This window comes from Glycine max, chromosome 2 (assembly GCF_000004515.6).
Source record: "Glycine max cultivar Williams 82 chromosome 2, Glycine_max_v4.0, whole genome shotgun sequence".
NCBI classification, from domain to species: Eukaryota; Viridiplantae; Streptophyta; class Magnoliopsida; order Fabales; family Fabaceae; genus Glycine; species Glycine max.
In genome coordinates, this window is record NC_016089.4 from 22,914,454 (window position 1) to 22,986,542 (window position 72,089).

General features: G+C 42.5%; 2 protein-coding genes and 1 non-coding gene across 3 annotated transcripts; 1 reads left to right on the forward strand and 2 right to left on the reverse strand.

The window, feature by feature from the left end:
* The first annotated feature begins 5,928 nt into the window (after positions 1-5,928).
* Positions 5,929-7,382, forward strand: LOC102661162 (uncharacterized). The gene is made up of 2 exons (XM_006575837.1): positions 5,929-6,760; positions 7,228-7,382. Exons 1-2 carry the CDS (start codon positions 5,929-5,931, stop codon positions 7,380-7,382), a joined length of 987 nt encoding a protein of 328 aa, XP_006575900.1.
* Positions 7,383-14,587: 7,205 nt separating this feature from the next.
* On the reverse strand, positions 14,588-15,612 carry LOC102661015 (uncharacterized). Its single transcript, XM_006575836.1, has 4 exons — positions 15,538-15,612; positions 15,117-15,449; positions 14,940-14,976; positions 14,588-14,853 (listed from the first exon to the last, which is right to left on the reverse strand). Exons 1-4 carry the CDS (start codon positions 15,610-15,612, stop codon positions 14,588-14,590), a joined length of 711 nt encoding a protein of 236 aa, XP_006575899.1.
* Positions 15,613-18,356: 2,744 nt separating this feature from the next.
* Positions 18,357-18,463, reverse strand: LOC113001020 (small nucleolar RNA R71). Its single transcript, XR_003266350.1, has one exon. It is a non-coding gene; the product is annotated as a small nucleolar RNA R71 (small nucleolar RNA).
* Between the last annotated feature and the right edge of the window lie 53,626 nt (positions 18,464-72,089).

The following is a 72,089-nucleotide window of genomic DNA, read 5'->3' on the forward strand; positions in this document are numbered from 1 at the left end:
ATTAGGTAGGTTTGTTCTTATTTTTAGTTTCAATACAAACTTAGGCACTCATATGGGACACCTTAGGTTTGTCATACTTTTTGGTAGGAATAATCAACATGAAAATACAGAAAAAGGTGTTGAGGAAAAAAGCCCAGAGTTTCAAGAACCTCGGGATTTGAGGTCAAATCCTTTTCAAGGGGGAGGGAATGATGCAATCCTACTCCGCAAGGGCATGGGATAGAAAAAACTCCAAGTAGATTGGGCCAGAGATGCAAGAGAAGGCTTTAGGGTTCTTATGAGCTTTAGGGTAGATTTCGGGCCCATGGGCTAAGTACGAGCCCGCTTATCTTTGTAAATATTAGATTAAGGTTTCATTATTTTTGGGCCTTGTATTTAGGGCTCCATAATGTAGGTAGGGTACCCTAGAAATATAGGATTTTTCAGCCCTTGTATTTTAGGGCACCTAGACTAGTTTTTGTATTAGGGGTAGTTTTGTAATTTCACATGCATTAAGTGAGTATTTGATGTGTGTATTGAGAAATAAATTAAATTGAATTTGGAGAAGCCCAATCCAATTAAATTTTAGAGGGGGAGGTGAGCATTTGCTTGTTACACCCCATTGCCACATCATATAGTCACACTTTGTGCATGTCGTTCATGCTTTACATGCCTCATGACACCTAAGTACACTTAGTGGAGAATCTTGGAATTGATCTTGGATTAGTGGGCTGAACCATAACTAAAATTCACTAATCATAATTAGTGAAAATTTGGCTCCACAAATTCAATTTCAAATTCAAGTGAAATTTGAATAAAAAATCAAATTTCCCTCCAATTTTGTGTGATACTTAGGCTATAAATAGAGGTCATGTGTGTGAATTTTTTTCAACTTTGATCATTTGAATATTAAACTTCAGATTTCAAAGCTCATTTAGAGCACAAAATTTCGTGCTCTTCTCTTCCTTTCCCTTCATTCATCTCCTTCTTCCTCCAAGCTCTTATCCATGGCCTCCTATGGTGGTGAGCTTTTTCTAGACTCATCTTCTCCTTGAAGTGGCGTCTCCTCTCTCTCTTCCTTCTCCATTCTTCTGCCATTCATCTTCCAAGAAGCAAAGGAATCCATTAATGAAGAAGATCCTAGGCCTACAAGCTCCAATGGAGCTTGCATCAAGTAGCCTCAAGGGATCGCTCAGGAGTGGCAGCAGCTACCTGTCTGATATACAACACTGCAGTTTCCTTCCATAATGATGTTTTCATTGTGAATGTACTTATTATTCGTGTGAGCATATCTTTTAAAAAAAATTAGAGTACAATGACATTTGTTGAAGAGCTTCTCCAAAGGGCATAGTAATCTCCAATTTCTTGAAGATATCAAGGGAACGAGCCAGATGTCATTCCTTGTCTTTCTTTGTTGGTACCAATGGATATGACACCTCCTCCTTTTTGCTTGGAGTTGCCTCCTTTCTCTTTTCTCTAGCCAGCTCACTCTTGGTCTTTTTCTTTTCTTTTCTCTCATTCTCTTTTTCTTTTTCATTTTTTTCGTTTTCTTTTTCTTTCTCTCTTTCTTTTTCTTTTTCTTTCTTTTCCTTCTCACTTATTTCTTTTTCACTCACTATTATTGGTATCTCCTTCTGCTTCCACTTCTTCCTCAGTCTCACTCAAAGGTTCCACCACTGGATCAATTTTTTGTTCAGTTACTAGCTGTTGTTTTTCTTCATCTATCCTCTTCTCACCTTCATTCATGCTCACCATTTTGCTTCTAGTCATAACAGCCTTGCACTCCTCCTTAGGATTCTTCTCTGTGTTGGCTCCAAAGCTGCTTGATGGTCAGTCTGCCAGTTGCTTTGCCAATTGTCCCACCTGGACTTCTAGATTCTTGATGGCTGACTTTGTGCTCTTTTGATTGGACATGGATACTTGCATGAACTGAGCAAGAGTCTCTTCCAGTTTCGTTGTTCTGTCATAGAGGCTAGGCCCTTGTTGTTGTGGCCTGTTAGGTGGCCCACCCTGGTCTTTATTGAACTGATTACCAGGTTGAGTTCTCCACTGTCCATATTACTAATTATATTGTTGGCCATGATGAAATCCAGAATATCCACCTGCATTAAAGTATGGTCTTGGTTGGTTCCCTATGTAGTTCACTTCATGTGCTGTATCTTCTGTGGGAATGCAGCAGCCAAAATCATGTGCTCCACCACATATAACACAACCTGCAACCTGCAAAATAGAAGAGGGTGAAGGTTGTCCAACATGCAATTGAGTTGGCAACTTACTTAGTGTTTCAGTTAAAGCTTCAAGTTGCTTGGATAGCAACTTGTTTTGGGCCAACAAAGCATCCTGTGATGAAAGCTCCAGCAGGCTTATTTTTGGTTTGGATGTGTGCTCTACCACGCAAGATTGCATGATCACTAGCAGCCATATTCTTAATTAATTTCATGGCTTCTTCAAGAGTCTTCAATTTTATTTTCCCCCCTGCAAAAGCATCTAAAAGCTGCTTGGATAGTTGCCTTAACCCGTCAATGAAAATATTGATCTGGATCGGTTTTGAAAACGCATGAGTAGGCGTCTTTCTTAGTAACCCACGAAATCTTTCCAAAGCCTCACTCAAAGACTCATCTAGAAATTGATGAAAGGATGAGATGGCAGCTTTTCCTTCAGTAGTCTTGGACTCTGGGAAGTATTTCTTCAAGAATTTTTCAACCACTTCATCCCAAGTCTTAAGACTGTTACCTTTAAATGAATGGAGCCATCCTTTTGCCTCTCCGGACAAAGAAAATGAAAACAAGATCAATCTAACAGCATCCTCAGGCATGCCAGCCAGTCTGACAGTGTTGCAAATCTCAATATAAGTGGCTAGATGTGCATACGGGTCTTCATTGGGCAGACCATGAAACAAATTGTTTTGAACCAACTGAATTAATGAATGTGGATAAGTTATATTCTGTACTTGAACCTCCGGCCACACAATGCTAGTAAAGAACTGTGGCGCAGATGTACTTGAGTAATCTTCTAGGGTCACTCGTCTAGGTTGCTCTTCAGCCATGACTTCGGCTTCAATTTCTGCTACTTGAGATTCCCTGGATGTAGGTGAATTAGAAGATGATGACTCAGAAAAGTGAGCCTCTTCAAGGATTGATGCTACTGTTCTGTCATGCAAAACTTTCTTTTTTTATCTGCGTTGTTTCTTCTGAAGGTTGCTTTAATTTCTAAATCCAATGGGACCAATTCACTTGCAGAAGATCTACGCATGCAAACACTAACAGGAAAAGCAGTTAACCAATTCAAGAAGAAAATAAATTCTGAACTAAAAAAATATTAACAAAAACAAAAATTAATAAATCAAAGAATAATGAATTAATGCCTTCAAACTGAACTAAACTTTCCAAATGGAAAAAGTTCCTCGGCAACGGTGCCAAAATACTTGATGGATTCGCTTCGGGATACTACTTGTTTGTGTGGATGCGAAATCTACCGACAAGTGCACCGGGTCGTCAAGTAAATAATTAAAACAGTGTGAATCGAGTATTGAACTCAGGGAACTTGTTCATTTGGTAAAGGTTTGTTTAATAAGCAGGCATTTGAAAATAGAAATTATGATTGTGAATGAAAGTAAAAGTATATTCTATCCTAATTACAAAGCAATAAACATGAGCAAGTAAGTGTGAACACAGATATCTAAAGGCGTTGGGTCCTCTTACTGAGCAAATTAATGCAATTAAAGATATTTCTCTAATTAAAGATGTTTTTGTGTTCTATGCTGAAGGCTCAAGTACACACATATGGGTGATTAAGCCACAAGCATGCAATAATATAGTGCTGATAGAAACAATGAACACATAAAACAACCTTAATTAGATAGGGAAAGAGTTTACATCAATTACTCAGCAAGAATCCCCAACTGAGGGTTTAGCCTTCCATAGCAAGGAAGCTCCTTTTACAATGAAGAAGAAGAATTAAGAGAAATTGCTGGCTTACAAAGGAGTGGGGATGTCTCCTCCACCTCTAGGAATCTCACAATCACTCAAAAACTCAGAAATCTTCCTAAAAAGTTAAAACTTGGCTTTTTGCTCTGTTCTTTGCCTCTGTATTTCACTCTTCAAGCTCTGACGGCTACTCCTTCTTGTGTATTTTTTTCCTCCTTTCATTCTCCACAAATCAGGCTTAAAAAAAGGGCTTCCTGTCTGTGAAGGCGCGCTTAGCGCCATTCTCACGCTAAGTGCGAGTAAGTGAGATTTGGCTTAACGCCAATCTCGTGCTTAGTGTAGAAGAGACAATTGTCTCGCTTAGCGAGCTACATACGTGCTGGGCGCGTGCTGGTGTGGAAGAACTCTCTTCAGGCATATCCTCAGTTGCTAAGCCACTGCTGTCTCGCTTAGTGGTTTGGTCTCGCTAAACTCATGGTTCAGGCTTAGCGAGACCGCAACTTTTGCACCTTCATAATTTTCTCCTTTTTACCTGAAATTGAGGTGAAATTTACATTAAATTCATAAGGAAGGCTTCTATTGAGCACATATGAAAACTAAACTAGAAATATTTACAATCCTACCAAAAATAACCATAAATTGGGATATTTATATACATTTTGTAAAAGTTTTCTATACAAAAGTTAGTCGTATAAGACGACTAATAGTACCACATTGCATTTGAGAGTTGAGGTCAGGTGCATGCATCATACTGAGCATGATTAATTGGAACTATGGACGGATGATGACAATTTGTTGAGTGTGTGTTGGACTAATGAATGTTTGTGTAAGCTTATGATATTTGTTAATGTTTTCTTACTAATTGTGGTTATTTGCTTTTTTTTTTGTATTAATTTCTTTTATAATAAAGTCACCCCTCGCAATTTTTGTCACGTGTGATTGGTACCTATGATGATTGTGAACCTTTGTTAGTGGGAGCAGAATTACAACAGTAGAGTACGAGAAGTGAGATTCTTTTGTGGAGCCGCCAAGCCGTTGTGATGACGTTGGGATTATGTTTTGAGAGAGTTGTGTTTTGTTTATCAACTCCTCCATAGCTGGTTCCATAACTCTTTTTGTTGAATTGAGGATGTAAATCACAAATTTAATTATATCTATGAACAAATTTACTTTCCATTATGTGAATGATGTGTACCGAGTTACTATACCTATATATATATGTTTTCACTTAAGTAATGGTGCATTGTTTGGTGAATGTATATCGAGAAAAAAATTACGTTCATTTTTCATAAGCAAATTAACAGAGTTTTCATTTAAAAATTGAAATTCTCGTGGTTTAGAGTGGTGATATCGTAGCGATGAGGCGGGTCGTTACATTACTGGTATCAGAGCCGATCGAACCTTTTTGGCCAGTGAGTTGTGAGTCTATTGTGTTTTTCTGTTCATTTTGTGGTTGGCTTGTTGAATGCTTGATGTTTGTTGTTTGGAATTGGAACTTACTCACTTTGTTGTGCTTCCATGAGTTATAGAGATTTGATTGTTGTAGTCATAACATGTTTGTTCTCCTGATGTCTGCTATACCATGAGTTTCAATGTTGTGTCATGGGATGATGTGGCAAGTGATCAGGAAATACAAATGATGGAAAGTGATTGTTAATGTCTCGAGAGAGGACTAGTTTGAAGGAATACTTTCTCGAGGCATCAACTCTCAAAAGTAACCAAGTAGGGACTTGAGATGGTTGTGATTTTTGTGTTGTTCTTTTTCTTGTGTGTATTCTTTCCATGTCTCACTTCCTGGTGTGTATAAGGAGTGATGGCTGGACGGAATGATCATGCGATAGATGATGCTCTCCAAGCCTTAGCTCAGGCTATTGGGAATCCGAATAAGGGAGAAGCTGCTGGAGCTACTGAGTACCAAGGGTTAGACCGCTTCCAACGAAATAATCCTCCTTCTTTCAATGGAGGATACAACCCTGATGGTGCTTAGAATTGGATAAGGGAAATCGAGAAAATCTTCCAAGTGATGGCATGTCCAGAGGGGAAAAAAGTTGCTTTTGGTACATATACTCTGGTGGAAGAAGCTGAGTATTGGTGGGAGAATACTCGCCAATGCTTAGAGGTTGAAGGTCAAGTTGTGACCTGGGATGTCTTCAAGAGGGTATTTTTGGAGAAATACTTTCCCGAGGATGTTAGGAACAAGAAGGAGATGGAGTTCTTGGAGCTCAAGCAGGGGAACATGACTGTGGTTGAATATGCAGCCAAGTTTGAGGAGCTGGTGAGGTACTTTCCCCGTTATCAAGGGAGAAATGGTGAAATTTCCAAATATGTGAAGTTTCTAAACGACTTGCAACCTGAAGTGAAGCAAGTTATGAATTACCAAGGTGTTCGTCAGTTCCCACTCTTGGTTAACATGTGCCGGATTTGGGATGAAGACTCTCGCGACAGGGCGAGCTATTATAGGAGTACGGGCCCAATGAAGAACAAAAAGAATGGACCTCAACATCGGGGAAAACCGTACTCAACCCCTACTAAGCAATATGGTAAATGCCCCAACTATCAGAGGACTGTTGCTATGGGGTTTGTGGGTGATAGTGGTAGCAAACCCAATACTTTCCCCACTCAGATCACTTGTTACAAATGTGGTAAGCCAGGGCACATCTCCTCAAATTGTGCTGATAAAGGCATAACCTATTTTAATTGTAGACAAAGGGGGCATATTCAGAGAGATTGTCCATATCCCAAGAAGGAGCATAATGGTGGGGGCCTGAATGACCAAACTGGACATCCGAAGGCCATGAGAAGAGTCTTTACCCTTAACAGTGCCGAAGCTTCAAAATCCAAAGATCTAATCCAAGGTAAATGTTTCATAAATGGGATTCCCTTACTTGTGCTATTCGATTCCGGTGCAACCCATTCTTTTATATCCTGTTCGTGTGTAGGGAGACTTAAGCTTTTTTGTGTTTTCTTTAAATAAAGATCTGGTGGTAGAGACCCCAACTAGTGGTTTTGTGTTAACTTCTAATGTGTGTTTGAATTGTCCTGTGGAAATTTCTGGTAGAACATTTTTGATTGATCTGATTTGTTTGCCTTTGAGCTAAATTGATGTTATTCTGGGTATGGACTGGTTATCTTCGAATCATGTCTTGTTAAACTATTTTGATAAAACTGTGGTGCTTGATAATTCTGGAGTGAGTAAGGATATGATTTTTATCTCTGCCAACCAAGTTGTGACATCTTTAAAAGAAGATGCTCAAGTGTACATGATCTTGTCTAACCTGGATATAGAGACAAAGGTTTCCATGTGTTACGTCCCTATTGTCAGAGTTTCCTGAAGTGTTCCCTGAGGATATGTCCGGTCTACCACCCGAGAGAGAGATAGAGTTTTCCATAGACCTGGTACCTGGTACCTGGTGCTGGACCATATCCATAGCCCCTTATATGATGTCTCCTATAGAGTTAGCCGAGCTTAAGAAATAGTTAGAGAAGTTGTTGGAGAAGCGGTTTGTGAGACCCAGTGTATCTCTATGGGGAGCACCAATGTTGTTAGTAAAGAAGAAAGATGGGACCATGAGGTTGTGTGTAGACTACAACTAGTTGAATAAGGTGACAATTAAGAATAAGTACCCTTTGCCTATAATAGACAACCTTATGGACCAGCTGGTAGGAGCTTGGGTGTTTAGCAAGATAGACCTTAGGTCAGGTTACCATCAGATCCGAGTGAAGTCTAAGGATATATCGAAGACTGCTTTTATGACCCGTTATGGTCACTATGAGTATCTAGTCATGCCCTTTGGTGTGACTAATGCTCCAGGTGTGTTTATGGACTACATGAATAGAGTCTTTCACCTTTACCTTGATAGTTTTGTAGTAGTATTCATAGATGATATTTTGGTATACTCCAAGATTAGAGAAGAACATGAAGAACACATGAGGATTATGCTGCATACCCTTAGGGACCGACCAGTTTATGCTAAGCTGTCCAAGTGTGAGTTTTGGTTAGAGAAAGTTAGTTTCCTAGGGCATGTGATATCTCAAGGGGTTATAGCTATAGATCCCTTTAAGATAGAAGCCGTTTTTGAGTGGGAGAGTCCTAAATTTCTTTTTGAGATTAGGAGTTTTCTGGGCTTAGCAGGATATTACCGGAGATTCATAGAAGGTTTCTCCAAGTTAGCTTTACCTTTGAATTAATTGACACGTAAGGGTCAAGCTTTTGTGTGGGATACCCAATGTGAGCATAGTTTCCAAACCCTTAAGGAAAAATTCACGACCGCTCCAGTGCTAGTTTTGCCTAACCTGAGAGAACCCTTTGAGGTGTATTATGATGCATCAAAGATGGATTTAGGAGGAGTGTTGATGCAAAATGGCCAAGTAGTGGCCTATGCTTCTAGACAACTTAAGACTCATGAGAGGAATTATCCCACCCATGATCTGGAGTTGGCTGCTGTAGTTTTTTCCCTTAATATATGGAGGCATTACCTGCTTGGCTCCAAGTTTGAGGTGTTTAGTGATCATAAGAGTCTTAAGTACTTGTTTAGTCAGAAAGAGCTGAACATGCATCAAAGGAGATGGTTAGAGTTTCTTAAAGGTTATGATTTTTAGCTTAGCTACCATCCTGACAAAGCCAATGTAGTGGCTGGTGCCTTGAGTAGGAAATCCCTACATATATCTGCCTTGATGGTTAGAGAGATGGATCTCCTAGAACAATTTAGAGACCTTAGCCTTGCATGTGAGGTTACCCCTTACAGTTTGAGATTAGGAACTTTCAGGATCACCAGTGAGTTACTAGGAGATATCAGGAAGGACCAGAAGACTGATCCTTTTCTAAGGACTCAGTTTGAAGCTATAGAGTCAGGAAGAGATAGTAGTTTCAATGCTGGATTGGATGGAGCCTTGCGACTTTAAGATAGGATTTGTGTTCCTAATGTGCCTGAACTTAGAAAGATGATCTTGGAGGAAGGACATAGGAGTAACCTGAGCATCCATCCTGGTGCTACCAAGATGTGTCAGGATTTGAAGATGATGTTTTGGTGGCCCAAGATGAAGAGAGAGGTTAGTGAATTTGTGTATGCATGTTTAGTTTGTCAGAAGGCTAAGATAGAACATTAGAGACCTTCAGGGAATTTACAACCCTTGGAGATATCCCAGTGGAAGTGGGACAATATTTCCATGGATTTTGTTGTAGGGCTACCTAGAAGCCCCCAAAGGTTTAGATTCTATCTAGGTTATTGTTGATAAACTGACCAAGTCTGCTCACTTTATTCCCATTAATATCAGATTTTCCTTGGAGATGTTGACCTCCCTGTATATTATCGAGATTGTCAGATTACATGGTGTGCTATCTAGCAGTGTCTGATAGAGATCCTAGGTTTGCCTTTAGATTTTGGGAGAGCCTGAATAGAGAATTGGGAACCAAGCTTAGACTAAGTTCAGCCTACCACCCTCAGACTAATGGCCAAACTAAACGGACCATTCAGTCTCTGGAGGACCTTTTGAGGGCGTGTGTCTTAGAGTAAAAGGGGAATTGGGAGAGTTTTCTACCGTTGATAGAGTTAACTTATAATAATAGTTTTCACTCTACCATTGGCATGGCTCCCTTTGAAGCTATGTATGGTAGAAGGTGTAAGACACCCCTATGTTGGCTAGAGCCCAGAGAATACCTCACCTTAGGACCTGAAATGGTACAACAAACCACTGAGAAGGTCAAGTTGATCCAAGAAAGGATGAGAACTGCTCAGAGTAGGCAGAAAAGTTATTAGGACAAGAGGAGGAAAGACTTGGAACTTGAGGTTGGTGATCATGTATTCTTGAGAGTCACTCCATGGACTGGGGAGGTGCATCAGTAGAAGATGCCAAGTGGGAATTAGAGAGTCAGATGCGAGCAGCCTATCCATCCTTGTTTGAGTCAGGTAAATTTTGGGGACGAAATTTCTAAAAGGGTGGGAGAGTTGTAACACCCTGAAATATTACTAATTATAAATCGATGTTTAATTGTATTTATCGTGTTATTTGACTATATGGTTGACTTGAATGAGTTGAGGTATGGGTTGAATTAGTCATGTGTGAATTTATTGATGTGGATGTTGAGTTATGTGGAGTTTTGTTGAGTTAAGTTGAAATTATGAGATTTCAAATTTTACCTAAATCTATTTCAGTAAAATCGCGATCCCGGATTCGTTAACCGTTGGATCGTCTTCAAATTTTGGCTAGAGGTTCCTAAGACAATTCCCCACATTCTTAGCATTGGGGTTTTTAAAATAACAACTTCTAATGTCTTTCTAAGTGCGAGGGGCACGCTAAGTGCAATTCCAAACCAAGAGGGAATTACACTAAGCGAGAACTAGTGCATAGGGAGTTGCGCTAAGCGCGAATTGTCGTGCTAAGAGCAGAAAGCAGACTCCCGCTTAGCGAGACAAGCTCGCTAAGCGAAATATGTAGATTATAAATACGTTCTCCAGTGTGAAAAACATGATTTTCCCCCTCTACTTCTCTCCAAACGCCACCCAAACCCTAACACCTGCTTCTCCACCACCCATGACTACCGGTGGCCACCACGAGCCACCGTTGATTGCTGCCAAACCTCCACGCCAAGAAGAACGTTGTAATCGAGCGGAATCCTTAGAATCCTCCTCAAGGATTTGGTGGAGAAAATTCCCCCAATCCTTCATTATGTAGCTTCTTTGAGGTAATCTTGACTTCTAAGCCTTTCTCCTAGTTAGTTTGAGTTTCTCTTAGCATCTCTCGTGTTGGGTACTGTAATAGGGTGTTTTTACACTTCTTTTGAAAACCCTTGAAAATGAGACATTGTAAAAGTTATCCTTTTATAACATTGATGTTATTTTCGTGACCTTCACTGAACCCCGATCACATTGTCGTGAGTGAAATTTCAAAATGATGTCTCCTTTTAGTAGAATCAGAAACACCCCTTAGCCCTTTATGTTTTGACAGGGGTATTTGACTTTGAATATTGTTATTAACCTTATTTCTGAAATCTATACTAAATTTTCCTTCAATTTGGTATATAGAACCTTGTGTTTGGACTGACGAGCGTGAACGAGAGAGACCTCTGAGTGATGCAAAAAGGAACTGACAGAGAGCTCACGATAGGTGAGGGGGGTTTATTATCATTTACAATTTTTAATACCATAGTTGGGGTTCAGGGAACCTAACTATGGGGATGTATGCCTGTCCCTATTGCATGTTGGTTTTCAAGAAAACAATGTTTTTGATTAATGCGATGCGATATATCTATTATTGATGAATAACATTATTGTTTTTATTAGATTTGTATGGTCTGAAGACCTCGAGAGTGTGAATCTCAGGCATGAACTATACATATATGTATATGCGGAATGCGACTTACTAATGATACTATTATTGAGGATATTAATTGATGTGAGATGATGTTGTCATTGATGATTATGTTGATATAAGTTGATGTTGTTATTGATGATTATGTTAATTTGATATGATGTTGTTGTTGTGGATAATGTCATTGAAATAAGATGAGGCAATGTTGATGTAGATAATGATATTGAGGTGAGATGTTAATGATGTTGAAAATGTCACTGTGATGATGTATGTTGTGTATGTACATGGGGGATGCAGTGACTTTGTTGGATATCCTTGGTGGGGGAAATAAAGTGGTTAAAGATTTTTAAGCATCTATGGAGGGGGATGACTTAGAATCTTTAATTATCCACGACCAATGCATTGATAGTGCCCATGTTTCATACGTTGTATGTTGTGTATGTACATGGGGGGTGCAGTGACCTTGTTGGATATCCCTAGTGGGGGAAATAGAGTGGTTAAACAGTTTTAAGCATCTCTGAAGGGGGATGGCTTAGAATCTTTAATTATCCACGGTCAGTGCATTGATGGTGCCCATGTTTCATACGTTGTATGTTGTGTATGTACATGGGGGGTGCAGTGACCTTGTTGGATATCCCTGGTGGGGGAAATAAAGTGGTTAAAGAGTTTTAACCATCTCTAGAGGGGGATGACTTAGAATATTTAATTATCCACAGTCAGTGCATTGATGGTGCCCATGTTTCATACTTCATATGACATGAAAATAGTATAAACTTTGTCAGTAAGTACTTGTAGTTTCTCATGAGGAGGAATACTTGTACTTGGGGCATGTCACTTGGTTTGGAACTCCCTTGAGACTCAGGCTGATCACCATGGGGGGGAGTTGCCTATGCACGACAGGGTGACCTCGACACTTACTGCCTAGTTTTCCTAAGTGAGAGTGTCGTGTGGACATGCTTAGGCTATTTCCATTGGGATGGTACCACAATACATTTGAAAGTTGAGGTCAGGTGCATGCATCATATTGAGCATGATTGATTGGAACTATGAACGTATGATGACTATTCATTGAGTGTGTGTTGGGCTAATTAATATTTGTGTAAGCTTATGATATTTGTTAATGTTTTCTTACTAATTGTGGTTATGTGCTTTTTTTTTTTCTATTAATTTCTTTTATAATAAGCTCACCCCTCGCAATATTTTTGTCGTGTGGTTGGTACGTGTGATGATCGCGAACCTTTGTTTGTGGGAGTAGAATGGTAGCAGTAGAGTACGAGAAGTGAAATTCTTTTGTGGAGTCGCCGAGCTGACGTGATGACGTTTGGATTATTTTGGGTGAGAGTTGTGTTTTGTTAATCAACTCCTCCATAGCTGGTTCCATTATGTGAATGATGTGTATTGAGTTACTATACATACATACATACATACATACATACATACATATATATATATATATACATATATATATATATATATATATATATATATATATATATATATATATATATTCACTTAAGTAATGGTGCTTTTTTTGGTAAATGTATATCGAGAAAAAAATTACATTCAATTTTCATAAGCAAATTAATGAAGTTTTCATTTAAAAATTGAAATTCTCGTGATTTAGAATGGTGATATCGTATCGATGAGGCGGGTCGTTACACTTGGTCATTTATACTCCTCTTTTAAATCTCATTAATTATGTATAAGCTTTGGTGAGTTCATGAGATAATTCAAGAAAAATGACTAAGTATCAAATATGAAATTTAAAAAGCAAAGTTAGAGATACTAGGCTGCCTCCTAGGAGTGCTTCTTTAACTTCTTTAGCCAGACGCGGGGTGATGATCGATCTGATCATAGGCCTAGCACCTGTTAGTACCTGCCCTAGTGCTTTGACAAAGAAAATGTTATTTTGCAAATGTGAAACAATACTACAAGATGCTTGTATCACCTTTCACTTGCCCCTAGTGCTTACCCAAGTCGGTGTGGTGTTGACCAACACCCAAAATGACTCTTCGTTCATTTTCCGATTTGCAGGGTCCCTTGATGATAAGATGTAGATGCATGCATGTTTATGATCGAATGTTAAAATGTAATAATTAAATGAATGTTGTCCTATTCAATTTTACTTAACGCTTACGACACCCCTGCTGAACGTGCCAAAGTGGCTCTGGAATAAGTGAGCAAAAACAAGAATGTATGTTCTTAAAGACAATAAAATGTAAAGGACACAACACTGGAGGTAGAGATCCAAATCATTAATCCATATTTATTAATGTTGTGATTATGTTTTACAAAAATTTTAAAACTCAGAGATCCATATTAGTCCTTGAGGAAGCCCAAACATTGAGTCTTCGAATTGCCACAAGCATCACGTGTAATACCGCTTGACGATGTCGGAGTTCACAGGCGAAGGCAGCTCTTCGTCATCCATGTTCATAAGCAACAACGCTCCTCCTGAGAAAGCCTTCTTCACAAAAAATGACCCTTCATAGTTCGGGGCCCATTTCCCTCTGTGGTCCTTTTCAACCTAAGACACCTTCTTTAGAATAAGGTCCCCCTCGCTGAACTTACGCGGACGCACCCTCTTGTCAAAAGCATTTTTCGCTCTGTTTTGATATAGTTGCCCATGGCTCATGGCTGCCAATCTTTTACCTTTGATAAGATTCAACTGATCAAAGTGTGCTTGGGCCCATTCTAATTCTTCCAACCTCAACCCCGCTAGAATTCTCAAAGAAGGAACCTCCACCTCAAACGGGAGCACACCCTCCATCCCGTACACCAAAGAGAAAGGGGTTGCCGCAGTAGACGTGCGCACAGAAGTTCGATAACCATGCAATGCAAATGGGAGCATCTCGGGCCAATCCTTGTAGGACACAGTCATCTTTTGCATGATTTTCTTGATGTTTTTATTGGCAGCCTCAACTGCCCCATTCATCTTCGGCCGATAAGGCGTGGAATTATGGTGTTGGATTTTGAAATTGTCACACATTTCCTTCATCATTTTGTTGTTCAGATTGGTGGCATTATCAATGATAATTTTCCTAGGCAACCCATATCTGCAGATTATCTACTTTTTGATGAACCTGATCACCACATTCCTAGTCACACTAGCATATGAAGTTGCTTCCACCCACTTGGTGAAGTAATCAATGGCGACTAAGATGAAGCGATGCTTGTTGGAAGCCTTAGATTCGATGGCCCTGATCATGTCTATGCCCCCACATAGAGAATGGCCAAGGTGCTTCCAAGATGTTCAATGGTACAGGTGGAGCATTAACATTATCAGCGAAGGTCTGGCACTTATGGCATTTCCTTACATGAATGCAACAATCGCTCTCCATAGTGAGCCAATAATACCCTGCTCTCATAATCTTTCAGGCCATGGCATGTCCATTGGCATGCATACCAAAGGATCCCTCTTGCACCTCTATTAGCATCTGTTTGGCCTCTCTTGCATCCACACGCCGAAATAATACCATGTCATGGTTCCTCTTGTACAAGATATTTCCACTCAAAAGGAAATCGGCCGCCAACCTTCGTAACGTCCTCTTGTCATTGTCAAAGGCCTCAGGCGGGTATTCCTTGTCTTCGATGTATCGTTTGATATTGAAGTACCAAGGCTTACCATCCTCCTCTTTTTCTATAAAACAACAATGTGCAGGCTTACCACGACATCTAATTTCGATGTACGGCAAATCCCCATGCGGGCTTAGTTGGAACATGGACCTAGAGTGGCAAGGGTGTCGGCCATCTGATTTCCACTCTAGCAATGTGATGAAATGATATATCATCAAAGGATTCCATCATTTTCCTGATGTAAGCCTGGTAAGGCACCAATTTGTGGTCTTTTGTCTCCCATTCACCCTTCAATTGATGAATTACCAATGTCGAGTCCCCGTATACCTTAAGCAACTTGACCCTGAAGTCGATCGCCGCTCGGATCCCAAGGGCACATGCCTCATACTTAGCTATGTTGTTTGTGCAGTCGAAACCCAACCTAGTCGTGAAAGGTATATATTGTTCGTCCGGGGAAACCAATACTGCCCCAATTCCATGGCCTAGTGCATTAGACGCGCCATCAAACCACATAATCCACTTGTCTCTATCGTCATCTTCTACTTCCTCCTCAAACAAGGTCATGATGTCCTCATTAGGGAATTCTGGATGCATAGGTTGATAGTCATTTTTGGGTTGTTGAGCTAGGTAATCTTCCAAGGCACTTCCTTTTATTACCTTCTGAGTGACATAGACAATATCGAATTCTAACAACAGAACTTACCACCGAGCTATCTGTCTGGTGAGGGCGGGCTTTTAGAAGATATACTTGATGGGATCCATTTTGAACACCAACCAAGTAGCGTAATTCAGCATATACTGCCTCAGACGATGGGTTACCCATACCAAGGCACAACACGTCCTCTTAAGCAAAGAATAGTTCATCTCACATGCTGTGAACTTCTTGCTCAAGTAATAGACGACCCGCTCCCTTTTTCCAGACTCATCGTGCTATCCCAGCACATACCCCATTGACCCATCTAATATACTCATGTATAGGATAAGAGGTCTTCCGGGCACCGGTGGTACGAGCACAGGGGGATTGATGTGCCATTATTTTCTCATATTTCTTAACCCTTTTTGCACCATTTTAATTATTGATTAGTCTTAATTGTCAAATTAATTAGGCAGTTTTATTATTTGGGCTCATTCAACTAATTTGATGTTTTTAATCTAATTTCAGGAATTAATGAAGCATTGGGCTTGAATCCAGAATTGGGCTTGGACTTGAAGAGGGCAGACTATTTTATTCAACCCAATTTTATCTTATCTAGACTTTATCTTATCTAGATATTATTTAGATTTGATCTCATCTAGATATTATTTCATCTAGATCTTATCTTATCTTATCTATATTTGATTTTATTTTATTTATGGGCTTAGATTTAAAACAGATTTGTAAGTTTTGGGGCTGAAAAACTATATAACAACACCAAGGTTCTAGTTTAGGTTCTCTTCTCTCTCTCCTCTCCTCTCTCTCTTTTTCGTTTTAGTTTTAGAGTGCTACTCTCTTTTTCGTTTTAGTCACTTTTAGTTTTAGCAATAAAATTTCGTTCTTGCTTCAATCTACAATTTCGTTTTCTATTGATTAAAGGAAGGCTAAGTCTCCAGCGTTGTTTTCTCTTGAGGATCAAGCACAGCTCTCTTTGAGGTTCTATTATTACTATTAAATTCTGATTAGTTTTTCCTCTTCACCAATTACTCTGTATTTGTTGCTATTAATCCATGCATGCTTAATGCTTGATTAATTGTCTCCGCTTAATTTACATTCATGCTTAATGATCGTTCATGATTAATTGATGTATGTGTTGCTTAATCACATAATGAATGCCTTATGTTAAATTTCGCTTAGTAATTTAATTTAGGGTTGGATTAAGTGGTTGAACTGATAAAGGATAAACTCTCGTGACCTAGGATAAGAGACTTGCTTGTGAATCAAGGGGAAGCAACGTGTTTTAATTATGATATTTTCTAATTCACATCTATTCGTTGTTTAATTTACAAAAGCAAACAACCCCCTCCCCCAATTCGTTACTATTTTCCTACTATCTGTTATGAACATTTGGTTTATCATTGCTCATTGGGAAATGACCTAGGATCACTTCCTAGTTACTGAATTTTAATGATTATTTGATTCGGGTACGGCCATGATCAAATTTGGCGCCGTTGCCGGGGAGCAGTGTCCAAAGGTTCATAATAGCTAGTGATTCGTGTTTTATGTTTAGTTGTTTTATGCTTTCGTGTTGTGTTAGTGTTACGTTAGTGTTGTTTAGTGTCTTGTTATTTTGCTTAGTGTGGTGTTTTGTTTTAGTTTTTCTGTTCAGCGCTTCTCCTGTTTTAGTTTTTGTGTTTTGTTGTGAATGGTGCTTTGCGACGGATTTAGTGACCACTTTTGTTGATCTGGAAAACAGAGTAGTAGTGCAAATCCCTTAGCGACTGAATTAGTGACTACTGCTGACAATTTAATTGGCATTTTTGTTTTGATAGTTAGGGTTTTTATTTTTGGCTGAATTTTGGTGTGGTAGGTTCTTTTGACTCATATTTTGTGTGAAAAATACCAGGAACACTTGTTGTGGCCAGATTTGAGAGATTCAAAAAAATTTGAGAACTTGTGTTTAGCAAAACTTCAAACGGCCATAACTTTTGCTCCGGGTATCAGAATGACTATTATTATATATGTATTTGGGGTAGAAAAAAATTTCCCATACTATGGTAGCTTGCGGAAGGCTGGCTGAGGTCTCTAGCTCGCCAAAATCGCCTGTTTACTAGTTTTTCTTTTTCAAGTTTTATTGTTTTATTTTTCTAAATTTTCCTTAGGTAGTTTCCATAGTTAGACTTTGAATTTTTGCCTGAAAATTTTTGTGCCATCTTTTCATGATTTTAGGGTGTTGCTCACAAAATTTCAAGTCATTTGGATATCATTTGAGAGTAGCTATAGTTCAAACCTACATTGTTACTTGCATAAGAAGGCAACTAGTTGTGAATGTTGAATGTAGTGTATGACTAGAGACAATCCATCTAACTTACAACCCTTTGATCCTGAGATAGATAGGAAATTTCATAGATTAGTTAGGCATCATTTTGTACCTTTTGAGCATCCTGAGCATTCTGTTATTGGTGAGACTGAGCATTTTGTGGTTGGTAATTTTGAACATCCTGGTTTTGAGCATTATAGTTTTGAATATTCTGATTTTGAGCATTCTGAGAACATGACCAAACCTCCACCCCGTGAGAGGACTCTAAGGGAAATGGCTGCACCTGATTTCACCTACGAAAGCTTGTGCATCCAATACCCGGATGAGGATGTCCCATATGTTCTTAAAACTGGACTGATCCATTTGCTTCCAAAGTTTCATGGCCTTGCAGGTGAAGACCTGCACAAACATCTGAAAGAATTCCATATTTTCTGCTCCACCATGAAACCCCTAGATGTCTAGGAGGATCAATTATCTCTGAAGGCTTTTCCTCATTCTCTGGAGGGAGTGGCAAAGGATTGGCTATATTACCTTGCTCCAAGATCCATCACGAGCTGTGATGACCTCAAGAGAGTATTCTTAGCAAAAAATTTTCCCTGCTTCCATGACCATGACCATCAGAAAAGATATTTCATGAATTAGGCAACTCAGTGGAGAGAACTTATATGAATACTGGGAGAGATTTAAGAAATTATGTGCCAGTTGTCCTCACCACCAGATTTCTGAGCAGCTTCTTCTCCAATATTTTTATGAAGGACTTAGTAACATGGAGAGAAGTATGATAGATGCTGCCAGTGGTGGAGCCCTTAGAGACATGACTCCTGTTGAAGCCAAAAATTTAATTGAGAAGATGGCTTCAAACTCCCAGCAATTTAGTGCTAGAAGTGATGCTATTGTCATTAGAGGAATGCATGAAGTAGCCATGAATTCATCTTCATCAGCTGAGACTAAGAAGCTTGAAGGTAAAATAGATGCCTTGGTTAACCTGGTAACCCAACTGGCCATGAATAAAAAATCTGCACCTGTCGTCAGACTCTGTGGTTTATGCTCCTCTGCCGACCACCACACAGACCTTTGCCCTTTTGTGCAACAATCTGAACCAATTGAACAGCCTGAAGCTTATGCTGCAAACATCTACAATAGACCTCCTCAACCTCAGCAGCAAAATCAGCCACAACAGAACAATTATGACCTCTCCAGCAACAGGTACAATCCCAAGTGGAGGAATCATCCCAACCTTAGATGGTTGAATCCTTCACAACAACAGCAACAACAACAACAACCTTATTTTTAGAATGTTGCTGGCCCAAGCAGACCATACGTTCCTCCACCAATCCAGCAACAACAACAACAACAACAACAACCCCAGAAACAACAAACAATTGAGGCTCCTCAGCAACCTTCCCTTGAAGAACTTGTGAGGCAAATGACTATGCAAAACATGCAGTTTCAACAAGAGACCAGAGCCTCCATTCAGAGCTTAACTAATCATATGGGACAATTGGCTACACAGTTAAATCAACAACAGTCCCAGAATTATGACAGATTACCTTCTCAATCTATCTAGAATCCCAAAAATGTGAGTGCCATTGCATTAAGGTCGGGAAAGCAGTGTCAAGGACCTCAACCAGCAACATCTTCCTCACTACAAATGAACCTGCCCAACTTCGCTCTACTCCAGAAAAAGATGATGACAAAAATTTAAAGAGTAAGTTACCTGACATATTCTATGCAGGTGAATCTTCCACTGGTAATTCTGATCTACAAAAGCAGCATATCCCTCTTCCATTCCCTCCAAGAGCAATTTCCAACAAAAAAATGGAAGAGGCGGACAAGGAGATCTTGGAAACATTTAGAAAAGTAGAGGTAAACATACCTCTGCTGGATGCAATAAAGCAAATTCCAAGATATGCTAAATTCTTGAAGGAGCTGTGCACTAATAAGCGGACGCTTAAAGGAAGTGAAAGAATTAGCATGGGCAGAAATGTCTCCGCATTGATTGGTAAATCTGTTCCCTAAATCCCTGAAAAATGTAAAGATCCAGGTACATTCAGCATACCTTGTATTATAGGGAACAATAAGTTTGACAATGCCATGCTAGATTTAGGAGCTTCTGTTAGTTTTATGCCTCTGTCTATTTTTAATTCTCTATCTCTTGGCCCCTTGCAGTCAACTGATGTGGTAATTCATTTAGCTAATAGAAGTGTTGTCTATCCTACTGGTCTCATAGAGGATGTCTTAGTTAGAGTTGGTGAACTGATTTTCCCTGTTGATTTTTATATTTTGAATATGGAGGAGGGATTTTCTAAAGGATCAGTTCCCATCATTCTAGGCATACCTTTTATGAAAACTGGTAGAACTAAGATAGATGTATATGCAGGCACATTATCTATGGAGTTTGGTGATATGACTGTTCATTTTAATATTCTTGATGCTATGAAACACCCATATGAAGATCTTTCTGTATTTCGTGCTGAAATAATTGACCATGTTGTTAATGAATACATGTCTGATCTTTATTCTAATCTGCATGTCTGTAACTCTTCATGCATTGAATCTGAATTTGTACTTGATCATATGTCTGAATTTGATGCTGAGAGTGATTCTGAATTTGATATTGATTACATGTCTGGTGATGTTTTACCTCTTGAGATTGATTTTATAGAGTCAGATAGAACTAACCATGTTTCAGGAAGTACACATACCTTTGACTTGCTTTATGAGGTACAGGCTGAGAAACCATCTCTTTCTACCACTATCCAGCCGCCCACACCAGAATTGAAGCCTCTGCCATCATATTTAAAATATGCTTACTTGGATGATAGCAAAAGTTTTCCAGTAATTATATCTGCCTCCCTTGCTGATGAGCAAGAGGAGAAGCTGTTATCTGTTCTCAAGAAGCATAAGAAGGCTATAGGCTGGACCCTGGCGGACATTCCTGGTATTAGCCTATCCACATGTATGCATCGAATAAATTTAGAAGATGGGGCTAAACCAGTAAGACAGCCATAGAGAAGACTCAAATCGGTGATTCTTGATGTAGTGAAGAAGGAGGTAACCAAACTTTTGCAAGCTGGAATCATTTATCCTATCTCCGACAGCCAATGGGTGAGTCCCGTCCAGGTAGTCCCGAAGAAAACCGACCTCACCGTGATAAAAAATGAGAAGGAGAAGCTGATTCCTACTCGGGTGCAGAACAGTTGGAGAGTCTGCATCAACTATAGGAGGCTGAACCAGGTTACCAAAAAGGACCATTTTCCCCTGCCATTCATTGAACAGATGCTTGAACACCTGGCAGGTAAATCTCACTACTGTTTCCTTGATGGTTTTTCTGGTTATATGCAAATCACTATTGCTCCTGAGGATCAGGAAAAGACCACATTCACTTGCCCCTTTGGCACTTTGGCCTATAGGAGGATGCCTTTCGGCCTGTGCAATGCCCCTGGTACCTTCCAGTGGTGCATGATTAGTATTTTCAGTGATTTTTTAGAAAATTGCATAGAGGTGTTTATGGATGACTTCACTGTATATGGATCCTCTTTTTATGTTTGTTTGGATAGTCTGGAAAAAGTTTTGAATAGATGAATTGAAACTAACCTTGTTCTAAATTTTTAAAAATGTCATTTTATGGTTGAGCAAGGTATAGTTTTAGGCCACATTATTTCCAAAAAGGGTATTGAAGTAGATCCTGCAAAAATTTCTGTTATTTCACAATTGCCTTACCCCTCTTGCGTGCGAGAGGTGCGATCTTTTCTTGGTTATGCAGGATTCTATAGGCGCTTTATAAGAGATTTTAGCAAAGTAGCCCTTCCACTATCCAACTTGTTGCAAAAGGAGGTGGATTTTGACTTTAATGATAAATGCAAGGAGGCTTTTGATTGCCTCAAAAGAGCACTGATTACCACCCCCATCATCCAGGCACCCGATTGGACAGCCCTTTTTGAGCTTATGTGTGATGCATCAAATTATGCATTGGGTGCTGTCCTTACTTAGAAAATTGATAAATTTCCTAGGGTGATATATTATGTGATGCAATCCTACCCCCCAAGGGCATTGGATAGAAGACTCCAAGAAGATTGGACCAAAGATGCAAGAGAAGACCCTAGGGTTCTCATGAGCCTTAAGGTAGATTTCGGGCCCATGGGCTAAGTATGAGCCCACTTATATTTGTACATATTAGATTAAGGTTTCATTAATTTTGGGTCTTGTATTTAGGGCTCCATAATGTAGGTAGGGTACCCTAGAAATATAGGATTTTTCAGCCCTTGTATTTTAGGGCACCTAGACTAGTTTTTGTATTAGGGGTAGTTTAGTAATTTCACATGCACTGAGTGAATATTTGATGTGTGTGGTTGGAAATAAATTTAATTGAATTGGTAGAAGCCCAATCCAATTAAATTTTAGAGGGGGAGGTGAGCATTTGCTTACTACACCCCATTGCCACATCATATAGTCACACTTTGTGCATGTCCTTCATGCTTTACATGCCTCATGACACCTAAGCACACTTAGTGAAGAATCTCGGAATTGATCTTGGATTAGTGGGCTGAACCATAACTAAAATTCACTAATCATAATTAGTGTAATTTTGGCTCCACAAATTCAATTTCAAATTCAAGTGAAAATTCAAATTTCCCTCCAAATTTGTGTGACACTTAGGGTATAAATAGAGGTCATATGTGTGCATTTTTTTGAACTTTGATCATCTGAATATTAAACTTCAGATTTCAGAGCTCATTTAGAGCACAAAATTTCGTGCTCTTCTCTCCTTCTCCCTTCATTCATCTCTTTCTTCCTCCAAGCTCTTATCCATGGCCTCCTATGGTGGTGAGCTTCTTCTAGACTCATCTTCTCCTTGAAGTGGCGTCTCCTCTCTCTCTTCCTTTCTCCATTACATTGCCATTCATCTTCCAAGATGCAAAGGAATCCATTGATGAAGAGCTAGCCAAGGCCAAAGCGATGGCGGACACCTACTCCCCCCCGAGGAGATCCACGAACTTCTCGTCTATTGTCAGCATATGATAGATTTATAGGTCCATATAATTAGAAACCGCTAGGAAGCTTGTATTGCCGCTCAGATCTTGACTAGTTATAACTTTCTGAATAAAATGAGTTTATCCCATATTTTACTCCAAAAGTCAGTGCGAATCAAATCACTCCTGCATTTTATCTCTAGCATGCATTTACCTACTCCTCACATTTTGTTTTTTAAGAAGTACACCATAACTAAATGCGCCCCAAGGCATCCCTATCGCACCAGATCCAAATCTAGAACGATGGGTGATCAAGAGGAGACACAGGAACAGATGAAAGCCGACATGTCAGCTTTGAAAGAACAAATGGCTTCCATGATGGAGGTCATGTTAGGAATGAGACAACTCATGGAGAAAAACGTGGCCACCGCTGTCGCTGTTAGTTCGGCTGCCGAAGCAAACCCAACTCTCCTAGCTACCGTGCACCATCCTCCCTCTATTTTTGTTGAACCCAGTGTTTCCTCTAAATGGTCATTTAGAAACGAAATGCTAACATCCAAAATCTCATTTATGGTTATGAGCATATCTCATCAGCATACTCCCTTTCCCTGGTAGACACATTGTTTTTCATCCGAAAAGCATATGTTGCTCTGATTAGTTGGAAGTTTTGTCTCTTTACTAAAGCATGTTCACATCTAAGTGAAGAAAACACCGAGACTATTTTTAGTCTCTCAAGTTATCCAGAACTACGTAGGTCTGAGTTCCTCATTGAGGATATGTAGGAGCAAGAGCCTCGCTTTTGTCCGCCGCCCCACAATCTCTGCCATACTGACCCTGGGGTCATGTGACATGCGGAAATTCCCAAGTGGTTATCCGTATAAACTTTCTTTTGCTATCTCTAAGACTCAAAGCATGATAGCATGCAGCGACTAACATCGTCTTCTGCGCCTTTTGTCATCTAGATGCGGCGAGCCCGATGACATGCGGAGACAAGTTATGGTCATTGCGCACACTTTTTCGGCATTCAGACACAGTCGTGTCCGATGGCACGCAGAGACTAACGTCATCTTTTGTGCCTTTTGTCATCCAGAGGCGGCAGACCCGATGACATGCGGAGACAAATTATGGTCATTCCGCACACTTTTTCGGCATTCAGACACAGTCGTGTCCGATGGCACGCAGAGACTAACGTCGTCTTTTGTGCCTTTTGTCATCCAGAGGTGGCAGGCCCGATGACATGCGGAGACAAATTATGGTCATTCCGCACACTTTTTCGCCATTCAGACACAGTCGTGTCCGATGGCACGCAGAGACTAACGTCGTCTTTTGCGCCTTTTGTCATCCAGAGGTGGCAGGCCCGATGACATGCGGAGACAAATTATGGTCATTTCGCACACTTTTTTGCCATTCAGACACAGTCGTGTCCGATGGCACGTAGAGACTAACGTCGCCTTCTGTGCCTTTTGTCATCCAGAGGCGATGGGCCGATGACATGCGGAGACAAATTATGGTCATTCTGCACACTTTATCGCCATTCAGACACAGTCGTGTTCGATGGCACGCAGAGACTAATGTCGTCTTCTGCGCCTTTTGTCATCCAGAGGCAGCGGGCCCGATGACATTCAGAGACAAATTATGGTCATTCCGCACACTTTTTCGCCATTCAGACACAGTCGTGTCCGATGGCACGTAGAGACTAACGTCGTCTTCTGCACCTTTTGTCATGCAGAGGTGGTGGGCCCGATGACATGCGGGAACCATTTGGTCCTGCACTTTTTACCTTTTGTCATCCAGAGGCGGCGAGCCCGATGACATGCGGGAACCAATTGGTCCCACACTTTTTACCTTTTGTCATCCAGAGGCGGCGGGCCCGATGACATGCGGGAACCATTTGGTCCCGCACTTTTTACCTTTTTTCATCCAGAGGCGGTGGGCCCAATGACATGCGCGAACCATTTGGTCCCGCACTTTTTACCTTTTGTCATCCAGAGGCGGCGGGCCCGATGACATGCGGGAACCATTTGGTCCCGCACTTTTTACCTTTTTTAATCCAGAGGCGGCGGGCTCGATGACATGCTTGGAACCATTTGGTCCCACACTTTTTACTTTTGTCATCCAGAGGCGACGGACCCAATGACATGCGGGAACCATTTGGTCCCGCACTTTTTTTCTTTTGTCATCTGGAGGCGGTGGGCCCGATGACATGCCGAGACCAATTACGGTCATCCGCACGCTTTTGCTACCTTTAAGACTCGATGAGTGATAAACGCGCAGAGACAAGTTATGGTCATTTTGCGCCCTTTGTCATTCAGGGACAGTAAGTCGAGAGGTGGGCAGAGACAAATTATGGTCATTCCCCACACCTTTTCTCCATCCAGAGGCGACCGTGTCCGGTGGCACGTAGAGACAAATTATGGTCATTCGGCGCCTTGTGTCACCCGAGGGGAACGAATTCGACAGTATCAGGATGATGTGTCGGTACTGTCATACCCTAATTTCGTCCGGGGACCATCTGTTGTTGGGATGCGACCCTCTTTTGACCACTTCGAGGTATTTGGCACCCATCGTTAGGCAATTTGTGAAGTTCCGAGACATGTCGGAAGCCAAAAGAAAAGCATTGTAGCACAATCCGTGAAGTTACGTGACATGCCAGAAATAAAAAGGAAGTGTTAGTGCGCAATCCATAAAGTTCCCTAACGTTCCGGAAGGAAAAAAAGGATGATTACGTAATTCGTAAGGTTCCGAAACATTATGGAAAGAAAACAAGTATCGTTACGAAATTTGTAAGTTTCCGTAACTTTACGGAAAAAGAATCACCAAAAGGGCAGGGGGGTGTACTTAGTAAAAATGGGGGTTCAAATAGCAACCAGGCCCACTTGGGCCTTCCAGGATGTTCCTCCAAAAGGCGGTTGCTTCTGGAGGAAGCAACCTAGCTCACCAGGTGGCAAGCATCTCCTTCCTTTTCCTATAAACAGGGGAAGGGGGGAAGAACCAAAATGTTCAACCCTCCTAGTATCTGAGATTCACTTAAAATTAGTTAGAAAAATTGTTTCCGTGAAGAAAATCCAAGCCGAGGCGCTTCTATAACGTTTCCGTGGCTGATTTTGCGAAGATTTTCAACCGTTCTTCGTCGTTCGTTGTTCCTTCTTCGTCGTTCTTCGGTCTTCAACCGGTAAGTTCCCGAAATCGAACTTTTCAATTCATTCTATGTACCCGTAGTAGTCCTCATTTGTTTTCATGTGCTTTTATTTTCATTTCATTTACTTTTCGTACCCTCTTTCGACGTGCTTTAGTCATTTACTTAAGTCATTTTCGCCCCTAATAAAAAATAAAATAAATTTCCACCGATCATTTGAATTGTAACATCCGTTAAAATGAAATCCGATCGTTCGGTCATGCCATAACCACGTTGGAAACCAAAAAGAGGTAAAATAATAATATAATAATCAAAAATATCTTTTAGTAAAATAAATCAAAAAAATCAATTGGACGTTTTTTTCTTTGGGATTTCTCTTTCTTAATCGAATCGACTAATAACCAAAGTGAAATTAAGGCTAAAATCAATTCATAAACCAAACTTTTGTCATCGCCTAGAAAATCCATTTTCAAAGGTCCAACGCCTTGAAATGGTCTTTTCTGCTTTTATTGGTTAAGTGTAGATTTCTAAAAAGCCTAAAATCAATATGTAAATTTGTTACCTCTTTCAAAAATAAAGAAATCATTAATGGTCCAATGCCTTAATGTTTTCTCACTTTTCAAAAGAATCGAAAGATTGTCTAATGGTCCAATGCCTTAAATGACCTTTCATTCAATAAAAACATATCTTGCAAAAAAGGATAAAAAATAACTTAACCAAAACGCTTTGTGCACAAAAGAACTACGTAGGTCTGATTTTCTCATCACAATTGAGGAATACGTAGGATCAAAGGGAAACGCCCTTGTCGACCACAAAAAGATAAAAACATAAAAAGGCATAAAAAAACATAAGAACGTAAAAAGGGAAAAGAATATAAATTGAAGTCATATTTGCACATTTGATTAAAGGCTGCCGTCTTTTGTGACGGACGCGTGGGGTGCTAATACCTTCCCCGTGCATAAATACAACTCCCGAACTTTTCACTTAGGGTTCGTAGATCACGTCTTTTCCGGTTTTTCCGACGTTTTCCTCAAATAAACGTTGGTGGCGACTCCGCGCATATATCCTTTCTTGGAACACGCACCCGCAAGTCACGCGTCGCCCTCCCGCCGAAGGGTATGTTGCGACAGTTGGCGACTCCATGGGGACTGTTTTTAGAGAGTTAGGCCATTTAATCTTGTGCAATGTTTTATCATGACTTTCTCATTTGTTGGTTTCCCTTTATTTTCCTTATGTTCTTGTGTATATAACTCTTTGATGCTTTTAGTGTGTTTTAAAATGTATGCATGAGGTAAATATTTTCATTTGATGCACACAAACACCAACACTATTTGCACACACGGTGATTTGAAAAAGGGCCCTATACCTGGGTTCGTGGAAACATAAGGAGTGGAGGTGAATCTGTGATCATGCTAGGTCTCCGACTTGCTTGATTACAGTGAACCCTCATCTAGAGTTTTCCTCTTTGATAACATATCGTTGCTAGTAGTTCCTACTACTGCAATATGTTCTTCGAAGAGGATGATACCTTTAGAGACCATCAAGAGAGATATGACCACCTTGGGGATTATCACTAAAAACCCTTTTAGCTCTCTCCCATATAGGTCCCTTGAATAGGGGCATGAAGCGGACACGTTGCGTGCCATTTTTTCACACTGCCATGCATAAGTGTCACGTACCCTTTTGCTTATATTTTGTGAATATTGTCATACTGTGCATTCCCGTGTTGCGCCATTCGCATATTCATCACGCACGGATTCTATTTTGATCCCCTCTCTTTGGCAAACCAACGGAGGGTCCGTGCCACCTTCTTAAATACGGAGACAATTTCCCAGGCTCCCGTATTCATAAATTGCATCTATGTCATATGCATTTCTTCATGCATTCATCCATTCCACCCATGATAGATGTCGGAGTTTTAATTCGCACCGATTTTTGTTCACTTTAGTAAAACATGGGATCAAGTCAAATGCCTTCACTTAAAAGGAGGTTCTATCAAGTCAAGGTCAAGAGCCTAGGGACCACCAGTCTAAAGGAGTTAGGGCAGTTAATGGGTCAGCTCCAGCGGCAAGCTTTTCGCAAAGCTTATGGTAAAATCTGGGACTTAGCCATGGTAGAAGTCTCCACAGAGGCCATTGCCTCCCTTGCCCAGTATTATGATCAGCCGTTGGGGTGCTTCACCTTTGGGGACTTCCAGCTATCACCCATGGTAGAAAAATTTGAAGAGATCCTAGGGTGTCCTCTAGGGGGAAGGAGACCATACCTCTTCTCAGGATTCTATCCCTCATTAGCAAGAATTTCTAAAATAGTCCAAATCTCGGCGCAGGAATTAGACCGCCAAAAGCAAGTCGAAAATGGGGTGGTTGGAATACCGAGAAAATGTTTGGAGGCAAAAGCAAGAATCTTGGCAGGTAAAGGCGAATGGGCCCCGTTCATAGATATTCTCGCACTATTGATCTTTGGAGGAGTCCTTTTTCCGAATGTGGATGGGTTGGTGGACCTAGCAGCGATCGTCGCTTTTCTTGCCTATCATAACCACAAGGAAAGCCCGGTTGTCGCTATGCTAGCCGACCTATATGACACCTTCAACCGAAGATGTGAAAAGAGCAATACAAGGATTGTTTGCTGTACTCCAGCTCTTTATGTATGGTTAGTTTCACACCTTTTTCGCCAAGAGGTGAGGCATGCTTGCCCGCTAGAAAGCCACCGTTCATGCACAAAGAAAGGAGGGGCAAATTGGGACCAACTCTTAGCGAGCAAAGAAGGAGCATCTGTCAACTGGTTCCCTCGATGGAAGGAAGGATGAACCGGAGTTCTTATTTCATGCGGATGATTTCCAAATGTTCCCTTGATGGGGACGAGGGGTTGCATCAGCTACAATCTCGTTCTTGCTATAAGACAACTTGGCTACCCTATGAGAGGGGCGCCGCTAGAGGATGAGCTCACGCCTGTCATTTCTTGAGGTTTCAATAAGACCAACGTGGAGACACTTCAGAAGGTCCGCAAGGCATGGGAGGTGTTGCAAAAGAAGGACAAGGAACTCAGGGGCAGCAGTAACAATGGGACCATCGATGGCTATCGTAAGTGGTTAAAAGCCCACGTGCAAGGTTTGGATTGGCTTCCAAGTTTTAGAACCGTTAAAAGAGAGGAAGTTGAGGCACCGGAGGAAGACGAAGAGGTGCAGGTCCTTAGGGGGGAACTCGAGCAAGCCCAAACAGTTAAAGAAAGGTTCAAATCAGCGGCTCTGAAAATCCAAAAGGAGAATACCAAACTGAGGGATGTAAATGTGGCTACCACCAAAGCCTTGGAACGAGAAAATATGAGGGCTTGTAGGGAAGAACACGGTCGGAACAAGTTCCGAGGGGCTCTGTGGGGTAGCAACAATGAGCTTAAACTCTGAAGAGAGGAAAGGGACCAATCACGAGTAGATAGTTTGATCTTGAAAGATGAATTGAAGACTTGCTCGAGGTCCAAAAGAAGTTTGTCTCAGCGGTTATACGAGACAGAGACCAACATGTTAGCTATTGTCACCAAGTACCAAGAAGAACTAAATCTAGTCACGGCCCACGAGCTTAGAGTGGTGGACGAGTATGCCCAAGTGTACGCGGAAAAGGAGGCTAGAGGAAGAGTGATCGACTCGCTACATCAAGAGGCAACGATGTGGATGGAAGAGCTTCCCCGACTACTAGCTAAGGCCAAGGCAATGGCGGACACCTACTCCACCCCCGAGGAGATCCATGGACTTCTCAGCTATTGTCAGCATATGATAGATCTAATGGCCCATATAATTAGAAACCGCTAGGGAACTTGTATTGTCACTCAGATCTTGACTAGTTATAACTTTTTGAATAAAATAAGTTTATCCCATGTTTTTACTCCAAAAGTCTGTGCGAATCAAATCACTTCTGCATTTTATCTCTAGCATACATTCATTATTCTTTACCTATTCCTCACATTTGGGTTTTTTTAGGAAAAACACCATAACTAAACGCGCCATCGCACCAGATCCAAATCTAGAACGATGGGTGACCAAGAGGAGACACAAGAATAGATGAAAGTCGACATGTCAGCTTTGAAAGAACAAATAGCTTCTATGATGGAGGCCATGCTAGGAATGAGGCAACTCATGGAGAAAAACATGGCCACCGTTGCCATTGTCAGTTCGGCTGCCGAAGCAGACCCAACTCTCCTAGCTACCGTGCACCATCCTCCCCTAAACGCAGTAGGACGAGAGAAGAGTATACAGGGGCACAACAGCAACCCCCATTTGGGATACAATCGGGTGGCTTACCGTTATGGATTGCCACGTAATTACACGCCGCCAGTCATGCAAGATGATGCGGGTCATTTCTCTTCCCCCATCCTTGAAGGGGAGCCTCCTCGACAACCCGACGAGGTCCACGAAGATCATCAAGAGTATGCCCAAGGGGATGTCGAGTTCTACCCCCCGATCCCCGTCGAGGGGCCGGCACCCAACACTTTGCCTCAGCCTATCCTCACAGAACAACCAATATTCTTGTCCATAGAAGGACCACCCCCGGCGACCGAGGAAAGAAGGAAACTTGATCTCCTCGAGGAGAGATTGAGAGCTGTTGAAGGCTTCGGTGACTATCCGTTCACGGACATGACGGATCTTTGCTTGGTACTAGATGTCGCCATCCCCCCAAAATTCATAGTGCCCGATTTTGACAAGTATAAAGGGACGACTTGTCCTAAAAATCATCTCAAGATGTATTTTCGCAAAATGGGGGCGCACTCTAGGGATGAAAAGTTATTAATACATTTTTTCCAAGATAGCTTAGCTGGAGCAGCGGTTGTTTGGTACACTAATCTGGAAGCTTCCCGCATCCGTACTTGGAAGGACCTGATTACTGCCTTCCTAAGGCAATATCAGTATAATTCTGATATGGCTCCTGATCTCACTCAGCTACAGAATATGTTTAAGAAGGAAGGTGAGACCTTTAAAGAATACGCGCAGCGATGGAGAGATCTGGCGGCACAAGTGGCCCCTCCCATGGTCGAAAGGGAGATGATCGCCATGATGGTAGACCCCTTGCCAGTGTTTTACTATGAGAAGTTTGTAGGCTACATGCCTTCCAGCTTCGTGGACTTGGTATTCGCCGGGGAAAGAATTGAAGTAGGGTTGAAAAGAGGGAAGTTTGATTATGTTTCCTCCACAAGTACCCATGCTAAAAGAGTCAGAGCAACTGGGGAAAAAATAAGGACGAAGATACTCATGCCGTCTCTTTGGCGCCCGCATGGGTCAAGCCCCCGCAGACCTCTCATGGTACACATCAATATGCGCAACATCATCCGAGCTTTTCAGCTCGCGCCGGGAACTCCTCCAATTCAGCACCCGTGCAGCCTAAGGCACCCATCCAGAGGGAGGTCCCTCAAGTTCCGGCTCCAACCACGACTCGTTCGGCCGACAATTCCAACGCAATAAGGAACTTTCCCCCAAAGCCAATTCCAGAATTCACCCCACTCCCAATGACGTACGAAGACCTCTTGCCGTCCCTTATCGCCAACCAAATGCCCGTAATAACTCCCGGGAAGATCTACCAACCCCCTTTCCCAAAGTGGTATGATCCTAACGCAACTTGCACGTACCATGGGAATACCTCGGGGCATTCCATCGAAAAATGCTTGGCCCTTAAATACATGGTCCAACATTTGATAGATGTTGGATGCCTGACATTTCAAGAGGATCGGCCCAACGTGAAAACCAACCCGCTCGCCAATCATGGAGGGGGAGCGGTTAATGCCATTGAGTCAGATAGGCCGCACAGGTCTAAACCTTTAAAGGATGTGGCAACTCCTAGGAGGTTTATCTTTGAGGCCCTACAAAAGGGAGGTGTGATTCCCCATGGTGGGCATAAAGAGGATTCTTGTTTGTTGCATCCTGGCGAGCTCATAACATGGAAACATGTTTGGCAGTAGAGGAATTGTTGCAACGAATGATAGATCAAGGCTGACTGGAAGTCGATGATGAGGGGAGGGAAGAGCAACATATATGTTTGCAGTCCGCGAATGAGAGAAGTTTTGGAAGGCCTAAACCTTTGGTGATATATTTCACCAAGGACGCAGCTCCACAAAAGCCCCAATACCCCCTGGTATCTAAACCTGTTCCTTTCCCATACCAAAACAGCCACGCAGTCCCGAGGAGGTATGCACCTCCAAGTGAAAGGGAAGAAGAAACCACCGACGTCAGCTCATTGTCGACCAAGGTAACCAATATCACGGGGCTGAGCGGTGTGACCCGCAGCGGTCGCGTGTTTGCACCTTCCGACCTGCCAACACAACCTGCAAACATTAAGGGAAAGGCCAAGATGGTAGAGGAACAAAATGACAAGATGACCCCCACTCTGAACGAGGATATTCCAGTAAAGGGTCTTCCGGAGAAAAGGGATGGCTGCGGCAAGAAGGAAGTGTCGCTAGAGGAAGCAAGCGAGTTTCTCCGCATTATTCAGTAGAGCGAGTTCAAGGTCATTGAACAGCTCAACAAAACCCTGGCTAGGGTCTCTCTTTTGGAATTACTCATGAGCTCTGAGCCTCATCAGGCTTTGCTAGTAACGGTATTGAATGAAGCTCATGTGGCTCAAGATATCTCTGTAGAGGGCTTTGGTGGACTCGTTAATAATATCACCGCCAACAATTATCTCGCCTTCGCCGAAGAAGAAATCCCTGCCGAGGGGAGAGGGCATAACAGGGCTTTACATGTATCAGCCAAGTGCATGGACCACGTTGTAGCCAAGGTGCTCATCGATAACGATTCCAGTTTAAACGTAATGCCCAAAAGCACTTTGGAGAAATTAACGTTTAATGCTTCCCATCTAAAGCCAAGTTCCATGGTAGTCCGTGCCTTCGACAGCACCCGCTGAGAGGTTAGGGGAGAGATCGACCTCCCTGTACAGATTGGCCCCCATACCTGTCAGGTTACCTTTCAAATAATGGACATTAACCTTGCTTACAGCTGCCTGTTGGGGCGTCCATGGATCCATTCGGTGGGAGTCGTTCCCTCTACACTCCACCAAAAATTGAAGTTCGTAGTGGAAGGGCATTTGGTTATAGTATCGGGCGAGGAAGACATCTTGGTGAGTTGCCCGTCCTCTATGCCATATGTGGAAGCCGCAGAGGAGTCATTAGAAATGGCCTTCCAGTCTTTTGAGGTGGTTAGCATTGCCTCTGTAGATTCCTTCTCTGGGCAACCTTGCCTGTCCGATGTGGCAGTAATGATTGCCTGAGTGATGTTGGGGAATGGTTACGAGCCCGGAATGGGTTTAGGCAAGGACAACGGCGGCATAACCAGCCTGATAAGTGCTAAATGAAATCGTGGGAAGTTTGGGTTAGGCTATAAACCCACACAAGCAGACATAAAGAAAGGCATTACAGGAAGGAAGAGCGGAGGTCAAAGCTCGCGATTGGGACAAGAAGTCAAAGGAGGCCCGCCCTACCACATCAGTAGGAGCTTTATAAGCGCAGGTCTAGGACACGAAGGCCAAGTCATTGTGATATGTGAAGATGATTCACCAAGTGAGTCAGAGTTGGTACGACCATGACCTCCTGGTTTCCGACTAGGGCATTGGCGAGTGGAGGAATGCCCGGACATTTACGCAACAAGCATAATGTAACCCTTTGTGGCTTTAAACTCTACAGTTGGGCCTAGGCTTTAGAGTTTTCTTTTGTTAAGGCTTTATGTCTTTTGTTCCTAAAAATTATAAAATAAAAGATCTTTCTTCATGTGTTCCTATGTCTCTACCCATTCTCATCCATTTGCATGTTTATTTCTTTACGTTTAAACGCCAGATCCGACGACGACTCCCTCGAAGGTACTAATACTTGGGACCCGACCATCGATTTCGAACAAGAAACAAATCAAACGGAGGATGAAAAGGACGAGGATGTGGGACTTCCCCCGGAGTTGGAGAAGATAGTCGCCCATGAGGACCGAGAAATGGGGCCTCATCAAGAAGAGACAGAACCAGTGAACTTAGGAACTGGCAGTGGGAAAAAGGAAGTAAAGATAGGCACGGGTATGACCACACCCATTTGTGAAGAATTGACAGCCCTGCTGAAAGACTACCAAGACATCTTTGCTTGGTCGTACCAAGATATGCCCGGTTTGAGTTCTGACATTGTACAGCATCGATTACCTCTAAATCCCGAGTGTTCCCCGGTAAAACAAAAACTAAGGAGGATGAAACCCGAGACATCCTTGAAAATAAAAGAAGAGGTGAAGAAACAATTTGACGTTGGTTTTCTGGCAGTCGCTCGATACCCAGAATGGGTTGCCAACATAGTACCAGTCCCTAAGAAGGATGGGAAGGTACGAATGTGTGTGGATTATTGGGATTTTAATCGAGCCAGTCCCAAAGACAATTTTCCTTTGCCGCACATCGATATCCTTGTGGATAATACGGCCAATTTCGCTTTGTTTTCCTTTATGGACGGGTTCTCCGGTTACAATCAGATAAAAATGACGTCGGAGGATATGGAAAAGACTACCTTTGTCACCCTATGAGGTTGAACCCCGCTAAGTGCACTTTTGGGGTCAAATCAGGGAAATTGCTAGGTTTCATCGTAAGCCAGAAAGGGATAGAGGTGGACCCCGAAAAGGTAAAGGCTATCCTTGAAATGCCGGAACCCCGTACCGAGAGGCAAGTCCGAGGTTTCCTGGGACGTTTGAATTATATTGCCAGATTCATATCACAACTCACTACTATATGTGAGCCATTGTTCAAACTCTTACGCAAAAACCAAACCGTCTGTTGGAATGAGGATTGTCAAGAGGCATTCGGGAGGATCAAAAGGTGTCTCATGAATCCTCCTGTGCTTATGCCACCGGTACCCGGAAGGCCTCTCATCTTGTATATGACGATTTTGGACGAGTCGATGGGATGTATGCTAGGGCAACATGACGAGTCCGGGAAGAAATAGCGCGTTGTCTACTACTTGAGTAAGAAGTTCACGGCCTGTGAAATGAATTACTCCATGCTCAAAAGAACATGTTGTGCTTTAGTCTGGGCATCCCACCGTCTAAGACAATACATGTTGAGCCATACCACCTGGTTGATATCCAAGATGGACCCAGTTAAGTACATCTTTGAAAAGCCAGCTCTCACAGGACGGATCTCCTAGTGGGAAGTCTTGCTATCCGAGTTTGATATAGTTTACGTCACCCAAAAGGCGATAACAGGAAGCGCCTTAGTAGATTATTTGGCTCAGCAGCCTCTCAACGACTATCAGCCCATGCATCCCGAGTTCCCGGATGAGGACATCATGACCTTGTTTGAGGAAAAACTAAACGAAGATCGGGACAAATGGACTGTATGGTTTGATGGAGCGTCAAACGTTCTAGGCCATGGCATTGGAGCAGTATTGGTCTCTCCAGACAATCAATGTATACCTTTCACAGCCAGGCTGGGGTTTGACTGCACCAACAATATGGCTGAGTATGAAGCGTGTGTCCTAGCTGTCCAGGCGGCAATTGACTCTAATGTCAAAATGCTCAAAGTGTACGGGGACTCAGCACTGGTAATTCACCAGCTGAGAGGGGAATGGGAAACTAGAGACTGATGGGTCTTGCGCTGAAAAAGATGTCCCACGCTGTTAAAGATAATCGAGGGAAGTGGGCCCCGAACTACGAAGGGCCTTTCGTTGTGAAAAGGGCTTTTTCCGGAGGGGCCCTGGTGCTTACCAACATGGATGGCGAGGAGCTTCCTTTACCCGTGAATTCTGATGTTGTCAAGCGATGCTAAGCTTAGAATCTAGGGCAATTGAGGATATCGCTGCATGTTCTTTTATTTTTGTGTATTCTTCTTGGTTTCCCCCAGGGATTCCCATCTATTGCATATTTCTCGTCACAGTCTTCTAAAAATAAGAGAACATGAGTTTGAGGCTTCAGTCCTCACTTTATGCTTTAAACCATGTGCAGTCTATGATAGCCTGAGACTTTTCGCTCTGTCCACGGGATGCCCCAAAGCGCTTAATTAAAACTGAACCTAACCGGCTTATTGCATTCGAAAACATTCATACATACGCATACGCATGCATAACAGGGGCAGAATCGGCTTAGGTCGTGGTCAGATACCGGGACTAAGATGAAGGCAGAAACCAATCAAGGTAAAACGGTAACACGGCCACAGTTTGCCGCGCAATGTCGTTTCCTACTTTTAGGTACTTAGGGACGGACGCAAGTAGAAGCTAGGGTCACGACTGATGGGTCGTCGTCCCTTGCCTAGCTCTGGACCAATGGAAAGCGCTATTGAAAGGCAGCCTAGTATCCTTTAAATTTACAGTAATTACTATTGTGTCTTTAAAGTAAATATTGGATATCTGCCCTGAGTGGGTTCGAGTAAGCAAACGCTGCCCGTAGAAGACCATAATGCCGATCTCCCCCTGCGGAAGTATCAGTTGGTTTGTGCCGTCCCGACATAGGTAGGTATGCATTATTTCCAAATGATTTCTAATGCCATCTACAATTTGCAAGGGTCGCGCCCACAAGACTCCCAGTGGACCCGAAGAAGTCCAACAGGGCCCTGGGGTTTTTAGCTTTGGTTACGGGCCTCTGTTAGTCCTATAGTGTACCCGTCCCCCCGGCAAGGTCATGCCATCACGACATAGGTAAGTATGCATATGGTTCAAACTGATTTCTGATGACATCTATTGTTTGCAGAGATCGCGCCCGCAAGACACCCAGTGAACCCGGAGAAGTCCAACAGGGTTCTGGGGTTTCCAGCTCTGATTACGAGCCTCTGTCAGTTTTGCTGAGTGCCTGTCACCCCCAGCAAGGTCATCAAGCCCCCTATTAACCGGGCTTTCATCAAGAAGTACTACGCCCCCCAGGCAGGCGCAAGGCGAGACACCACAACAGCCTGGGGATGGCCGGCAGCGGGCAACAAATGCACCGCCACCACCTCCAGAGCCCCTCAGCTCATCCACAAAAGGGTTATAGCATTGCCTACAACACATGGCCGACCAATAGGCGACCAAGTCCAAAGCCAAAGGTAAGCAAAGTACTAGGTTCGTGGCCGACAAGTCATCACGCGTCTAGCTCAAGACGTTAAAGAAGCGCTACTAGGAGGCAACCTAATACCTTTTGAATCTATGCTTGATATTTGATCACTTTTTGTAGTAGGACACGCCTAGTTGCTCATGATCCTAGGAATTTAAATAAAACAAGCACAAGCTCGGAAGGTAGTCATACCTCACAAAATATATATATGTATGTTTAGGTAGCAAGATACCTTAGATATGCATGCATGTAGCAAAAAGATACCTCACCAAATATATATATATATATATATATATGTGTGTGTGTGTGTGTGTATGTTTAGGTAGAAAGATACCTTGGATGTGCATGTATATAGCAAAAATATCTCACAAAACATATATATGTTTAGGTAGCAAGATACCTTGGACATGCATGTATATAGCAAAATACCTCACAAAAATATACATATGTTTAGGTAGATGTCGCAACCTACCCTTCGGCGGGAGGGCGACGCGAGACTCGCGGGATGCGTGTTCCACGAAAGGAATACGCGCGGAGTCGCCACCAACGTTTATTTGAGGAAAACGTCGGAAAAACCGGAAAAGACGCGATCTACGAACTTTTTAGCGAAAGGTTCGGGAGTTGTATTTACGCACGGGGAAGGTATTAGCACCCCACACGCCCGTCTCAAGGGACGGCAGCCTTTAATCGAATGTGCAAACATGACTTTGATTTTTATGTTCCCTTTTATGTTCTTATATCCTTTATACCCTTTTTTATATTTTTCTTTTTTGTGGTCGACAAGGGTGTTTCCCTTTGCTCCTACGTATTCCTCAATTTGGGATGAGAAAATCAGACCTACGTAGTTCTTTCGGAACAAAGTGTTTGGTTAAGTTGTTTTTTGTCTTTTTTGCAAAATATGTTTTTATTGAACAAAAGGTCATTTAAGGTGTTGAACCATGAAACGGTCTTTTGATTTTTGAAAGGGGAGAAACGTTAAGGCTTTGGACCATTAACGATCTCTTGTTTTTGAAAGGAGAGAAACGTTAAGGCATTGGACCATTAACGATCTCTTGGGGTGGTCGACAAAAGCGGGGCTTTTGCTCCTACGTATCCTCAATGAGGAACTCAGACCTACGTAGTTCTTGCTTATCAAGTGATTCTTTTTTATTTAAGTGGTGATCATTTTAAGGCGTTGGACCTTAAAAATGATCCATTTTACTTAGTGAGGAATTGAAATGACGAACTTCAAAAGCCTATTTTTGTGGACGAGCTTGACTAGGCGAGTTGATTTTAGCCTTAGTTTCACTTTAGTTATTAATCGATTCGATTAAGAATGAGAAATCCCAAAGAGAAAAACGTCCGATTGATTTTCCGCTTTATTTTACTAAAAGATGTTTTTTTGATTATTTTATATTATTTTTACCTCTTTTTTGATTTCCAACGTGGTTACGGCATGACCGAACGGTCGGAATTGATTTTAACCGAAGTTAATGGATAATACAATTCAAACGTTCGGTGGAAATTTATTTTATTTTTAAGTTAAGCGAGAAATGACTTAAGTAAAATGGCTTAAGCACGTCAACAGGGGGTATAAAAAGTAAACAAAACGAGAATAAAAATGCACGAAACACAATGTGGACCACTACGGGTACATAGAACGAATCGAAAAGCTTGGTTCGAGGTACTTACCCGTTGAAGATCGAAGAACGATGAAGAACGAATGAAGAACGTCGAAGAACGGTTGAAACCTTTGCGAGATTCCTCACGGAAAACGTTACGGAAACGATTCGGAAGCGCCTCGGCTTAGATTTTCTTCACGGAAACAATTTTTCCAAGCAAATTCGAAAGAGAGAGAAGTGCCTAAGGGGCTGGACCCCTTCCTTCTTCATTTCCTCCCCTATTTATAGCAAAATAGGGGAGGTGGTTGCCGCCCAGCTCGCCCAGGCGAGCTCAGCTCGCCCAGGCGAGCAGGGTTGCTTCCTCCAGAAGCAACCGCCTTCTGGAGGAATCTTCTGGAGGGCCCAAATGGGCCTGGGTGCTATTTGCACCCCCATTTTTACTAAGTACACCCCCCTCTGCTGTTTTTTGGTGATTCTTTTTTCGTAAAGTTACGGAAACTTACGAATCTCGTAACGATACTTGTTTTCTTTCCGTAATGTTACGGAACCTTGCGGATTACATAATCATTCCCTTTTTGACTTACGGAATGTTACGGAACCTCACTTAATTATGCAACGATGCTTCCATTTGATTTCCGGTGTGTCACGGAAACTTACGGATTGTGCATCAATATTTTTTTTGGTTTTTCGGCATGTCCTGGAATTTCACAAATTGCCTAATGATGGGTGCCAAGCACCTCACAAGGACCAAAGAATGGTCGCATGTCATCAAGCAAAGGTCCCCGGACGAAATTAGGGTATGACAGTTGCCCCTCTTTACTTGTCTTTTATTGGAGATAAAAGGAAAGTAAAGATAAGACACTAATTTCGTTCCTCTCGATTTGGCGAGAGTCGCGGGGGACCATAAAATCTCCGCATGTAAATGACTTTGTTGTTCCCGGAGGAACAAAAGGTGCAGAAGACTGTCTCAGCCCCTGCATGCTATCAAGCGTTCTGTCTTACAGATAGCAAAAGAATGTTTATACGGATAACCACTCGGGTATTTCCGCGTATCATGGGTGCAGAATGACCAAACTTGGTCTCTGCTTGTCATCGGGCCCGCCGCCTCTGGATGACAAAAGGGTGCGAATAACCATAAGGTATCTCCGCGTATCATGGGTGCAGAATGACCAAACTTGGTTTCTGCGTGCCATCGGACACGACTGTGTCTGAATGGCAAAGGGGTGCGGATAACCATAAGGTATCTCCGCGTATCATGGGTGCAGAATGACCAAACTTGGTCTCTGCGTGCCATCGGACACGACTGTGTCTGAATGGCAAAGGGGTGCGGATAACCGTAAGGTATCTCCGCGTATCATGGGTGCAGAATGACCAAACTTGGTCTCTGCGTGCCATCGGACACGACTGTGTCTGAATGGCAAAGGGGTGCGGATAACCATAAGGTATCTCCGCGTATCATGGGTGCAGAATGACCAAACTTGGTCTCTGCGTGCCATCGGACACGACTGTGTCTGAATGGCAAAGGGGTGCGGATAACCATAAGGTATCTCCGCGTATCATGGGTGCAGAATGACCAAACTTGGTCTCTGCGTGCCATCGGACACGACTGTGTCTGAATGGCAAAGGGGTGCGGATAACCATAAGGTATCTCCGCGTATCATGGGTGCAGAATGACCAAACTTGGTCTCTGCGTGCCATCGGACACGACTGTGTCTGAATGGCAAAGGGGTGCGGATAACCGTAAAGTATCTCCGCGTATCATGGGTGCAGAATGACCAAACTTGGTCTCTGCTTGTCATCGGGCCCGCCGCCTCTGGATGACAAAAGGGGTGCGAATAACCATAAGGTATCTCCGCGTATCATGGCAACAAAAGGCGGTGTGGTCGACAAAAGCGAGGCTCTTGCTCCTACGTATCCTCCAATGAGGAATTCAGACCTACGTAGTTCTGGATAACTTGTGAGACTTGAAAAAGTCTCGGTGTTTTCTCCACTAAAATGCAAACATGCTTTAGCAAAGAGACAAATATTCCAACTGATTTAGAGCAGCATATGCTTTTTGGAGTGAAAAACAAAGCGTCTACCGGGGAAGGAGAGTCTGCTGATGAAATCTCCCATAACCATAAATGAGATTTTGGATGTTAGCATTTCGTTTCTAAATGACCATTTAGAGGAAACACTGGGTTCGACAAAAATAGAAGAAATCTACTCAAAGTGTATCAATCTCGCACAGGTAAGTGTTTCATCCTAATTCCGAACCATAGATATGTCATGACTTGACTTTGCAAATTATTTCCTATCAAATCAAAAATTACATGCGTGATCATGGATCAAATAGGACTTCCCTTGGGAATGGGTTCTTTTGGTGGTTTCTTCTTCGGCTTTTGGTGTGTTTTTGGTTTTTGATTTTTCTGGCTTTTTCTTTTTTCTGTTTTTTTGTTTAGTGCGGGGCGAGGAAAAAAGGGTCGCTAGCGCACGGGATTTTGGTTGGTAATTAAAGGGAGAAGACCATTTTAGGTCGTGGTTTCCTTTCCTTCCTTTTTTGTTTCATTTGGTGACAATTCTGTATTGTTCAGATATTGTCTGGTCAAAAGACCTTTCTGCACATTTCTTCTAGTTCTTTGATCAAGAACTTTCTTTCCTTCTTTTTTTGCTTTCTCCCATTCTTTGGTTGGGAATTTTCTTTCTTTTCTTTTTGCTTTCTCCCACTCTTTGATTGGGGAATTTTCCTTCTTTTCTTTTTGCTTTCTCTTTGATTGGAAATTTTCCTTCTTTTCTTTTTGCTTTCTCTTTGATTGGAAATTTTCCTTCTTTTCCTTTTAGCTTTCTCTTTGATTGGAAATTTCCCTTCTTTTCCTTTTTGCTTCCGAGGGTAAGGATTACGGTGAGTCAGGATTTTGGCTCAAGGTTTGTAGAATGGCTAGACATGATACATGTCGGGGTTTGGTTTGGCTCAAGGATAAAAGGGATGCCCCACATTATTTCCATGACACAAATGCAAAAATGATGATTTGGAAACTTTATGCAAAACTGGTCATGCATGCATCTACGCGGACACTCAAATGTCAACTTTTTATGGTCATGTGATGCTAGGGCTCAGGATTCATTTCCTCTATTTTTAATCAACCCAATGTTTCCAAAATATGTTCTTTTATCAATTTGTGCATTCATCCGAGTCCATTTCGGGCGTCCGGGGAAATTTCACAGCATTCACCCTTCAGGTGTAGACACATTTTCCAAAAATTGGTTATGATCAATGAATTTTTTCAAAGAAAAGTTGGAAATCGTCTCTTTTCAAAAGCATGTTGATTTTTCAGCTTAACAACTTATTTCCTCTTTCTTTTTTTTTACCTTTTTCTTACTCGCCCCTTTTTTCTTATTTGCTCTCTTTTTCTTTTCACTTTCTTCTCTTTTCTATCTCATTTTCTTTCTTTTTCTATTTCATTTTTATCATGATTTTTTTTTGTTTATTTCACATATATACTTTTGGACGATGTTCCTAAACGAAGAACTCTACACGGTTCTGGAATTTCAAACATCATTGATAGTAGTGATATATAAATACTAATGCAACAATCTAAACAAAAATGTATGCGCTGTACAAAGGACAATCGAAACAACAAAAACAAACATTAGTCTCTCAAGTCAAAACAATAACATAGAATAAAAACGACAAAAGAAATATGAAAGAAAACATGAATCTGGGGATCTCCCAGTCACGTGTCTCCACTCCCTCCCAAGAAGTCAAGCAAATCAGCCATCTCCTCATCCTCGTGGGCTTCTTCTCCATCGCCGGGAGCTTCTGGGGGTGCCTCTCCTGCTTGGGCCTCGGGCCAATCTCCGGGCCATGCAACCTCTGCCCTGAACTGGTCTGGAGTAGGGCATGAAAAAGAAGCGAAGCCCTGGCTCTGCATGCTAAGACTCATCTGGTACAGACAGTCATGGGTCCGTACATGGGCTCGGTGGTTGGCCGCCTGCTGGCGAACCAAATGCCGTAAATACTGCTCTATGCCAAATGCCCCAGCCTGGCCAGCCTGATGAGGTGGTGGCACGCCTGCGGCCTATGGAGCATCACCCTGACCCTGTCTCTGGGTACAGTACTTCTCAATAAAAGCCCGGGTGATGGGCGGCCGAATCACCTTGGTAGGTGCAACGGGGACTCCGAACGACTGGCAGAGTCCTGTGATCAGTGCGGGGAATCCCAGGGCCCTGTTGGACTTATCTGGGTCCAAAGGGTGCCTAGTGGGCGCCATACCTGCAAAAATATAGATGGCATCAGCGATCAACTGAGCCACATGGATGCTCATCCGTGTCAGGATGGCGTACACCAGCTGGCACTTAGGCATGGGGAGGTCGGAATTATGATCGGTGGGCAGGATGTTGCTGAGGAGCAACGTCATCCATATCTGGGTCAGGGTGGTCATGTTGGTGCGCATGATTCGCACTCGCCTCCCTGCAGCAGTCCGGGCAAAATCCTGCCCCGGTATACATAGCAGCTGGGCGATGGCCTCCTCATCGAACCCATCAGACCGGTTCCTCCTCTGGCCATACTCGCATTCCTGGCCCTCTTCCAACACCATCGGATATCCCAGGAGCTGGCTGATAGCGTCGGCATCGAACGGGATCCACTGACCCCTAACCCAGGACCTCATGTCACGCACGCCCTCCTCTGTTGGCCAAGCATTGGCATAAAACTCAAGGACTATTTCTGGATCAAACTTGGCCATAGGAGTAACCAGTGGTGCCCACCGCCGGCGCCCTATCTCCTCCTGAAAATCAGTATACTCGTCGTCCCTGAGCTGGACGCGTCGCTCCCGGAGAAACGACCATCCCTTGATGGCTTCGAAGCGCTGCTGGTGTACAACGCTCCTAAAGCGGTGACTGTCGTACTCCGGGGCGGAACTAGTTCCTTCGGCCGCCTTGTCCTTCCTGGACCTCTTTGAGGCAAGCTTCCTCGGGGCCATTCCTGCGAAGGCAAACATTTGGAAAGTTAGTTTTAGTGGGACATTACTCTTAAAGCAAAAATGGCATATAACCTCCTCCCATAAATACAAACATCAATGTAAATTTAGAGCGAGCTTATGCGCCTATTCCCTTACAAACATTCTCTTGCACAAGACATTCAACCGAAAAAATGCACCCATACACAATCAAGGCAGCTTCGTTACCTAGATTATTTACACGTACCTCCAAGGTGTATTTGTTACTTACATCACACACATCTCCTTGGCTAAATTCACAGACATGCATACTCAAAGCATTTTGGGGCACCAAAAATTGCACATGTGCACATCTTGGTGTTTCTAATACCTATACATACGCAAACTTCATGATGAATCTTGACTATCCACACAATAAGGTGCTACATTTCATGCTCTTTTTTTCAAGTTTTTGCTACCTAAAGCCGCATGCAAATTCAAGCATATTTTCCTTTGCTGACTAAAATTGTATTCAAATTAAAAGGTATATTTTTTGTAATATGTTTTCTTCACATAACATGCAACGTATTTATATATATTTTTTGTGAGACATTTTGACTACCAAAGATTACATATACATACATTCAAGTATTTTGCTATTCATACCCAAAGTGCAAATTGCCAAAGGTATCTTGCTACCTATTCTAAACCTACACATTCATGACGAGCACAATTCCTAAACATCTAGGCGTAGGGAAAATATTGTAGCGTGGCCCCTAGCTGATTGCTGGCCAAAAAAGGGTAACTTTACCCAACATGCACCTCCCTTTGTGCTCTTTTTGCATAAAATTTCAGTTTCTAGGACTAGGATATATGTGGGGCCATTACTCTAGCTCTTTCAAAAATGAATGCATGTCCCAAAATATGTGCAAACCAAATTGCCCCATGGCTTGTTTCCCTACAAAAAATCATGCGCTAATGCCATTGAGGCATTTCACCGAACACTTGGTGGGCGCGCGTTTAGGCATCAATAGCAAGAGAACGGGGACAATGTGGCATGCCCCATTACTTCAAAATGCATTATAGGCCTAGGGCCATCTCATACAAACCCCCAATTCAACTTAATCAAGCGAGAAAACAAACCAAAATTGCCCCACATATTTGAGCACATTCCCACAATTTAGAGCACCAAAAGGAGATCAAAATACACCAATGAAAAGCTAGAAAGCTTAGGGATGGAATACTTACTTGTTGGTGATGAACAAAAGCGCGGAACGGAATCAAAAAATGCAAAAAGTGATGACCCTAAGACTGCAAACTCGTAAATCCCGTGGGTATGGCTTTTGAAAGGGGGGAAAAGAAGTTTTTGAATGAAAAAAAACGTCCCCCCTTTCGTCACTTTTATATTTTGGTGCAGAGGTGGCTCGCCCAGGCGAGCTAACCTGCACCCCTTTTTTTTTTTTTTTTTTTTTTTTTTTTTTTTTTTTGAGGGGAACATTTAAACATGCCCCTCCCTTCTCATGGATTAGCATCTTGCCTAACTTGAACTTACTTAGGTTAGAATCAGGCGTTGATTACTTATTTTATCATTACTCTTTTCCCAAACAAATAGTAAAAGAAAGCTGCAAAATACAAAGGATACGGGGCTGCCTTGCAGCGACATTCCCTGCTTGTTTCGCACAGAGAAGGGTAACGATCGGTCGGTCGTGACCCCATCCCCGCTTGCGTTCATCCTTAAGCACCTGCAAGTAATAAACAACTAGGTATGGCCAATCTTGGCCGCATCATTACCCTACCTTGACTGGTTTCTGCCATTCATGTTTTGTCTTCACTCCAGAAGGTAGCCCAAGGTGATCCTGCCCCTGTTTTACCACAACAATATACATGCGTATGCGTATGCGTATGCATGAATGTTTTCAAACGCAGAAAATTTAGGGAAAGTTGGTTCAGGTTCAATTCTAATTAAGCGCTTGTGGGATCCCATGAACTGAGCGGAAGGGCTCAGGTGATCACAGATTAATGCAAGGTGTGAAACTAACGTGAGGACTAAAAGCCTCGAATCCACGTTCATTTCTTTGAAAGATTGTAACGAGAGATACAACAGACAGGAAATCCCTGGGGGAAATCCAGAAAACGCATAAAGATACAGAACATGCAGCGACATCCTTAATTGCCCCAGCTTCTAAGCATAATATTGTTTGACGACATCAGAGTTCACGGGTGAAGGTAGCTCTTCGCCCTCCATGTTGGTAAGCACCAGGGCTCCTCCGGAAAAAGCCCTCTTCACAACAAAAGGCCCTTCGTAGTTCGGGGCCCATTTCCCTCGATGGTCCTTGACAGCATGGGACATTTTCTTTAGCACAAGGTCTCCCTCATGGTACTTGCGTAAGCGTACTTTCTTGTCGAATGCACTCTTCATTCTTTGCTGGTATAAGCGCCCATGACTCATGGCTGTTAAGCGCTTACCCTCAATGAGGTTGAGCTGATCGTAGCGTGTTTGAGCCCACTCTGATTCCTTTAATCCGGATTCTGCCAAGATCCTTAATGACGGGACTTCTACCTCAAACGGTAACACAGCCTCCATCCCATATACCAATGAGAACGGCGTTGCCCCAGTTGACGTTCGTACTGAAGTCCGGTAACCGTGTAACGCGAATGGGAGCATTTCGTGCCAATCCTTGTATGACACGGTCATCTTTTGGATAATCTTTTTGATATTCTTATTGGCTGCTTCCACGGCTCCATTCATCTTTGGCCGGTAGGGTGTGGAATTGTGATGCTGGATTTTAAACTCCTCGCACATTTCCCCCATCATCTTGTTATTCAGATTGGTGCCGTTGTCCGTGATAATCTTCCTTGGCAAACCATATCGGCAGATAATCTCCTTCTTAATGAACCTGACCACCACATTCCTCGTGACATTGGTATATGAAGCCGCCTCGACCCACTTGGTGAAATAATCTATCGCTACGAGGATGAAGCGATGACCATTCGAGGCCTTGGGCTCAATGGCCCCGATGACATCTATTCCCCACATGGAGAAAGGCCAAGGGGCGGACATGACATTCAGAGGATGTGGTGGGGCATTGACATTATCTGCGAATGCTTGACATTTGTGGCACTTCCTCACATGGACACAACAATCACTTTCCATGGTAAGCCAGTAATAACCTGCTCTTAAGATCTTCCTGGCCATAGCATGCCCGTTGGCGTGTGTTCCAAACGAGCCCTCATGGACTTCTTCGATCATGTGATTTGCCTCCTTGGCATCCACACATCGCAGGAGTGTCATGTCGTGATTTCTCTTATACAGTGTGCCTCCGCTCATGAAGAAACTGGCTGCCAACCTCCTCAATGTCCTCTTATCGTTGTCGGCAATCTCTGGCGGGTATTCTTTGCTTTCGACATATCGCTTGATGTCGTAATACCAGGGCTTTCCGTCCCGTTCCTCTTCCACTTGGCAACAATGTGCAGGTTTGCCATGACACTGAAATTCAATGTAGGGTAGGTCCCCGTGCGGTGTTAGCTGGAACATAGATGCCAATGTAGCAAGTGCATCCGCCATTTGATTTTCCTCGCGGGGAACATGATGGAAGGAGATCTCATCGAAAGTCTCAGCCAACTCCTTGATGTAGGCTTTGTAGGGTATCAGCTTGGGATCTCTAGTTTCCCATTCTCCTCTCAGCTGATGGATTACCAACGCTGAGTCGCCGTACACCTTGAGTAGTTTGACATCGGAGTCAATTGCTGCCTGGACGGCTAGGGCACATGCTTCATATTCGGCCATGTTGTTGGTGCAGTCGAATCCTAGCCTGGCTGTGAAAGGTACACATTGATTGTCTGGAGAAATCAACACTGCCCCAACGCCATGACCTAGAATGTTTGACGCTCCGTCAAACCATACAGTCCATTTGTCCCGATCTTCGTCCAACTTTTCCTCGAACAAGGCCATGATGTCCTCATCCGGGAATTCCGGATGCATGGGCTGGTAGTCGTTAAGAGGCTGTTGAGCCAAATAATCTGCCAAAGCGCTTCCTTTTATCGCCTTTTGGGTGACGTAGACTATATCAAACTCAGATAGCAAGACTTGCCACCGGGCGATTCGTCCTGTGAGAGCTGGCTTTTCAAAGATGTACTTAACCGGGTCCATTTTGGATATCAACCAGGTAGTATGGCTCAGCATGTACTGCCTTAGGCGATGGGACGCCCATACTAAAGCACAACACGTTCTTTCGAGCAAGGAGTAATTCATCTCACAGGTCGTGAACTTCTTACTTAGGTAGTAAACAGCGCGCTCTTTCTTCCCGGATTCGTCATGTTGCCCCAGCATACACCCCATTGACTCGTCCAAGATTGTCATGTACAAAATGAGAGGCCTTCCAGGTACTGGTGGCATAAGCACGGGAGGATTCATTAGGCACTTTTTGATCCTTCCAAAAGCCTCTTGGCAATCCTCATTCCACCGATCAGTTTGGTTTTTGCGCAAGAGTTTAAACAACGGCTCACAAATGGCGGTGAGCTGCGATATGAATCTGGCAATATAATTCAAGCGCCCCAGGAAACCTCGGACTTGCCTCTCTGTACGGGGTTCTGGCATCTCAAGGATAGCCTTCACTTTTTCGGGGTCTACCTCTATCCCTTTCTGGCTTACAACGAAACCAAGCAATTTCCCTGATTTGACCCCAAAGGTACACTTAGCGGGGTTCAACCTTAATTGATATTTCTTAAGCCTTTCGAACAACTTCCGCAGGTTGACAAGGTGTTCTTCCTCAGATTTAGATTTAGCAATTATGTCGTCCACGTAGACCTCGATCTCTTGATGCATCATATCATGGAACAAAGCTACCATGGCCCGTTGATAAGTTGCCCCGACATTCTTGAGTCCAAAGGACATCACCTTGTAACAGAACGTTCCCCACAGGGTGACGAAAGTAGTCTTTTCCATATCCTCGGGCGCCATCTTTATCTGATTGTAACCAGAGAAACCATCCATGAAGGAAAATAAAGCGAAATTGGCCGTGTTATCTACGAGGATATCGATGTGTGGTAACGGAAAATTGTCCTTGGGACTGGCCCGATTCAGGTCCCAGTAATCTACACACATTCGTACTTTCCCACCCTTTTTAGGAACTGGTACGATGTTGGCAACCCATTCTGGATACCGAGCGACGGCCAGAAATCCAGCGTCAAACTGCTTCTTCACTTCTTCTTTTATCTTCAAGGACGTTTCGGGTTTCATCCTCCTCAATTTCTGTTTTACTGGGGAACACCCGGGATCTAGAGGCAATCGGTGCTGCACAATGTCAGAACTCAAACCGAGCATATCTTGGTATGACCAAGCAAAGATGTCTTGGTAGTCTTTTAGCAGGGTTATTAATTCTTCACGGATAGGTGCGGTAATGCCTGTACCTATCTTTACTTCCCTCTTTCCACTGCCAATTCCTAAGTCTACTAGCTCTGTTTCTTCTTGATGAGGCCCCATTTCTTGGTCCTCATGGGCAACCATTCTTTCTAGTTCCGAAGGAATTCCCACCTCCTCATCTCCTTCATCTTCCGTTTGGTTCATTTCTTGCTCGAAGTTGATAGACGGGTCCCAGGTATTAGTACCTTCGGGGGACTCGTCATTGGATCTGCCGTTTCAGAAAAAGAAGTAAACATGCAAATGAATGAGAATGGGTAGAGACCAGGAACAGATGAAGAAAGATCCTTGTATTATAAATTCAAAAACAAAAGACACAAAGCCTTAACAAAATGAAAACTCTAAAGCCTAGGCCCAACTATAGAGCTTTTAAAACCGTAAAGGTTTACATTATGCTCGTTGCGTAAATGCCGGGGCGTTCCTCCACTCGCCAATTTCCCAGCTGGAAATCAGGAGGGCATGGTCGGACCAAATCCGAAGTACTTGGAACATCATCTTCACATATCGCGAACACTTGACCTTCGTCTCCCAGACCCGCACTTATAAAGCTTCTACTTATGTGGCAGGGCGGGCTTCCTTCACTTTCTTGTCTCCAACGCGAGCTCTGACCACTGTCCTTCCTTCCCGCGGTGCTTCTTTTCATGTCCGCTTGAGTGGGCTTATAGCCTAAACCATATTTCCCACGATTTCCTTGGGTTTTTATCAGGCTAGTTATGCCGCCATTGTCTTTGCCTAAACCCATCCCGGGTTCATAATCGTTCCCCAACATAACTCGGGCCATCATTACCGCCGCATCGGACAGACAAGGTTGCCCAAAGAGGGAGTCCACGGAGGAAATGCTGACCACCTCAAAAGACTGGAAAGCGGTTTCTAACGATTCTTCTGCGGCTTCCACATAAGGCATGGAGGATGGGCAGCTTACCAAGATATCTTCCTCGCCTGATACGATGACCAAGTGCCCCTCCACTACGAATTTCAGCTTTTGGTGGAGTGTAGAAGGCACAACTCCCACTGAGTGGATCCACGGGCGCCCCAACAGGCAGCTGTAGGGGGGGTTAATGTCCATTATCTGGAAAGTGACCTGACAGGTGTGAGGGCCTATTTGTACTGGGAGATCGATCTCTCCCCTAACCTCTCGGCGAGTGCCGTCGAAGGCCCGAACCACCATTGAACTTGGTTTTAAATGGGAAGCATTGAATGGTAACTTGTCCAAAGTGCTCTTAGGCATCACGTTTAAACTGGAACCATTATCGATGAGTACCTTGGCCACGATATGGTCCATACACTTGACTGATACGTGTAAAGCCTTATTATGCCCTCTCCCCTCGGCGGGGATTTCTTCTTCGGCGAAGGCAAGATAGTTGTTGGCAGTGATATTGTTGACCAGCCCTCCGAAACCTTCTACCGAAATATCTTGGGCCACGTGAGCCTCGTTCAGCACTTTTACTAGCAGAGCCCGATGAGGCTCGGAGCTCATAAGTAACTCTAGCAGCGAGACCCTAGCCGGGGTTTTGTTGAGCTGTTCGATAACCTTGAATTCGCTCTGCTGAATTATCCGAAGGAACTCGCTGGCTTCCTCTAGCGACACCTCCTTTCTACCATCCCTTTTCTCTGGGGGCCCCTTTGCCGGCATATCTTTACTCGAAGCGTGGGGTGCTTCGCCATCTTGTTCCTCCACCACTTTTCCTTTTCCTTTGACGTCGGCGGGTTGGACTGGTAGGTCCGGAGGTGCGAACACACGACCACTACGGGTCACACCGCTCAGCCCCATGATATTTGTTACTTTAGCTGACAGCGAGCTGACGTCAGTGACTTCTTCTTCCTTCTTCCCCGGAGGTGTATATCTCCACGGGACCGCGTGACTATTTTGGTACGGGAAAGGAACAGGTTTGGCCATTAAGGGGTGCCCGGGCTTTTGCGAGGCTGCACTTTTAGTGAAGTATATCACCAAGGGTTTGGGCTTCGCAACACCGCTCCCCTCCGTAGATTGCATGCATATATGCGGCTCTTCTTTTCCTTTAATGCCGACTTCTAGTCGACCTTGGTCTATCATCCGTTGTAACAATTCCTCTACTTCCAAACACGTCTCCATATCATGCATCTCGCCGGGATGTAGCAGACAGGAATCCTCCTTACACCCACTATGGGGAATTACACCTCCCTTTTGTAGGGCCTCAAAGATAAACCTCCTAGGGGTTGCCACATCTCTCAACGGTTTAGACCTGTGGGGCCTATCGGATTCAACTGCATTAACTGCTCCCCCTCCATGATTGGCGAGCGGGTTGGTCCTCACATTGGGCCGATCCTCTTGGAAAGTCAGCCATCCGGCATCCATTAGATGTTGGACCTTGTATTTAAGGGCCAAGCATTTTTCGATGGAATGCCCCGGGGCACCCCCATGGTACTTGCAAGTTGCATTAGGGTCATACCACTTCGGGAAAGGGGGTTCGAGGACCCTTCCGGGAGTTACCACGGCCAAATGATTGGCGATGAGGGATGGTAGAAGATCTTCGTACGTCATTGGGAGCGGGGTGAATTCCGGCAACGGCCTCGGAGGGAAGTTCCTTGTCGTGTTGGAATTACCGGCCGGTCGAGTCGCGTTCGGAGTTGGAACTTGGGGAGCTTCCCTCTGGGTGGGTGCCTTAGGCTGCACGGGTGTTGAGCTAGAGGCGTTCCCGGCATGAGCCGAGAAGCTTGGGTGATGTTGCGCGTACTGATGGGTACCATGAGGTGTTTGCTGGGGTTTGACCCATGCGGGTGTTGAAGAGACGGCATGGGCCTCTCCTTCCTTCCTTTTTGCCCCTGTTGCCCCGATTCTTTTGGCGTTCACGTTTATGGAGGAAACGTAATCAAACTTTCCTCTCTTCAATCCCACCTCGATTCTTTCCCCGGCAAACACCAGATCCGCAAAGCTGGACGGCATGTAACCCACTAGCTTCTCATAGTAGAACACTGGCAGAGTGTCTACCATCATGGTGATCATCTCTCTCTCAACCATGGGAGGAGCTACTTGTGCCGCCAAATCCCTCCATCGCTGCGCATATTCTTTAAAGGTTTCACCCTCTTTCTTGAACATATTCTGCAGTTGAGTACGGTCCGGAGCCATATCAGAATTGTACTGATACTGCCTTAGGAAGGCGGTAATCAGATCCTTCCAAGTACGGATACGGGAAGCTTCCAAATTAGTGTACCACACTACCGCAGCTCCGGCCAAGCTATCCTGAAAGAAGTGTATCAACAGCTTTTCATCTTTAGAATGGGCGCCCATCTTACGGCAGTACATTTTGAGGTGGTTTTTGGGACAAGTCGTCCCTTTATACTTGTCGAAGTCCGGCACTTTGAACTTCGGGGGAATAACAACATCGGGTACTAAGCAAAGATCCGTCATGTCTGCAAACGGATAGTCCCCAAATCCTTCCACAGCCCTCAATCTTTCCTCAAGGAGATCGAGCTTCCTCCTTTCTTCAGTTGCCGGGGGCGGCCCTTCCATAGACAAAACTATTGGCGATGCTGCGATGTTGGGTTGGGGCAACGTGCCTGGTACCGGCCCTTCGGGGATCGGGGGATAAAACTCGACATCCCTCCGGGCATAATCTTGAGGGTCTTTATGGACTTCGTCGGGCTGCTGAGGAGGCTCTCTTTCATGGACGGGAGAAGCAATGTGGCCCCCATCTTCTTGCAAGATGGGTGGTGAATAGTTGGGCGGCAATCCATAAGGGTAAGCCGCTCGGTTGTATCCCAGGTGAGGGCTGCCATCGTGCCCCAGTGCGTCCCTTCCCCGTCCTACTATGTTTGGGGGAGGATGGTGCGTAGTTGCCAAGAGAGTCGGGTCTGCTTCGGCAGCCGAACTGACAGCGGCGGCAGTGGCCGCGTTCTTCTCCATGAGCTGCTTCATACCTAACATGGCCTCCATCATGGAGGCCATTTGTTCTTTCAGAGCCGACATGTCGGCTTTCATCTGTTCCTGTGTCTCCTCTTGATCACCCATCGTTCTAGATTTGGATCTGGTGCGATAGGGATCCCTTGCGGCGCGTTTAGTTATGGTGTTTTCCCTAAAAAACCAAACGTGAGGAGTGGGTAAAGAAAGAAAATGCATGCTAGAGATGAGATGTAGAAGTGATTTGATTTGCACAAGCTTTTTGGAGTAGAAACATGGGACCAACTCATTTTATTTCAAAAAAGAAATCATATCTAGTCAAGGTCTGAGAGACCATACAAGTTTCTTAACGATTTCTAATTATGTGGGCCATTAAGTCTATCATATGCTGACAATAGCCGAGAAGCCCATGAATCTCTTCGGGGGCGGAGTAGGTGTCTGCCATCGCCTTGGCCTTGGCTAACAATCGGGGAAGTTCTTGACTCCCGTTCAAGGTAAGAGCAAACCGATCCATCCATATGGTTGCCTCTTGGTGTAAAGAGTCGATCACCCTTCCTCTAGCCTCTTTTTCCGCATATACTTGGGCATACTCATCCGCGATTCTATGCTCGTGGGCCGTGGCTAGACCCAACTCTTCTTGGTACTTGGCGATGATAGCTAACATGTTGGTTTCTATCTCGCATAGACGCTGAGACAAGCTTCTTTTGGACCTTGAACAAGCAATCAACTCCTCTTTCAGAACCATGCTATGTGCTCGCGACTGGTCCCTTTCTTCCCTTCGCAACTTGAGTTCATTATTGCTACCCCATAGAGCTCCGCGAAATTTGTTCCGGCCATACTCTTCCTTGCGAGCCCTCTTGGTCTCTTGTTCAAGGGCTTTTGCGGTAATTGCATTCTCTTCCCGTAACCCGGCGCACTCCTTCCGAACGTGTGTAGCAGCCAACTTGAACTTTTCCTTGGCGAGTTTTGCCTTTCCTAACTCGCTTTTGAGAGCTTGGACTTCTTCGTCCTCTTCCGGTGCTTCAAAATTCTCTTCGCTGACGACTTTTAACTTGGCGAGCCAATCTAAACCTCGTATGCGAACTTTCAGCCATTCGTGGTACCCACCAATGATGCCATTACGAATGCCTCTAAGCTCTTGATCTTTCCTTAACGGGGTTTCCCATGCCTTATGGATTCTTTGTATAGTCTTGGAATTTTGTGCGCCGAGATCCCTCACAAGGAAAGGAGACATGCTTTCTTCCGTCGGTGCTCCCCTCATGGGGTACCCTAGTTGTCTTATAGCGAGCGTGGGATTGTAATTAATACAACCCCTCGTTCCTACCAGCGGAATGTTTGGGTATCTTCCACATGAGAAAAGGACTCCTTCTTTTCCTTCCTTCCATCGGGGAACCAACTGATTGTTCTACTTCCTATCCCGGCCAAGAGCTGGTCCCAATCCATTCTCCTCTTTTCAGTACACGAGCGATGGCTCAGGAGCGGACATGGATGTCTTGTGTCTTGTTGGAACAAGTGTGAAACCAACCAAACACAGAGGGCGGGTAAGCAACAGATGATCCGTGCGCTACTCTTCTCGCACCTTCGGTCAAATGTGTCAAATAGATCTGCCAAGACAGCTACCACCGGACTTTCCTTGCTATGGTGGTAGGCAAGGAAAGCGTCGATTGCTGCTAGGCCTACCAAACCATCCACGTTTGGAAAGAGGACGACCCCAAAAATTAGCAAAGCTAACACATCCATAAACGGGACCCATTCTCCTCGACTGGCCATACCCCTCGCTTTGTCTTCTAGGTACTTCTGTGGTAGGCCCGCTATGCCGTTCCGAGTCTGTTTTATGCGGTCCAAACCTCTTGCGGAATCCTTGACCACAGTTGCAATTCTGCTCAAGGAGGGGAGACATCCGGAGGAAAGATATGGTTTTCTTCCCCGAGAGGACATCCTAGAATTTCTTCAAATTCTTCAATGGTTGGTACTAATTGGAAGTCTCCGAATGTGAAGCATCTCAAAGGCTAGTCGTAGTATTGGGTGAGTGATGCAATGGCTTCTATGGACACTTCTGCTATGGTCAACTCTAAGATCTTTCCGTAAGTCTTGCGGAAGGCTTGCATTTGGAGGGGTTCCATCAACCGCCCTAATTCCTTGATGCTGGTGGTATCTGGGCTTTTGACCTTGACTTGGTAGAACCTCTTGCCGGTTTGATTTGTTCCCATGCTTACTAAAGTGAGACAAAAGCTGGTGCAAATCAAAACTCCGATATCTCATGGGTGGGATGGATGAATGCATGAAGAAATGCATATGACACAGATGCAATTTACGAATACGGGGGTCCGGGGAATTTGTCCCCTTCTTAGATACGACGTCTAGGGGTAGCGAAATGCCCCAACGCACGTTTTTAAGAAGGCGACACGGACCCTCCGTTGGTTGGTTTACAGCAGGGATCAAGACAGAACCCATATGCAATGCCTATGCAAAAGACACAATGCGGGAATGTGCACAGTATGACAATATTTACCGAACATAAGCAAAAGGGTATATGATACTCATGCATGGCAGTGTGAAAAATGGCACGCAGCGTGTTTGCTTCGTGCCCCTATTTAAGGGACCTATAAGGGAGAGAACTAACAAGGCTTTTAGCAATAATCCCCAAGGTAGTTATATCTCTCTTGATAGTTTCTAGAGGTATCATCCCCTTTGAAGAACATATTGTAGCAGTAGGGACTACTAGCAACAATAGGTTTTCAAAGAGAAAAGCTCTAGATGAGGGTTCACTGTAATCAAGCAAGTCGGAGACCTAGCATGATCACAGATTCACCTCCACTCCTTATGCTCCCATGAACCCGGGTATAGGGCCCTTTTTCACTCACAGTGTGTGCAAATAGTGTTGGTGTTTGTGTGCATCAAATGAATAAATATTTACCTCATGCATACATTCTAAAACACACTAAAAGCAACAAATAGTTTATATACACAAGAACATAAGACAAATAAAGGGAAACCAACAAAGGAGAAAGTCATGATAAAACATTGCACAAGATTAAATGGCCTAACTCTCTAAAAAAGTCCCCAGTGGAGTCGCCAACTGTCGCAACCTACCCTTCGGTGGGAGGGCGACGCGTGACTCGCGGGATGCGTGTTCCACGAAAGGAATACGCGCGGAGTCGCCACCAACGTTTATTTGAGGAAAACGTCGGAAAAACCGGAAAAGACGCGATCTACGAACTTTTTAGTGAAAGGTTCGGGAGTTGTATTTACGCACGGGGAAGGTATTAGCACCCCACACGCCCGTCTCAAGGGACGGCAGCCTTTAATCAAATGTGCAAACATGACTTTGATTTTTATGTTCCCTTTTATGTTCTTATATCCTTTATACCCTTTTTTATATTTTTCTTTTTTGTGGTCGACAAGGGTGTTTCCCTTTGCTCCTACGTATTCCTCAATTTGGGATGAGAAAATCAGACCTACGTAGTTCTTTTTTATCAAGTGATGCCTTTTTTACTTAAGTGGTGATCATTTTAAGGCGTTGGACCTTAAAAATGATCCATTTTACTTAGTGAGAAATTGAAATGACAAACTTCAAAAGCCTATTTTTGTGGACGAGCTTGACTAGGCGAGTTGATTTTAGCCTTAGTTTCACCTTAGTTATTAATCAATTCGATTAAGAATGAGAAATCCCAAAGAGAAAACGTCCGATTGATTTTCCGCTTTATTTTACTAAAAGATGTTTTTTTGATTATTTTATATTATTTTTACCTCTTTTTTGATTTCCAACGTGGTTACGGCATGACCGAACGGTCGGAATTGATTTTAACCGAAGTTAATGGATAATACAATTCAAACGTTCGGTGGAAATTTATTTTATTTTTAAGTTAAGCGAGAAATGACTTAAGTAAAATGGCTTAAGCACGTCAACAGGGGGTATAAAAAGTAAACAAAACGAGAATAAAAATGCACGAAACACAATGTGGACCACTACGGGTACATAGAACGAATCGAAAAGCTTGGTTCGAGGTACTTACCCGTTGAAGATCGAAGAACGAATGAAGAACGTCGAAGAACGGTTGAAACCTTTGCGAGATTCCTCACGGAAAACGTTACGGAAACGATTCGGAAGCGCCTCGGCTTAGATTTTCTTCACGGAAACAATTTTTCCAAGCAAATTCGAAAGAGAGAGAAGTGCCTAAGGGGCTGGACCCCTTCCTTCTTCATTTCCTCCCCTATTTATAGCAAAATAGGGGAGGTGGTTGCCGCCCAGCTCGCCCAGGCGAGCAGGGTTGCTTCCTCCAGAAGCAACCGCCTTCTGGAGGAATCTTCTGGAGGGCCCAAATGGGCCTGGGTGCTATTTGCACCCCCATTTTTACTAAGTACACCCCCCTCTGCTGTTTTTTGGTGATTCTTTTTTCGTAAAGTTACGGAAACTTACGAATCTCGTAACGATACTTGTTTTCTTTCCGTAATGTTACGGAACCTTGCGGATTACATAATCATTCCCTTTTTGACTTACGGAATGTTACGGAACCTCACTTAATTATGCAACGATGCTTCCATTTGATTTCCGGTGTGTCACGGAAACTTACGGATTGTGCATCAATATTTTTTTTGGTTTTTCGGCATGTCCTGGAATTTCACAAATTGCCTAATGATGGGTGCCAAGCACCTCACAAGGACCAAAGAATGGTCGCATGTCATCAAGCAAAGGTCCCTGGACGAAATTAGGGTATGACAGTAGAAAAATACCTCAAGAAAAGAAAAAGAAGCAAGAGAAAAATAATAATAATAAGTTGTCTAGCTAAAAAACCAGCATGCTTGTGAAAAGAGATAACTTCCAACTTTTTTTTAAAAAATTCACTGATCATAACTAGTTTTTGAAAAAAATCTGTATACGCTTGAAGGGTGAATGCTGTGAAAGTTTTTTTCGAACACCCAAAATAGACTCGGATAAATGCACAAATTGATAAAAGAACATATTTTGGAAACACTGGGTTAACTTAAATAGAGAAAATGAATCTTGAGACCTAGCATCACATGACCATAAAAGTTTGACACTTGAGTGTCCGCATATGTGCATGCATGACTAGTTTTGCATACAAATTCCAAATCATCATTGTTGCATTTGTGTCATGGAAATAATGTGGGACATCCCCTTTTATCCTTGAACCAAACCAAACCCTGACATATATCATGTCCAGCCGTGCTACAAGCCTTGAGCCAAAATCCCAACTTACCATAAACCTTGACCCAGGGTGAGAATATCAATCCTTGCCCTTGGAAGAAAGCAAAAAAGGAAGGAAAATTCCCAATCAAAGAAAGGGAGAAAGCAAAAAAGTAAAGAAAATTCCCAATTAAAAGAGGGAGAGAAAGCAAAAAAAAAGAAGAAGAAGAAAGAAAATCCCCGATCAAAGATCGGAAGAAAACAGAAGAAACATGCAGAAAGGTCTTTGGACTAAACAATATCTGAACAATACAGAATTGTCACCAAAAAAACAAAAAAAAAAAAGGAAACCACGACCTAAAGTGGCCCTCTCCCTTTGATTACCAACCAAAATCTTGTGCGCCGACGACTTTTCACCCCGCACTAAACAAAAATAGAAAAGGAAAAGGCCAAAAACACTCAAAGCCAAAGTTCCCACCAAAAAACATCATTCCCCAAGAAAAGTCCTATTGATCCATGATCACGCATGTAATCTTTGATTTGATAGGAAATGATTTTCAAAATCAAGTCATGACATATCTATGGTTCGGAATTAGGATGAAACACTTACCTGTGTGAGATTGATACACTTTGAGTGATTTTCTTCTATTTTTGTTGAACCCAGTGTTTCCTCCAAATGGTCATTTGAAGCGAAATGCTAAACATCCAAAACCTCATTTATGGTTACGAGAAAATTTCATCAGCATACTCTCCTTCCCCGGTAGACACATTGTTTTTCATCCAAAAAACATATGTTGCTCTGATCAGTTGTAAGTTTTGTCTCTTTACTAAAGCATGTTCGCATTTTAGTAAAGAAAACACCGAGACTATTTTAGTCTCACAAGTTATCCAGAACTACGTAGGTCTGAGTTCCTCATTGAGGATACGTAGGAGCAAGAGCCTCGCTTTTGTCGGCCGCCCCACAATCTCTTTCATACAGACCTTGGAGTCATGCGACAAGCAGAAATACCCTAGCGGTTATCCGTATAAACATTTTGCTATTTGTAAGACTCAAAGCATGATAGCACATAGAGACTAACGTCGTCTTCTGCGCCTTTTGTCATCCAGAGGCGGCGGGCCCGATGACATGCGGGAACCATTTGGTCCCGCACTTTGTTTTGCTATCTATAAGACTCAAGGCAGGATAGCACGCAGAGACTAAAGTCGTCTTTTGAGCCTTTTGTCATCCTGAGTCGGCGGGCCCGATGACATGCGGGAACCATTTGGTCCCACACCTTTTTGCTATCTATAAGACTCAAAGCATGATAGCACACAGAGACTAACATTGTCTTCTGCGCCTTTTGTCATCCAGAGGCGGGGGGCCTGATGACACTTTTAAAATACTTTTGCTATCTATAAGACTCAATGCATGATAGAACGCAAAGACTAATGTCATCTTCTGCGCCTTTTGTCATCCAGAGGCGGCAGGTCCGATGACATGCGGTTATCCGCACACTCGATGAGTGATAAATGCGCAGAGACAAATTTAGTGCCCTTTATCATTCAAGAGCAGCGAGTCGAGTGGTAAACGCGCATAGACGAATTCTGTGCCCTTTGCCATTCAGATTTCGCAAATTGGGTGATAAACGCGCATAGATGAATTTTGCGCCCTTTATCATTCAGGAACAACAAGTTGGGTGGTAAACACGCAGAGATAGATTCTGCGCCCTTTATCATTCAAGAGCAGCAAGCTGAGTGGATAAACGCGCATAGATGAATTTCGCACCCTTTATCATTCAGGAACAGCAAGTTGGGTGGTAAACGCGCAGAGACAGATTCTGCGCCCTTTGCCATTCAGATTTCGCAAATTGGGTGACAAAAGCGCATAGACGAATTTTGCTCCCTTTATCATTCAGGAACAACAAGTTGGGTGGTAAACGCACAGAGACAGATTCTACGCGCTTTATCATTCAGGAGCAGCGAGTCGAGTGGTTAATGCGCATAGATCAATTCTGCAACCTTTGCCATTCAGATTTCGCAAATTGGGTGATAAACGCGCATAGACGAATTCTGCTCCCTTTATCATTCAGAAACAACAAGTTGGGTGGTAAACACACAGAGACAGATTCTGCGCCCTTTATCATTCAGGAGCAGTGAGTCGAGTGGTAAATGCGCATAGACGAATTCTGCAACCTTTGCCATTCAAATTTCGCAAATTGGGTGATAAATGCGCTTAGACGAATTCTGCGCCCTTTATCATTCAGGAACAGCATGTTGGGTGGTAAACACGCAGAGACAGATTCTGCGCCCTTTGTCATTCAGGTTTCGCAAGTCTAGTGATAAACGCGCAGAGACAGATTCTGTGCCCTTTGTCATTCGGGGACAATAATTCGAGAGGTGGACGAAGACAAATTATGGTCATTCCGCGCACCTTCTCGCCATCCAGAGGCGATCGTGTCCGGTGGCACGCAGAGACAAATTATGGTCATTCTGTGTCTCGCCGCCCAGGCTCGATCGTGTTCAACAACACGCAGAGACAAATTATGGTCATTCTGCGTCTTGTATCAACCAAAAGGAACAAATTCGACAGCATCAAGATGATGTGTCGGTACTGATCATTTTCAAATTTTTGCAGGTTCCGCAGACAAGGAGGTTCACTGGCCGAATGGTGTTTTGCTTGAACGAAATTAGTGTCTTATCTTTACTTCCCTTTTATCTCCAATAAAAGACAAGTAAAGAGGGGCAACTGTCATACCCTAATTTCGTTTGGGGACCATCCGTTGTTGGGATGCGACCCTCGTTTGACCACTTCAAGGTATTTGGCACCCATCGTTAGGCAATTTGTGAAGTTCTGAGACATGTCAGAAGCCAAAAGAAAAGCGTTGTAGCACGATCCGTGAAGTTCCGTGACATGTCGGAAATTAAAAAGAAGTGTTAGTGCGTAATCTGTAAAGTTCCGTAACGTTCCGGAAGGCAAAAAAGGGATGATTACGTAATCCGTAAGGTTCCGCAACATTACGGAAAGAAAACAAGTATCGTTACAAAATTCGTAAGTTTCCGTAACTTTACGGAAAAAGAATCACCAAAAAAGGGCAGGGGTGCACTTAGTAAAAATGGGGGTTCAAATAGCAACCAGGCCAACTTGGGCCTTCCAGGATGTTCCTCCAGAAGGCGGTTGCTTCTCGAGGAAGCAACTTAGCTCGCCTGGGCGAGCTGGGTGGCAAGCATCTCCTTCCTTTTCCTATAAATAGGGGAAGGAGGGAAGAACAAAAATGTTCAACCCTCCTGGTATCTGAGATTCACTTAAAATTAGAGAGAAAAATTGTTTCCGTGAAGAAAATCCAACCCAAGGCACTTCCGTAACGTTTCCGTGGGTGATTTCGCGAAGATTTTCAACCGTTCTTCGTCGTTCGTCGTTCGTTCTTCGTAGTTCTTCGATCTTCAACCGGTAAGTTCCCGAAATCGAACTTTTCAATTCATTCTGTGTACCCGTAGTAGTCCTCATTTGTTTTCACGTGCTTTTATTTTCATTTCATTTACTTTTCATACCCCCTTTCGACGTGCTTTAGTCATTTACTTAAGTCATTTTCTCCCTTAATCAAAAATAAAATAAATTTCCACCGATCATTTGAATTGTAACATTCGTTAAAATGAAATCCAACCGTTCGGTCATACCGTAACCACGTTGGAAACCAAGAAGAGGTAAAATAATAATATAATAATAAAAAATATCTTTTAGTAAAATAAATCAAAAAAATCAATCGGACGTTTTTTTCTTTGAGATTTCTCTTTCATAATCGAATCGACTAATAACCAAAGTGAAACTAAGGCTAAAATCAATTCATAAACCAAACTTTTGTCATCGCCTAAAAAAGCCATTTTCAAAGGTCCAACGCCTTGAAATGGTCTTTTCTGCTTTTATTGGTTAAGTGTAGATTTCTAAAAAGCCTACAATCAATATGTAACTTTGTTACCTCTTTCAAAAATAAAGAAATCATTAATTGTCCAATGCCTTAATGTTTTCTCACTTTTCAAAAGAATCGAAAGATTGTCTAATGGCCCAACACCTTAAATGACCTTTAATTCAATAAAAACATATCTTGCAAAAAAGGATAAAAAATAACTTAACCAAAACGCTTTGTTCACAAAAGAACTACGTAGGTCTGATTTTCTCATCACAATTGAGGAATACGTAGGAGCAAAGGGAAACGCCCTTGTCGACCACAAAAAGATAAAAACATAAAAGGGCATAAAAAAACATAAGAACGTAAAAAGGGAAAAGAATATAAATTGAAGTCAAATTTGCACATTTGATTAAAGGTTGTCGTCTTTTGTGACGGACGCGTGGAGTGCTAATACCTTCCCCGTGCGTAAATACAACTCCCAAACTTTTCATTTAGGGTTCGTAGATCACATCTTTTCTGGTTTTTCCGACGGTTCCCTCAAATAAATGTTGGTGGCGACTCCGTGCATATTTCCTTTCTTGGAGCACGCACCCGCGAGTCACGTGTCGCCCTCCCGCCGAAAGGTAGGTTGCGACGAGTACTGCTCACTTTCAAAATTTTTGTAGGTTCCGCTGGCAGGGAGATTCACCGGTCGAATGGTGTTTCGCTCGAACAAAATTAGTGTCTTATCTTTACTTCCCTTTTATCTTCAATAAAAGATAAGTAAAGAGGGGCAACTATCATACCCTAATTTCGTCCGGGGACCATCCGTTGTTGGGATGCGACCCTTGTTTGACCACTTCGAGGTACTTGGCACCCATCGTAAGGAAATTCCTAAAGTTCCGAGACATGCCGGAAGTCAAAAGAAAGAATTGTAGCACAATCCGTGAAGTTCCGTGACATGTCGGAAGTTAAAAGGAAGTGTTAGTGCGCAATCCGTAAAGTTCCGTAACATTCCGGAAGGCAAAAAAGGGGATGATTACTTAATCCGTAATGTTCCGTAACATTACGGAAAGAAAACAAGTATCGTTATGTAATTCGTAAGTTTCTATAACGTTACGGAAAAAGAATCAGCAAAAAAAGGAAAGGGGTGTATTTAGTAAACAAGGGGGTGCAGATAGCAACCAGGCCCAACCCACTTGGGCCATCCAGGAAGTTCTCCAGAAGGCGGTGCCTTCTGGAGGAAGCAACCTAGCTCACCAGGGCAAGCTGAGCTCGCCTGGGCGAGCTGGGTGGCAAGCTTCTCCTTCCTTTTCTTATAAATAGGGAAAGGAGGGAAGAACAAAAATGTTCAACCCTCCTAGTATCTAAGATTCACTTAAAATTTGTGAGAAGAATTGTTTCCGTGAAGAAAATCCAACCCGAGGCGCTTCCGTGACGTTTCCGTGGGTGATTTCGCAAAGATTTTCAACCGTTCTTCGTCGTTCTTCATTTGTTCTTCGTCGTTCTTCGTCGTTCTTCGGTCTTCAACCGGTAAGTTCCCGAAATCAAACTTTTCAATTCATTCTATGTACCCTTAGTGGTCCTCATTTGTTTCGCGTGCTTTTATTTTCATTTCATTTACTTTCCGTACCCCCTTTGGACGTGCTTTAGTCATTTATTTAAGTCATTTTCTCGCCTAATAAAAAATAAAATGAATTTCAACTGATCATTTGCGTTGTAATCTCATTTAATCACTGTTAAAATGAATTCCGACCGTTCGGTCATGCCGTAACCATGTTTAAAGCCAAAAAAGAGGCAAAATAATAATATAATAATAAAAAATATCTTTTAGTAAAATAAATCAAAAAAATCAATCGGACGTTTTTCTTTGGGATTTTCCTTTCTTAATTGAATTGACTAATAACCAAAGTGAAACTAAGGCTAAAATCAATTCATAAATCAAACTTTTGTCATCACCTAAAAAGCCATTTTTAAGGTCCAACGCCTTAAAATGGTCTTTTCCACCTTTGTTGTTTAAACATAGATTTCTAAAAAAGGCCTAAAATCAACACGTAGTTTTATTACCTCTTGCAAAAAAATAATAACAAGAGATCATTAATGGTCCAATGCCTTAATGTTTTCTCTCCTTTCAAAAGAATCGAAAGATTGTTTAATGGTCCAACGCCTTAAATGACCATTCATTCAATAAAAACATACTTTGCAAAAAAGATAAAAAAATGACTTAACCAACGCTTAGTTCTCAAAGAACTACGCAGGTCTGATTTCCTTATCACAATTGAGGAATGCGTAGGAGCAAGGGAAACACCCTCATTGACCGCAAAAATATAAAAAATATAAAAAGTACAAAAAGACATAAAGGCGTAAAAGGGAACATAAAACAAATTGAAGTCATGTTTGCATATTTGATTAAAGACTGTCGTCCCTTGTGACGGACGTGTGGGGTGCTAATACCTTCCTCGTGCATAAATACGACTCCTGAACCTTTCACTTAAAGTTCATAGACCATGTCTTTTCCGAAGTTTTCCTCAAATAAATGTTGGTGGCGACTCCGCGCATATTCCTTTCTTGGAAGACGCACCTGCAAGTCACGCGTCACCCTCCCGCCGAAGGGTAGGTTGCGACAATTGTTAATTATTTAGTTGCTTCTGTTTTTCCTCCCTTAGCATCTAAGGCTCAAAAAGATAAAATTAAAAGTGATGCTAAGCATTTTATTTGGGATGACCCCTACTTGTGGAAATTGTGCAGTGATCAGGTCATTAGACGATGCATCCCAGTTCATGAGACTGACTCAGTCCTGCAGTTCTGCCATTCTTCCACACCGGGAGGTCATCTGGGTGTTCAAAGGACAGCTCGCAAAGTGCTTGACTATGGCTTTTATTGGCCCACCATCTTTAAAGATGTGCGGAAAATTTGTAGCACTTGTGAGCAGTGTCAGAGAGCAGGAAGTGCACTTACATGGCGCCAACAAATGCCTCAGCAACCTATGCTATTCTGTAAGGTGTTTGATGTCTAGGGCATAGATTTCATGGGCCCTTTTCCTTTCTCTTTTGGTTATGTTTACATTCTCCTTGCAGTTGATTATGTTTCAAAATGGGTGGAAGCCAAGCCCACTAGAACTAATGATGCTAAGGTTGTTGCAGATTTTGTCAGATCTAATTTGTTTTGCAGGTTTGGAGTACCAAAAGCAATCGTTAGTGATCAAGGAACCCATTTTTTCAACAAATCAATGCATATCTTGCTTTAAAAGTATGGGGTTGTACACAGGGTATCCATACCATACCACCCCCAAACCAATGGACAGGCAGAAATTTCTAACAGGGAGATCAAGAGAATTTTAGAGAAGATTGTGCAGCCAAGCAGGAAAGATTGGAGTACCAGGCTTGATGATGCTCTTTGGGCACATCGAACTGCCTACAAAGCACCCATAGGAATGTCTCCTTATCGGGTTGTCTTTGGAAAGGCATGTCATCTTCCAGTGGAGATTGAGCACAAAGCATACTGGGCAGTGAAGACCTGCAACTTCTCTATGGATCAAGCTGGTGAGGAAAGAAAGTTGCAACTGAGTGAGTTAGATGAGATCCGCCTAGAAGCGTATGAGAATGCCAAGTTCTACAAAGAAAAGACCAAGAAGTTCCATGATAGCATGATAATTAAGAAGGACTTCATGGTTGGGCAAAAAGTGTTATTGTATAATTCTAGGCTTGGACTCATGAGTGGTAAGTTGAGGTCTAAGTGGATTGGTCCTTTTGTTGTTACTAATGTTTTTCCTTATGGTACAGTTGAGATCATAAGCGACTCCACAAACAAGAGCTTCAAGGTCAATGGACACCGACTTAAGCCATTTCTCACAAACCCTTCTTTAGTGGACGTAGTGGTGGAAGAGACTTCCTTACTCCACCCTACTCTTCCTCCATCATGACTAAGGGAGTTTTTATTTTCCTATCTCCTCCTTTACTTTTATTACATTTTTCCTATTCTATTTGATGGTTTACTTGCCTTTAATCTTTTAATTGTGCTACATTGAGGACAATGTTTTGTTTAAGTATGGGGGGGAGTGTTCTATGGTTTTGGTTTTGCTAGTTTTGTTGGATTTGTTAATTTTGTTAGTTTTGTTGGGTTTCTAGTTTAATATTTTAGGTCAATTCTATTTGCATGTACAACTTTGCATGTTTTTCTTTGAATTATAGGATATGTTCAAGTAATGGGTAATTGTTTTGAAAATAAAAGTCTCTTGACATTTTGTGATTTGAAATTCTTGTTTTTCCTCTACATGTCATGATAGTTTTGAAAGCTCAATTTGAAAGTGATAAGTTTACCTTTGTGAGAATTTGAGCCATCCATCATCATAATCATTTGGTGTGTTTTTCCCCATTGATTGCTTGCACAATAGCCTTGGCTTGATTCTTGTTGATGCTTCCTAATTCACATGCATATTTGGAAATGATTTAGGCAATTTTGTTCTTATAAGCCCTAGCCAAATGGACTTACCTTGAATTAATTCCTTTGATAGCCCTTTTGAGCCTTGTTTCCCTTTCCTTGTTTTGAAGCTCATTACAAGCCTTAAGTGAAAAACCATGATCTCACCTTAACCTTAAGGAATTTTGGAGCTTTGGAATTGTTTTGGGAATAAGTGTGGGGGGGTTTTGTTGGATAACAAGTTTTGTTGGCTATGCTTCATGATATATTTTTGGGCCATACTGATGTACATTGTATATGGGTTAAATGTTGGATATGCTACTGAATGATATGCTAGTTCTCAAATGCTACTGTTCAAAAAACAATGCAAAAAAACAAAAATTTTCAAGTTGAATCAATTTGGAAAAAAAAATCAATAAAGTTGAGTGAATAAGATCTTAAATGGAAAAAGAATGACAAGACTCTTGGCTCTACTCTTTGCGTTTAAAATTTTATCTTTAGGTTTTCTTATTTTTTCTTAATATGCACTTATTCCCCATTGCTCCTCTATTCCTTTGGGATTTAGCTACTTATTCCATATTTTTCCCTACCTTGTCCTTGGCCGCATTACAACCTTAAAAGACCTTTTAATCCTCATGTGATTATGTTTATGGGTTGATTGTCAATTTTAGAATCTTGCCAAGTTTATGTGGTGTTGGTTTTCATGGGTGCTTTGAGGGTAAATAGTAGCCTAGACACTTGAGAGATAGAGTGTATATCTTGTGAGGCTTTATCACTTTTCATTCTTGAGCTGATTAACTATTTTGCCATGATTGGGTTGCTTGGATGATTTTCACGAATGTCTTGACTCTTTGGATCTCTTCATGTTAGATGTTACCCATTCCTTTCATTCCTTGATGTTCATTGAGAAATATGTAAATGTTTTTGTTTGTCTCTCTTTGATATCCTTGGATTTTGTTCTTTGTTTCATTTTTCCCAGGAGTGCAAAAGGCTAAGTATGGGGGGTTTTGATGTGCCATTATTTTCTCCTATTTCTTAACCCTTTTTGCACCATTTTAATTACTGATTAGTCTTAATTGTCAAATTAATTAGGCAGTTTTATTATTTGGGCTCATTCAACTAATTTGATGTTTTTAATCTAATTTCAGGAATTAATAAAGCATTGGGCTTGATTCCAAAATTGGGCTTCGACTTGAAGAGGGCAGACTATTTTATTCTACCAAATTTTATCTTATCTAGACTTTATCTTATCTAGATATTATTTAGATTTGATCTCATCTAGATATTATTTCATCTAGATCTTATCTTATCTTATCTTATCTAGATTTGATTTGATTTTATTTATGGGCTTGGATTTAAAACAAATTTGTAAGCTTTGGGGCTAAAAGACTATATAACAGTACCAAGGTTCTAGTTTAGGTTCTCTTCTCTCTCTCCTCTCCTCTCTCTCTTTTTCGTTTTAGTTTTAGAGTGCTACTCTCTTTTTCGTTTTAGTTACTTTTCGTTTTAGCAATGAAATTTCATTCTTGCTTCAATCTACAATTTTGTTTTCTATTGATTAATGGAAGGCTAAGTCTCCAACGTTGTTTTCTCTTGAGGATCAAGCACAACTCTCTTTGAGGTTTTATTATTACTATTAAATTCTAGTTAGTTTTTCCTCTTCACCAATTACTCTGTATTTGTTGCTATTAATCTATGCATTCTTAGTGCTTGATTAATTGTCTCTGCGCTTAATTTATGTTCATGCTTAATGATCGTTCATGATTAATTGGTGTATGTGTTGCTTAATCACATAATGAATGCCTTATGTTAAATTTCTCTTAGTAATTTAATTTAGGGTTGGATTAAGTGGTTGAACTGATAAAGGATAAACTCTCGTGACCTAGGATAAGAGACTTGCTTGTGAATCAAAGGGAAGCAACGTGTTTTAATTCTGATATTTTCTAATTCACATCTATTCACTATTTAATTTACAAAAGCAAACACCCCCCTCCCCCAATTCGTTACTATTTTCCTACTATCTGTTATGAACATTTGGTTTATCATTGCTCATTGGGAAACGACCTAGGATCACTTCCTAGTTACTGCATTTTAATGTTTATTTGATTCGGGTACGACCACGATCAGGGATTCATCAGACACCACTTAGTCCTTTCAAATGCCACTTGGCAATCATTGTCCCTTTGTATGGACTGATTTTTACGCAAAAAATTGAAAAGAGGCTCGCAAGTGGAGGTTAGCTGTGATATGAATCTTGCTATGTAGTTCAACCTTTCCAGGAAACCTGAGACCTGTTTCTCGGTGCATGGCTCTAGCATTTCGAGGATTGCCTTTACTTTGTCTGGATCTACCTCTATTCCTTTCTGACTAACGACAAAGCGGAGCAATTTTTTTGATTTAACCCCGAAAGTACACTTTGCAGGATTCAGCCTTAACCTGTATTTACGTAGTCGCTCGAACAACTTCTGCAAATTGACAATGTGTTCCTCCTCGGCCTTTGATTTAGCAATCATGTCATCCACGTAGACTTCGATCTCTTTATGCATTATTTTGTGGAATAATGCCACCATGACCTGCTTGTTGGATCAAGTGGCCTCGGAATAATTAAGAAGGGGGGGGGTTGAATTAATTATTAATGAACCTTTACTAATTAAAAATCTATCATTCTTAATGTTACTAGATTCAATTAGGCTTTTACTATAATGTTAAGAAAGTAAAGAACAGAAATAGAAACTTAACCAAAAGTAAAAGCGACAATTAAAATGCACAACGGAAATTAAAGAGTGTAGGGAAAAAGAAGACGAACACAAGAATTTATACTGGTTCGGCAACAACCCGTGCCTACATCCAGTCCCCAAGCAACCTGCAGTCCTTGAGATTTCTTTTCAACCTTGTAAAAACCTTTACAAGCAAAGATCCACAAGGGATGTACCCTCCCTTGTTCTCTTTGAACAACCAAGTGGATGTACCCTCCACTTGAACTGATCCACAAGAGATGTACCCTCTCTTGTTCTCAGTTACAACAACCCAAGTAGATGTACTCTCTACTTGTACCACAAAGGATGTACCCTCCAATGTGTTATGACAAAGTTCTCAGGCGGTTAGTCCTTTGAAACTTTGTAAAGGGGAAACAAATGATATCTCAGGCGGTTAGTCCTTTGAAATCTTTTGTTTAAGGGAAAGGGAAGAATCAAAAGAATTCTCAGACTATGTCCTTTTGAATTCTTTGAAAAGGGAGAAGGGAGACATAAAAGAATTTAGGCGGTTAGTCCTTTGTTCTTTTGGAAAAGGGAAAAGAGAGACACAAAAAGAATTCAGACGATTAGTCCTTGTTGAATTCTTTTCGGCAAAGGGAGGAGAGAATGAAAAGATATAGCACACTTTTGTTTTCTGGAAAAGAACAAGGTTTGGAAAACAGAAAACTTGGAAAGCTTTTTGGCAAAGAAAGAAGAAGAAAGATGAGAAGCAAAGGTTTCAAGATTTCTCAAAAGTTGTTCAAGAATTTCTAAAAGTTGTAATTGTTCTTGAAATGCAAGTTAAGGTCTTGCTTTTATAGACTCTTCATGTCTGGTCAAGAAAACCATTGGAAGAGTTATAACCTTGAGAAAATCTTTGAGAAAACCATTGGAAGAGTTATAACCTTGAGAAAATCTTTGAGAAAACCATTGGAAGAGTTACATCTCTTGACTTTTTATTCAGAACTTGTCACTGGTAATCGATTACCATAACCATGTAATCGATTACACAAAGCATTTTATGAAAAGATGTGACTCTTCACAATTGAATTTGAATTTCAACGTTCAGATACACTGGTAATCGATTACCAATATATTGTAATCAATTACACCATTTAAAAAACATTTGGAACGTTGCAAATTTAGTTAAAAGCTTTTGAAATCAAACTATACCACTGGTAATCGATTACAGGTAATTGGTAATCGATTACCAGAGAGTAAATACACTGGTAACTTAGAAAAATTTGGAAAAAATTTTCTTGTAAAACAAAACTGTGCTATGTTTGGTTTTTGAAAAATCTTTTTCAATACTTCCCTTGTGAAGTCTTGACTTGTTGCTTTTTGGTTTCATCTCTTGAATCTTGAATTCATCTTCTATTGAATCTTGATTCTTCTTGATGTCTTTTCTTTAATCTTGATCTTGAACTTGTTGACTCAGTCTTGACATCATTCTTTTGGGATTTTTTTCATCATCAAAACTACTTGAATCATACTTGATTCATCATCATGAAGCTTGCTTCTACACTGCTGGTATGTTGCCCCAGTGTTCTTGAGCCCAAAGGACATCACCGTATAGCAGAAAGTTGCCCACAGAGTGATGAAGGTTGTATTTTCCATATCCTCTAGTGCCATCTTTATCTAATTATAGTCTGAAAACCCATCCATGAAAGAAAAACAGGGCAAAATTGGTCGTGTTATCTACGAGCACATCGATGTGTGGTAAAGGAAAGTTATCCTTTGGACTGACTCAGTTTAAATCCCGATAGTCCACACACATTCGTACCTTCCCATCCGTTTTAGGGACTGGCACGATATTGGTGACCCATTCCGAGTACTGAGCAACGGCCAAGAAGCCAACATTGAATTGCTTCTTCACCTCTTCTTTTATTTTCAGCGACATCTCGAGCTTCATTCTCCTCAGCTTTTGCTTTACCGGGGAGCACTCGGGATTCAGAGGTAGTTTGTGCTACACGATATCCGAGCTCAAACCAGGCTTATCCTGGTAGAACCAAGCAAAGATGTCTTGGTAGTCTCACAATAGAGTCACCAATTCATCTTGGACGTTTGCGGACATGCAAGTTCTGACCTAAACCTCTTTTCTCTCTCTGTCAACCCCTAAGTTCATAACTTCTGTTTCCTCTTGGTGTGGCTTCACTTCCTTTTCCTCTTGTTCCACCATTCTTTTCAAATCTGGAGGAAGCCCCTAATCCACATCTTCTCTTTCCTTGGCTTGATTTATTAGTTGCTCAAAACCAACATCCAGGTCCTCGGTATCACTACTTTCACGAGACTCATTGTTGGATCTGCGTCAAATCATTTAATCGCAACAAAAATAAATATGCACAAAGAATGCAAATAGAAGAAAGTGTGAAAGGGAACACATCAAATGAAAAAGGGTTGTGTATTTATAATTGTGGGAACATTAAAGAAAGAGGTATGCCCAACAAAAGAAGCAGACCCTACAGTCTAGGCCTAGCAATAGGGTTGGTACTATTGGATTACATTGAATTTGTCATGGAAATCTTGGGTCGTTCGACGATTTGCCAATTACCCAATTCAAAGCCCGGAGGACATGGCTGCACCCAATCCGGTCGATCTTGAGGGGTTTCTTCATCTATCACCACAACCTAATCCTCGTGCATCCACCCCGCACTAACAAAGGTTTCACTGATATGACAAATGGGGACCCTTTCCACTTGTAGTCCTCACCCTTGTAGATGAGCCAGGTTTCTCTCCTTCCTATCTAGGGCGACTTTCCTCTTGTCGGCATGTGAAGGTTTCTAACCCAACCCGAACCTTCCATGATTCTCAGCGAACTCCACCAAGCTTGTCGTGCCTTCCCTGTTTCGGCCTAGACCCATTCCGCGCTCATATTCGCCCCATAACATAACCCGAGCCACCATCAAAGCGGCACCAGATAAGCGTGGCTGCATCAGAGGAGATTAAACAACACATGCATAAAGTTGGGCAACAAGGAAAAGAAAACACAATCCGCCAAAGGCGAGTGAAGAAAAAAAAGAGACAAAGATCTCCAGATTTTACAAGAAAGGCACAAAAGTGCAACGAAAGATTAATGTATAAGACAAAAGGAGTAGAGCCCAACCCAAGAGTTGAAAGGAACAAAAGTACTAGCAAGCCTCTGAAGGTTCTTACTCAATATAACCCTCAAACACTCTTTGAGCCTCTCTAATCCTTTCTTTCATAGCCCTTTTACCCCTGACCACATTACAAACCCAATAAAGCC

Coding starts and splice junctions, on each gene's coding strand:
- LOC102661015 (XM_006575836.1), bottom strand. CDS start 15,612: ATGGGTAACCCATCGTCTGAGGCAGTATATGCTGAATTACGCTACTTG. Junction 15,450..15,537: donor TTCAAAATGGATCCCATCAA/GTATATCTTCTA, acceptor TATGTCACTCAG/AAGGTAATAAAAGGAAGTGC. Junction 14,854..14,939: donor CGACACCCTTGCCACTCTAG/GTCCATGTTCCA, acceptor GTTGTTTTATAG/AAAAAGAGGAGGATGGTAAG.
- LOC102661162 (XM_006575837.1), top strand. CDS start 5,929: ATGGCATGTCCAGAGGGGAAAAAAGTTGCTTTTGGTACATATACTCTG. Junction 6,761..7,227: donor ATCCAAAGATCTAATCCAAG/GTAAATGTTTCA, acceptor CCCTATTGTCAG/AGTTTCCTGAAGTGTTCCCT.